Source organism: Archocentrus centrarchus, chromosome 16 (assembly GCF_007364275.1).
Source record: "Archocentrus centrarchus isolate MPI-CPG fArcCen1 chromosome 16, fArcCen1, whole genome shotgun sequence".
NCBI classification, from domain to species: domain Eukaryota; kingdom Metazoa; phylum Chordata; class Actinopteri; order Cichliformes; family Cichlidae; genus Archocentrus; species Archocentrus centrarchus.
The window spans coordinates 18771871-18840486 of record NC_044361.1 but is presented as its reverse complement, the minus strand read 5'-3'; the positions used below and the strand labels follow the sequence as shown (position 1 = coordinate 18840486).

The 68616-nt window shown below is 40.9% G+C and overlaps 7 protein-coding genes across 16 annotated transcripts in view; 3 read left to right on the top strand and 4 right to left on the bottom strand.

The window, feature by feature from the left end:
• The window catches only part of wdtc1 (WD and tetratricopeptide repeats 1), an 11275-nt gene extending 1117 nt beyond the window's left edge, over nucleotides 1-10158 (bottom strand). The window contains exons 1-16 of one of the 2 annotated variants that reach the window (XM_030750645.1): nucleotides 9975-10158; nucleotides 9298-9452; nucleotides 9132-9215; nucleotides 8987-9033; nucleotides 8437-8548; nucleotides 7100-7287; nucleotides 5572-5754; nucleotides 3973-4067; nucleotides 3755-3870; nucleotides 3559-3634; nucleotides 3365-3461; nucleotides 3088-3258; nucleotides 2755-2990; nucleotides 2361-2529; nucleotides 561-753; nucleotides 1-391 (exon numbers count right to left, since the gene is read on the bottom strand). The exon at nucleotides 1-391 is cut by the window's left edge and continues 1117 nt beyond it. In XM_030750645.1, the coding sequence (XP_030606505.1) occupies nucleotides 194-391; nucleotides 561-753; nucleotides 2361-2529; nucleotides 2755-2990; nucleotides 3088-3258; nucleotides 3365-3461; nucleotides 3559-3634; nucleotides 3755-3870; nucleotides 3973-4067; nucleotides 5572-5754; nucleotides 7100-7287; nucleotides 8437-8548; nucleotides 8987-9033; nucleotides 9132-9215; nucleotides 9298-9363 (2031 nt within the window). In that variant the 5' untranslated portion in view covers nucleotides 9364-9452; nucleotides 9975-10158 and the 3' untranslated portion in view covers nucleotides 1-193. The remainder of the gene's footprint in view (nucleotides 392-560; nucleotides 754-2360; nucleotides 2530-2754; nucleotides 2991-3087; nucleotides 3259-3364; nucleotides 3462-3558; nucleotides 3635-3754; nucleotides 3871-3972; nucleotides 4068-5571; nucleotides 5755-7099; nucleotides 7288-8436; nucleotides 8549-8986; nucleotides 9034-9131; nucleotides 9216-9297; nucleotides 9453-9974) is intronic. The other variant, XR_004021213.1, reaches the window with a different exon arrangement.
• A 4543-nt stretch (nucleotides 10159-14701) lies between these two features.
• On the top strand, nucleotides 14702-28312 carry cep85 (centrosomal protein 85). Of its 3 annotated transcripts, none has more exons than XM_030749639.1 (14): nucleotides 14702-14829; nucleotides 15741-15799; nucleotides 15904-16035; nucleotides 19821-20611; nucleotides 23566-23696; nucleotides 23778-23895; nucleotides 24016-24201; nucleotides 24658-24810; nucleotides 24911-25065; nucleotides 25183-25300; nucleotides 25691-25741; nucleotides 25834-25941; nucleotides 26173-26311; nucleotides 26400-28312. In XM_030749639.1, the coding sequence occupies exons 2-14, from the start codon at nucleotides 15760-15762 to the stop codon at nucleotides 26561-26563; spliced, it is 2286 nt and encodes a 761-aa protein (XP_030605499.1). In that variant the 5' UTR covers nucleotides 14702-14829; nucleotides 15741-15759; the 3' UTR covers nucleotides 26564-28312. The 3 variants fall into 3 exon arrangements, with proteins under 3 accessions (XP_030605499.1, XP_030605497.1, XP_030605498.1); XM_030749637.1 differs by having other exon boundaries at nucleotides 26068-26311; XM_030749638.1 differs by lacking the exon at nucleotides 14702-14829 and having other exon boundaries at nucleotides 15033-15799; nucleotides 26068-26311.
• A 124-nt stretch (nucleotides 28313-28436) lies between these two features.
• Nucleotides 28437-33910, bottom strand: ubxn11 (UBX domain protein 11). Its single transcript, XM_030749241.1, has 15 exons — nucleotides 33718-33910; nucleotides 33573-33613; nucleotides 32092-32187; nucleotides 31829-31929; nucleotides 31691-31739; nucleotides 31529-31608; nucleotides 31385-31451; nucleotides 31084-31301; nucleotides 30921-30998; nucleotides 30722-30845; nucleotides 30536-30639; nucleotides 30389-30462; nucleotides 29787-29936; nucleotides 29533-29699; nucleotides 28437-28606 (listed from the first exon to the last, which is right to left on the bottom strand). The coding sequence occupies exons 1-15, from the start codon at nucleotides 33786-33788 to the stop codon at nucleotides 28437-28439; spliced, it is 1590 nt and encodes a 529-aa protein (XP_030605101.1). The 5' UTR covers nucleotides 33789-33910.
• A 1452-nt stretch (nucleotides 33911-35362) lies between these two features.
• fez2a (fasciculation and elongation protein zeta 2a) lies at nucleotides 35363-41987 on the top strand. 6 transcript variants are annotated; one of them, XM_030750615.1, is made up of 10 exons: nucleotides 35495-35838; nucleotides 37112-37220; nucleotides 37410-37526; nucleotides 37683-37815; nucleotides 37901-38166; nucleotides 38361-38441; nucleotides 38966-39041; nucleotides 39122-39187; nucleotides 40236-40261; nucleotides 40970-41987. In XM_030750615.1, exons 1-9 carry the CDS (start codon nucleotides 35495-35497, stop codon nucleotides 40244-40246), a joined length of 1203 nt encoding a protein of 400 aa, XP_030606475.1. In that variant the 3' UTR covers nucleotides 40247-40261; nucleotides 40970-41987. The 6 variants fall into 6 exon arrangements, 5 of the variants coding, with proteins under 5 accessions (XP_030606477.1, XP_030606473.1, XP_030606475.1 ...); XR_004021212.1 differs by having other exon boundaries at nucleotides 39122-40261; XM_030750614.1 differs by lacking the exon at nucleotides 40236-40261.
• Nucleotides 41988-43456: 1469 nt separating this feature from the next.
• Nucleotides 43457-44955, top strand: clec3ba (C-type lectin domain family 3, member Ba). Its single transcript, XM_030748931.1, has 3 exons — nucleotides 43457-43706; nucleotides 43810-43908; nucleotides 44110-44955. The coding sequence occupies exons 1-3, from the start codon at nucleotides 43610-43612 to the stop codon at nucleotides 44508-44510; spliced, it is 597 nt and encodes a 198-aa protein (XP_030604791.1). The 5' UTR covers nucleotides 43457-43609; the 3' UTR covers nucleotides 44511-44955.
• A 980-nt stretch (nucleotides 44956-45935) lies between these two features.
• On the bottom strand, nucleotides 45936-53840 carry cdcp1a (CUB domain containing protein 1a). Of its 2 annotated transcripts, none has more exons than XM_030748929.1 (9): nucleotides 53570-53840; nucleotides 52898-53107; nucleotides 52445-52801; nucleotides 51989-52354; nucleotides 50460-50648; nucleotides 49083-49454; nucleotides 48642-48998; nucleotides 47292-47373; nucleotides 45936-47080 (listed from the first exon to the last, which is right to left on the bottom strand). In XM_030748929.1, the coding sequence occupies exons 1-9, from the start codon at nucleotides 53637-53639 to the stop codon at nucleotides 46711-46713; spliced, it is 2373 nt and encodes a 790-aa protein (XP_030604789.1). In that variant the 5' UTR covers nucleotides 53640-53840; the 3' UTR covers nucleotides 45936-46710. The 2 variants fall into 2 exon arrangements, with proteins under 2 accessions (XP_030604789.1, XP_030604790.1); XM_030748930.1 differs by having other exon boundaries at nucleotides 49083-49427.
• A 1916-nt stretch (nucleotides 53841-55756) lies between these two features.
• On the bottom strand, nucleotides 55757-57335 carry tmem158 (transmembrane protein 158). The gene has a single exon (XM_030750370.1). It carries the CDS (start codon nucleotides 57031-57033, stop codon nucleotides 56332-56334), a length of 702 nt encoding a protein of 233 aa, XP_030606230.1. The 5' UTR covers nucleotides 57034-57335; the 3' UTR covers nucleotides 55757-56331.
• Nucleotides 57336-68616: the final 11281 nt, after the last annotated feature.

Below are 68616 nucleotides of genomic sequence, written 5' to 3'. Positions count from 1 at the left end.
AGTGGTCTCCGCCAGTCCTCTCACAGGACCGGGGAGGGTGATGCATAGTGCAGAGATGTGACATGACATTCACTCAATGTTCTGTCAGACAGGGCGGGGGGTGGGGTGGGGGGGGGGGGTTTCAGATTCAAACAGGAGCTAGGAGAGTGCTTTGCTTCCTAAAATCCATTCTGCAGAATGGATGACTGTTTGCTTAGCTGGGCCTACATTGTACTTGTCCCTCTGAGCTGTCTTCATCGTCTGAACCTTCTGGACCAACACCACGCAGGCCTGTGATGCGATAGCCCATGTTAAGCAGCATGACCTCCAGTGGATCAGCATTCATACGCCGCTGATTAGCCTGAGCAGCTCCCTCCATGTCCTCCACTACACGCCCGTTTTCGCTGTCTGTCTGCAGTTTTTTTTAAAAGAAAAAAAAAAAAAAAAAAAAAGAGGTGATCAAACATAATTCCAACAGCATGACACATCTTTTTAATGAATGCCATCTATTTAACACACTCCCACAGAAAGTCAGGACCAAGAGTGCCAAGTCTGTAGAAAGGGAAGTCTCCTCTGTTTACCTCTGGCCTGGGGTTCCATAACCGAACGACAGGGTCGATACCACTAGTAGCCAGGAAGCAGTAGCTGGGGTGGGGCTGCAGGCAGTTTACTATGGATTCATCCCCCTGCAGGATCCTCACGAGATTAGTAGTCTCCTTTTCCCAGATAAAGAAAGAGCCGTCATCTGAGCCACTGACGATGTACTGCCCTTTGCTGCAGAGAAAAGGAATCCATTCAGACCTGACTGATGAGCTGTGTTCCTGGGACATGGACCGTTTACTGGGAATTTAAATACTCGGAAAATTGTGCAACCGTTTTACGCTGAACGTCTTTCACAGAATGTCGACTTCACCATGCTGATGTGTACAGGACAGAGACTAGACGAGGTAAAGGTTAAGCAGCAGCGGTGTGGAATTTTCTACTGTCACTCAGGATACAGTACCTCACCTGGCCTATGGTATCAAAGATCAATGTCATTAGTATTTTGATCTACGTTGTAACTTATCAAAGGCTTGTGTAGTGCGAGGTGATGTTAATTAGAATAGATTCTGACTGGTGTGATGTCATGGGGAGTGGACATTTTAGTCACACTTTCAAACAAAAAAACAAACAGCTGCTTTGTACACAAACATCTCCTGGGAGTAAGCACAGTTCTAAAAAGAAAGTAACCATTATTAAATAAGATGAATGTATGATTCAGCTACTATAGATTACAGTTATTTACTGTTAAAAATGAAATAGTAAATCGGTCAGTTTTACTTAGGGCTGGGACTTTAACGCGTTAATTTCGATTAATTAATTACGGGGGAAAATAACAAATTAAAAATTTTAACGCATTTTAATCGCACTTTGCACCGTGGAACGTTTCTCAGTGCACGAGTTCCAGACATACAGATTATATCGACGCACAATGTCAAAAATTCAGGGGCCGCATCCTTCGAAGGACCCGGCCTATGAAGACCGCAAAGGCCGGAAGTGAGCGGCTAGCCTTCATATCAGCGTCGCCTGCCTTTAATTTCAGGAGTTTGCTTATCACAGGAGCACTTCCGCCCTTCGTTGGTCTGTGTAGTAGACTGGTGGGAAAATAAACAAAATTTTGAAGTTTAAGCTCATGTATATGGATTCATTCATCAACCAAACTTAAATTAATATTTATCATGTTAAATATTTAAATGCGATTAAAATGCGATTAATTTCGATTAATTAAATACAAAGCTCCTAATTAATTAGATTAATTTTTTTAATCGAGTCCCACCCCTAGTTTTACTACATGGTTAATAATGGGTTTGTAAATCACTGATCTTTATAATATCTGTTTTAAAGAGTGAATAAGCAGGCAGGTGGGGTGGCTATATAATAAATTAGTCAACTGTGAACCTGGTGAGCATTGTTTATGCTGTATTTCACTCACCGTTTAGTTGTTTTCAGTGGCTCTTTGGTTAGGTTTAGATACTGCTAAGACAGACTACAACCTCCAAAACTGCACAAAGTTCAAAAAAGTCCAAACAGTAATTGAACAGAGATGCTGCTGATCAATGACCAGAAAGCTGCGCATAAATGCAAAAAATATGTCTGCGATGAAGAGCAATTCATTCCTGTGCAGGTTTGATCTGCAGCTACTTTAAAGTCTGTTTGAGCATTTTGTTGCAAAAGAGGTCTGACCAGTTACTGAATCCAAGGGTGGTAATGTGCTGATAAAGGCTGGACCATTTATAATTGCTCAAGCACAGTGTGTGATTTAGATAAAGATCAGATCACATTTCATTAGAGCTCATGACTGCCCCCTAGTGAGGGCACAGCAGGCTGGCTGCGAGATGCACTGACCTTCCAAAAAGTTGGCCTCTTTGATGTCAGTGGTGGTGTTACAGTGACCGCAGTATCTGTGTTTGTAGTCAAAGCTGCGCTCTCTCAGCACCAGCTCATCTTCAGGAATGGACTCCTTCCGACTGAATGAGTGGAATCGAATGGAGCTGTTGGCCTTTTTATCTTCTGCAGTTGAGGAAAAAATACTTTTACCACTGTCATTAACAAAGATTAAAATATATAGTAAGAGACTGCACATGTACTACAAAGCTGTTTCTTCTGGGTTTTTTAGTGTACATAAAAGCTTTGTAAATAACCAGAATTATCCAAGGGACATGTGCTATCAATGTTTATTTCCAGATTTAACTGTGTACATAGTGCAAACTAACCAAGTACTATTTTCATTCCCACCTGATTCAGTCTTGGAATACAGAGCAGCCTTGATGTCTTTATCTAAGGCATCGCAGGCACTGCTGTGCGCCTGCTCTGGAAACTTTCCTTTGAAATCATCCAAACACTCCAGAGCCTCAGTCACATACTTCAGCTCAAACAGACACCGTGCCAGCCTGAAATGTGCTTTCAGATGGCCGGGGTTTAGATTAAGAGCCTTCAGACAATCCCTGAGGGCATCATAATGGTCTCCATCCCTGGGAAACACATAGAAAAACATAAATTCTTAGTGTTTCCAAAGCTTTTAGGGTAAGAAAATTCATCATTTTGCTGCACTAACACAACAACGCGTACCACTTGCGTTTCATATAGGCTGCAGCTCGGTTCCCATACAGCATGGCATTGCTGCTTGCCTGATGAATGCCTAAACTGTACAGCTGGATGGCCTGTGTCCACTGCTGCCGTGCAAAAGCATCATTAGCTTGTTGTTTTATCTTCTCCAAGTGAGGAGGGAGCTCAGTAGAACTAAAACAATGAGAAAAGAGGGAAGAGTACATATTTTAAAACAAATTCAAATGTATAACTAACCTTTAACGAGTCAATAATGTTCAGTGAAAAGACCCCAAATTACCTAGACTGCATTTTGCTTCCAGCAAAGCGAATGTGGCCAGCTGGCAGGTGAATTCCATTGGAGACGCCATTTGTCGTCTTTCCATTCTGCACATCTCCTGGAAAACCAGAGATTCAGTAACCACCATCCTTCATGTACTTCGGAGTTAGCATGGTATTCAGTATCATTTGTTAACACACATACTGTAGATCTACCTGTTGATGACTGGCACTTCTTTGGAAGCAAAAATGTATATGGCCTCTGTTTGAATGTCAAGTCAAACAGATACACCTATAAGAACCATAAAGATAAAACACACAAGCAAAACATTATAACACAGACAGTAAAGGATGCACAAAGAACACTGCTGTGATTCTCACTCCATTTCCTGTTTGTTCTGTGATGCGTTACCTGTTCCCCACCCATGTTAACGAGTAGCTCGGTGCCATCAGGACTGAAAGTGACATAGGTGGCCACCAGGACCCTCAAGCGGTTATTGTAGTCAGGGAGTTTCACTGGCAGGTGACCTGAAGAATTCAGTCAGATGGTAATGGTCTTAAACCACAATCCAGAGAATAAATGCATCCATTAAAAGATTTAGACTCCAGACAGTTTATCTGTACACACACCTGCAACATAATACTGCCCAGCTCCATCTGGGATGGGCTTCTGCCTTTCACAGAATGTGTGCACAGCTGCTGATGTACTTTGACTCAAAGATTTCCTGTGTGAGGAACAAAAAAAAAAAAACAACAAAGAAAAAAAACAGTTGTACGTGAGCACGTCAAAACTTGGAATGCGTCACAATGTCACTACAAAGCACTTTATTTGAGAGGTAATCACTACCACAGAATAGCAGGAAAAATACTGTTGGGCACCAGTGCTATCCCGCAACTTCTTGGCAGTAGAATCTTTAGGTGGCACAAATATCCTGGAAGAACAAGTTCTAGAGCGCATAATTACCAGGTCTCAGTAGATCTTAATGGGGTGCATATGAGCTTTAGTGACTTGGAAATGGTTGAACCAGGAATGCTAAAATAATAATAAATATGAACCATTGAGAATACTGTCACTTTCTGTGATTGGCATTATTGTGGTAAGAACTAAGTCTTCTGAGACTTTTAGTAGATGTATCTATGGTGTGAACTGGAACATCCCAGATCACATCGTTGACTGTCCCGCCTGCCCAGCAGGTTGACGACAATACCCCATCAGAGTACTGTTATTTTACTAGGCCTAAATAAACTAAGTAAACCTTCACAATCACTTAAAAACCCAGATTTTGCATGTCACAGCACAGCAGCCACAAATGCTTATAATGTTAATAAATAAATAAAAATCCCTGCCTGTTAGGTCACCCCTTAAACACCTATGTCACCAGAAGCTAACATAATTTATTAGGCCTTAATCTATGAATGCTCTCTTAATCACAATGTATTCTTACCTGCATTGTTATGACAGTATACAAACAGTGCCTGTTATTTGTCAAAGGTCTATTTAAAACACATCAACTCCCCTTTTTTGTAATTGGTAACAATTAATCAAAAAAATAAACACTTAAATCTTTGCAACATTTAAGTCCTTTGAACCTCATCATCATTTTGACTACAAACTGCAGCAGCATTTCTATGTTGACATAAAATCAAAAATGAAACAATAAGCATGGAACATCTTTTAACACTTCTGCTATCAAATTGTGCCCTGGGCTGAAAATCAACAGTTACAGCAATCTCACAGCAGAAGGGTTATTATCGTTATGAAAATCACTGAATGCAAATTAGGAAAAAGCTTTGGATGTCTGAACATTGGCTGGAACAGTGGCGCTGGAGTAGCTACATATACTGCACCATTGAGAAATCTGCAAAATTAAAAATGCATGAATTTTTATCAAGGTTACCAAATTCCAAAGTGTCAGAGATTATCAGAAGACGCAGCTAAGCTATCAGTATGAGAAGCCTATATGATACCCTTCCTAAGTAAATATACCTATGGCATAGTTTTCAGTAAACCTGACCTCCGACCTTAAGGTCAAGGTTCTCATAATTCAAACTTGATTTTCAGAAATTTTGACCTGTGACCTTAACCTTGGGTCAAGATCGCTGAGATTCAAACTCACCTGAGAGTTTTAGTAGATGCATCTATGACATCAATCTGAAAATCCTACATCGCCTTGTGATGACAATACCTTCACCAGCCTTTTCAAGCTGAGGGGTAAAAACTGAACTCACCTGTAGTTGTGAATCATCCTGATGTCGTAAAGACGTACAAAAGGCCCATTGGCTCCCACAGCCAGGTAGTTGTTGTCCCGTGGGTTCACAGCTAGACACTTGGCCTCAACCAGCTGACCACAGAACTCCGTCAGGTCAATCAACACCTCCGAGTGTTTACTGTTCTCCCTCAGGTCGTACTGTCTGTTGTGAACGGTGCGAAAGTGAACATACTATCAAAACAAGACCCATTACCAATGGGGGATATCCTCCCTTCCATTCATGAAAATATAAAATAAATTTAGAAGTCTGGATAACATTACACATTACATAACAGAAAACCCTTCAGCAGACACATTAGTATCTTCTGCAAAACTATTTTTGCCCTAATTTGGAGGCCTGAAATCCTCCATGCTGTTTACGCTCTACTTCAGATAAATACAGCCAAAGTGTACAAAGGGTTCTAAACATTCAGGAATATGAATATCATGTTGCACATATCTGAAGAGTAAAGAACACAAATGCCAAATTTTACGGCTCTACTCTTTGTAGTTTTTGTGTTGCTTGCTGAGATGCAGCAAGACACTGAGGGATCACTTTTCCGTCGTCTGTCTGTCTATCACGCTTTCAGTATCTCAGTAACCGTGCGACATGCTGACTTCAAAGTTGGAGAACACACACGTATTGAAGAGTTCAACTGCACAGCACAAGAAACATAACCCTACCTCCTCTTATACTGGAGTTATTGCCATTTGTTTACTTTTTGAACTAAAATTTATTTTCTTCCAGTGATGACACAAAGCCAGTGGGTCAATTTCTGCCTCACCAACAAAGGAGCGCATGCGTATAATGGCATCACATCATCCATACTAAGGACCATGTTTATTCCTGAATATTTGGCCTTGGTAGTTTTATGAATACATAACCTGAGCATAAAACAGTTTCAATCCCAAAGGTTCAAGTTTTGTGGGCCTCATCAGGATCCAAAGTTTTTGCCAAGGTCAGCAATGGTCAACAGAATTAGCAAAGAGGGTCAAGTGTTTAGTAGTTGGGGGCATATCTCATTTAGTGTCTTTTTTAAAATCACTCATAATCTTTCCATCATTGATTTGTCTCTCAGCGGTCTCAGTATTTCCTATGTCAGATATCTTTATCAATACTGAATGAAATAAACTTCATTAAGCTCAACACTTAACCACTTACTTTCATATACATGAATATGCTTTCTGACAAGCCTCTGAGCAGGCAACACGTATTCTTCAGAGCACTCTTGTAGAGTCTATAGGCCAGAAAGGCAAAAACCTTATGGACAGATACTGGGGACAGACATCGTGTTGGAAGAGTAAAGAACACATGCCAAATTTCACGGCTCTACTCCTTGTAGTTTTGGAGTTTATAGACTGGAAAAGTGAAACCTCATCGACAGACAGACGGTATGACGACAATATCCTCCTACTTTATATCAAGCGGGAGGATAATAATTACCCATTAGCAATATATCTAATATGTCTTTTGACTTTAATTCATTTCCCAGTCTTTTAGGTCTAACCTGATGATACCATCCTCGGCAGCACTCCAGAAGGTGTTGGGCCACATGGGTGCCGTGGCGATGCGTTTAACTCTGTTCGTATGATCAGAAAACATATGGATGGTTTCCTTCACCGTCAGGTCATGTACATGGACCTTTGTGTCGGCTGCACCTGTTACCAAAATTCTGTCCCCAGAGTGAGGCAGGAACTGCATAGACAGATAAAATTCCACAATAAATTGATAAGCAATGCAACAATTTATTGGCTCATATTTGCATTGCTGATGTCAGCTGATTAGTAAATAAGATGACATTCACCAATAGCACTGGCCCATGATTGTCTGTCGGGCATCTTTGATTTTATAGTCCTCATATCTGGGATCTATTTTCATAAATTTGTTTGGTTGATTTTATACTCACTTAAAACAACTGAAGAAAGGTTGAAATAGGAGATATTTATTTATAATGAAGATAGGTGTGGAATAAGTTACAAAAAAAAGCGCCTTCCATACTGTCACTTCAAACTGAACTGACCCAGAATCTTACAATCAGTGTATCACTAGTAAGTATGCACACAATGTTCCTCAAAGACTTATCTCTGAAATACAGTCAAACAATTGTCAGTAACCACACAAGACACTGTTATGGTGTTTACATAAAACTTCTTAAGCTGGATTCATAGTCCAAAGTTTATATCTATTTGCATAGCTCTATGGCTACTCAGAGAGGAGGATTATGGGAATTTAACCAACACAGTGTGTACAGAGACACACTTGCGTGCAGTCCTCCACAAAAGCCAACAGCATGTCAGCTGACAGGATGACAGTGTGTGCAAGTTGGCTTGAACATGAAAGGGAACAGCAGCAGAGTTCTTCACAAGTAGGAGGAAGAGCAAATAAGAGAGATGAGATTTAAAATAAAAAAAATAAAAAAAAAAGATTTGCAAAGACAAAAACTGCAGTAGGCAGATTTGATTTTAATAAGTGGCTATGGTAAAAAACAAAAAAATAAAAACAGCAGCAGCACAAACAAACAAAAAGTGGCACACATTACAGGTTGTCCCACATATTTCTAACACTGACCCCAAGTGACAGTAAACAGCTACAACATGTAGATGTGGGTCTGCAAAGCTCAGCGAAGCACCTACAGACTACAAATGCACTAACATGCTGGGAGCTTTGGATCACACCGTGAAATTATCCACCGTATGACTTTTTTTTTTTTCTTCAGTATTTGACCTTGAGCAAGAACAACAAGGCAGCCTCAACTGTGCTATGACTGCAGTAACAACGTTCATAAGCTCAGGCAATGTTTCACCCTGCACCAATCCAATACACTGTACAATTTGTTCTCCTTACCTTTACAGAGAATATATTTGCTGCATGACCAGTGTGCATAGTTGTTAGCTTCTTGTGCCTGAATGGATCCCAGATGATGGCATGTTGATCATCTGAGCCTGAAGCCAGCAGACTGAATGCAACAAAAAATAATAATTAGAAGACGTAAAGCAGCATTTCTTCAAGCCCTTCACTATTTCTTTCCACATGCTTTGTTGTTTCATTATATTAAACATTATGTTAACAGGTATAATTTATGAGCATCAGGCTCAGAAATTAGGACTAACTAATCATCTAAGTAGACGGTGGATGCATGCTATTTTATGTTGAACTGGTCCTTTCTAGTGTGTTAAAGGTGTCAAATTGCTTAAATTTCCATTTTACAGACACATACATTACAGAAGAACATGCCGTGTGAGACTGCTTTATCAGTTTCAGGAATTAGTAAAACAGTGACATTCAAAATCAAAACATGAACAGGATACAAATTTTATCTGGACAGCTAGAACAGATCTTCACCGTACATACAGGTTTCACAGCGCATCTAAGGACAATATGTTTGATGACTTACTCTCCACGTTCATTCCACTCCAAACAGTTCACACACCCAGTGTGGCCCTGTTGAAACAGGTGATATTAAGTGTCACAAGATGATATAATAACAAACAGAAGCATCCTGGCACGTTTATAGAAAAGCACGACATATTATCAGCCACCTGAAGCTCAGCCTCCAGTCCAAGTCTCTTGATGAAAGGGTCTGTCACATGGTAGAACCTCTGGAAGCTTGCAGCACGCTTGTCCTAAAGACATGAGTGAGCATCTCCATCAAACTTTTAAACATGATGGGGAGAGTCCCACTGGCCCTGCACTGTGCTTACTTACCCTGATCTGCCTGTGCAGGATATCTCTGGTGATGTTGGCAGTAGTCATGGCCTCACCGCAAAACATAAATTAGGTTCTGGGGCTGGAGGTTTCCAGGGGGTCAGAGGTCAGGTGTCATTTACTCTTTTTTTCCTTGTGACCAAGCAGTGGAGACGCTGAATGCATTAAACAAGGCAGAGCAGAGACTTATGAGAAGGAAGCGATCTTATACAGTTGTAACTAAATGTCAGTTAAAGAAACGGGATAAAGTCGAAATTATCCGCAGGCATGCGAGTTATTGACTGATTATATGCAGCTCCTCTGAAACAGGTATAAAACATTCTGCTAGTTGGTCTACAGATTTTGCTCACTGCAGTGCTACAGACAGTGTTTGCTCCCGTCACCGACAACGCGACTTCATTAGCTAACTACGCTAATGTTAGCAACGCAGCTCTGCCAGTACAACAACCGGGAGTCTGGCAATAAAAACATAACAATTATTTAAAATCTCAAGCACCGTTAGCCTACCAGAATGGTTAACGACCTGTGCACAGGGCCTTTAAAAGACCTGTCGTTCACCAAGAAGCTGGCGTTAGCGTACTGGCGTTACCCTGCTAGCTAAACAAAACGTCCACTTCAAATAACGTTAACATTTGCAGCGCTTTGATGATAATTTACGACTGCTAAACAAATCTCACCGTTTCCCTCGAGCTGAAGATGTCCCTGTCAAGAAATGTCCATTTAGTAAAAGTCACAAAATGCACTCTGTGTCACTTTGTTGACAGGATACTCGCTAATACCTTCTCAGACTTGAACACAACCCTCCTCCTGCTGCACATAATCACGCAACTTCGTTCCGCCAGCTAAAAACACGCCAGATTCTTCCGGTCTGTTTGTATTTCAAAATAAAAGCATTTCAGAATAAAAGCGTTTTCAACTAATACAGGAGCACAAAAAACAATCTGACATACATTTGCAACATGTTTAGGCAATAAATTTTATTATTTTCTAAATTAATGGTAATCTTGAAGGAAGAGTATGTGAATTGTGTTGTGGAGGGGAAGAGGGAGGGGAAGAGAGAGTCAGGCAGGATCCTGAGTTTGAAGACAGGTTGACAGATGAGGTCAGATGGGAGTCTCTTTGGACTGTGATGTTTGCAGAAGCCACTGTGATCTGTAGTGGGTGGAAGAGAACCTGGAGAGGTGGAGGTATGCTTTGGAGAAGAGGAAAGTCAGTAGAAGCAAGATAGAATGCATGTGTCTGAATGAGATGGAGAACGGTGGAAAGGTGAAGCTGCAAGGGGCAGAGGTAGCGACGGTGTTTAAATACCTGGGATCAACCATCCAAAGCAATGAACAATGCACGAGAGTGCAGGCAGGGTGGAGTGGGTGGAGACAAGTTGGTAGTGAGAGCTGGTATGATGTATGATTTGGAGACGGTGGCACAAGCAAAAAGACAGGAGGCCTAGCTGGAGGTGGCAGAACTGAAGATGCTAAGATTTTCACTGAGAGTAACTAAGATGGACAAGATTAGAAATGAGTGCATCAGAGGGACAGCTCAGATTGAGGTCAAGTTAAAGGGGAAAGGCTGTGATGATTTTCACATGTGCAGAGGAGGGATAGTGGATCTCTTGGTGAGAAGGCTGAGGTCTTTTGGAGTGCAGGGGCCACTCCTGAAGACCTTCTATGACTCTGTGGTGGCATCAGCCATCTTCTATGCAGCAGTATGTTGGAGCAGCAGCTTGTCTACAGCTGAGAGGAAGAGGATAGACAAGCTCATCAGGAAAGCCAGCTCTGTCCTAGGATGTCCTCTCGACTCAGTGCAGGTGGTGGGAGACAGAAGGACTCTGACCAAAATAACATCACTGATGGACAAGGTCTCCCATCCCATGCATGAAACTGTTGCTGAGCTGGAGAGCTCCTTCAGTGACAGACTGCTGCATCCTAAATGCACAAAGGAGCGTTACCGCAGATCCTTCCTCCCAGCAGCTGTAAGACTTTATAACCATCACTGCTCCCAACAAAAACCACAATAACCTACACAATGTAGGATAATATATAATATACTGTAAATAGTCCGGCCTGTTAAGGTTCAACACACAGGCACATCATGTACATTGTATATAGTGTTATTATTAGTAGTATTAAGGTTAATATTGTTTGTTGATTTTATATATATTCTTTTCTTATTTATAATAACTGCGGCTGCTGTTACACCCAAATTTCCCCTCTGTGGGACAATAAAGGCTGTTTCTTCTTCTTCTTCTTCTTCTTGGACAAATGATGTTGACTATGGAGCTGGCAGGCTGGAGGAAAAGAGGAAGATAGAGAAGACTGATGGATGTAGGGACGGAGGACATGCACAGGGTTGGACGTGATAGAGGAGGATGCTAGAGAAAGAAGAAGATTTTGTAATAATATTGGGAACCAGATGATTTTATGTGCTTCTCATAGTGAATGAGGAAGCTGCCTTATGCAAAAAAAAAAAAAAAAGCATATTCATATTAACAGGACAGGCAGACTTATATGTTCATAAGTGGAATAGGCTGAGTTAAATTATAACACAAGACAATGCATATTAGAGCATGAATGCACTGATGGAGGATTGTTATTTTATGATCCATCTGTATAGTCATCAGTTGAGAAAGTCAAATACATCTATTCTTCTTTGTAGTACTTGTATTACTGTAATATTTTATTTAATAATAATATTGAAACATTTTATTTATCTTATCTAGTGTTCTTAATAACAACCCAGAGTATTTACAGCTCACTCTGTGTTAAAGTATCTGACATTGTGATTATTATGTGAATACACAACAAAAAGATTATTATTAATGGCTTCTATTGTTTTAATTAACTTTCTTACAGCTTTTTGCTATTTGGCTGTATTTTGGTTTTTTATATATGTTTTTTTCTGAACGACCTTTTGTGAAATCCTACAGTTTTGTGTGTCCTTCATCACTGATAATAGATTAGTAGGCTAATCAAAGATTCATAAATGTTGAAACTACTGCTAGTGAGGGCAGAAAAGAAAATGTTTGAGATACTCTCGGATTAATCATAAAACTCAGAAAGGTGTGGTTTATCATAGGCAGTTTCACCCCTGAAAATAGAATAGAATAGAATAGAATGCCTTTATTGTCATTATACAGGATGTTCAATGAGATTGGAGGGCCACTCCTGTTCAGTGCCATGCAACAGAAAATCAAACTCTCTAAAATAAAAATAAAAATATATAATCTAGTATAATCAAGAAATATACAGAAATAAACAATGTATAAAATATACAAAAAATAGAATGTATAAAAATATATACATACATTGGTGTATCTGTACATTGTAAGAAAAGTAAATAAGTGTATACATATAGTAATGAAGATGATGAATATTGCACTTGGTGAATGAATATTGCACTAGTGAATGAATACTGGATATTACACAATATAGGAATGTTAGATATTGTTCAGTATGAATAATATAATATTGCACAGAGATGTGGGTGTTGCACAGTTACGGTGGGTGAGTGTGAGAGTTCAGGGTGGTGATTGCTCTGGCGATGAAACTGTAGTTACCATTTAAATTTTTCCTTTAGTGATAAGATTGTTAAGGATGGATCTTATTGCATAGGTATTTACATCTCTTAACTAAAGATGCAGTAAATTATGCTTACAAAAACTGTATTGTTATCAAATGTGAAAAATGTTCATGTCTTGCACACTATTTCAAACATATATATTTCACCAGTAGTTGGTGTAAGATTCATAGTCGGATATTTGAGTTCTTCAGAAACTTTAGAAACTTTCAAGTTATGTGCTGTAACAATAGTTTCTTAAAAGTTTGTAATGATTGCTCGTGCTTTTTCAGGGGTTAATAATAATACTCTTCTCTACTCTACTACTGTTCTTTTTTCAGTTCTAACTTAGGTTGGCTCAAAACATGGAAGTGAAAGTACCAGAAATGCTGACTTCATTTGTTGCAGGAAGTTGGGACACTGACATTTGTAATACTTACCATCGACTATTGTACACTAACACCTGCTGCAAATCAGGATTTTTTTTTTTTTTTTTTAGACTTCATACTTGCAACATCAACTTAACTGATGATTTCACATGCTAGCAGTATGGTAAAATGTAGTATAGTATATTATTTGTATTTTTGTATAAAAGAGTAGAAATACAATATACTTGCTTACTGTGTTTCATAAATCTTGGCATTATTTTGGACAGTGATCTCAGTTTGATAATCACCAGAACGTTCTACCACATATATATATATATATATATATATATATATATATATATATATATATATATATATATATATATATATATATATATTTTTTTTTTTTTTTAAAATAGCATTTTTATATCTCAAACTGACTCTGACAAGCTGGTCCATTCGTATCAAGCAGGTTAGACTACTGTTATGTTCTATTTGTAGGATTATACAAAATCATTAGTGAGATGACTTCAACTTGTTCAGAATGCAGCAGCTGGAGTCCTTATGCATACGTGGAAATTTGAACATAGTATCCCAGTATTGAAGTTACTTCACTGGCTCCCAGTTCAATACAAAATTACTTTTAAAATTCTATCAGTCCACAAAGCACTCATTAGTTTGGACCCACAGTGCATCTATGATTGCTCGGTGTCTGCAACCCAACTAGACCTCTCAGGTCACCAGGTGCGCATCTTTTACCTGTCCCCAGTATGAGTGCTTTCAGTTACTGTGGTCCTGTCCTTTGGAGGTCAATTACATCTGTGCATGCATTCAGAAACAAACTCAAAACCTTTTTATTGTTACAGGCTTACACTCAATAAGTATGTATGTGTGTGTATGTGTGCGTGTGTGTGTGTTAACTTGCATTTTATGTCTTTATAACGTTTTTTTTGTTGTTGTTTTTATTGCCTTAAGACATTGTAGACCCAAATTTATTTGATGTCTTTATCTTTTATAGTAAGCACATTGAGTGTACGTGTAATGAAGTGTGCTGTATAAATACAATTGACATTGACCTCTGGCGTTCAAGCTTACAGTGTTCACCTCAGCGCCAATTAATATTTAGTGGCCTAATTAAACGTATTTTTTTTTAAATGGCTTCAACACATTTGAATCCTTGCGAAAGTCTTCTAGGTTATTCTTGCCTTTTCTATAGAACTTGGTTGGGTTGGTTTGTTTTGCGTTTCTGTAGTGTTATTTGGTCACATGTCAGAGTAAATCCGTTGATTTTCATGTTGCGCTATGAGTAATATTTCAAGGAGAACTACTGCTTCCTTAATTTTGCAGTCTGCTTGAGTAACATCAGTGGAGGTGTACTAGAGCTTTACAGGAAACCCCGTGGCGGTTTGTCAAACAGCACACACTCCCCGCATTCAGCGGCCGGCGCTGTAATATTAAACAAGCGTTTATCGTGTCTTTGCGGGGTCGTCTGCCATCAGAGGGAATCAGTTGGCTAGCAGAACAACAGCAGCAGCAGCAGCAGCGAAGGGTTCAGATTCAGAGCACGAAACCGAGATTTATTATTCTATTCAGTGCTTATCTGAAACAGAAGGTAAAGCAGCCGTTTTGTCAGCGCGGACAGCCGGCTTATCTGCGATAATGTGAACACGGAAGGCTTAAGTCAGATATAAACCGTGGACGTGAACTCAGGAGTCTGAGCAAACCGCAGCGGTGTTAGCTGTTAGCTAGCTTGTTCGGCGGAAACGGATTTGTCGTGGATTAGCTAAAATGGTTAACGGTACAGGGCAATGCGACTTACATCTTGAAGGAGTTGTTTATTCTAAACCAAAATAATCAACAAACGACGTAGACTGGGATAGCAGTGATTGTCGCATTCAGTCGTTTATCTAAATGATTTCAGCGTGTAGTCGTGTTTAACTGAAAGCGTTCCTCGGCTGGTTAACCAGTAGTTTCCTTTAAGAATTAGTTGCAGAAGAGGATTAGTTTTAATAACAGTGGGGGTGTCTCAGCCTTTTTGTGTCCACCAGTAATTAAATTCTCTTGTTAACGATGATTTATAAGTTTCTATAGGGTTCCCGTAGGGATAGAGATGTTTGTGTAAGAGGTTATGTAACGATAAGACATGTGCTTATGTTGTTATTTTTGTTGCTACCCAGAAAAGTGTGTGTGTGTGTGGGGGTGGGGGTGGTGGTGGTTGTTGTTGAGGGGCAGATGAATTTGATAGGCGAGTAGATCAGTCAGTAGTTAACAGCTGCTGTGTCCTAGGCCGTGACCGTCCACTTCAGGATTACAGTGTGAAGATAGGCTTTCTACAAACGTACCAGCTTCTATCAAATTATTGTTTAAAATAGATCACAATATAGTCAGCTGTTTATTTAACTGAGTGAGAGGCAAACTAGATAACATGAAGATATTCCAAGAGTTTGATCACTGAATAAAACCTGGAGCTGCCTGTTCAGTGTCCTGTCCCATACAATAATGCTCTTCCCTTGTCTCCACCAGGTAACTGGTCTTATATGGAATGACAACCTCACAGAGATATATTGAATCCAAACCAGCGGGTAAGTTGACACACAGCTGTCACTGCGCATAAGTCCTGCGTCACTTCCAGGTGTGTTGATGTACTGCTCTGCTGTCATTGTTTCTTTTCACAAATGTACACTAGCCCGGTTTGCTGACATGGAGTGGCAGACGCCAGCTGTGTCAGAGAAGTTCCAAAGCCGTTTTGGCCGCCGGCCTGGAACATCAGACAGTGGGGACACTGGTCTTGGCACATCAGCATCTGACAGCGCAGAAGGTGATGACTTTTGCTTGTTCTTCCTCTGCCTGTAGCGCCTGTTGTGTAACATTGTTTTGAAGACTGCCTCGCAGCGGTAGATCTTCAGTTTGCCGAACACATCCACAAAACATGTTTATTTTTTATGCTTGTGCACTGTTAAACCACTGTTCTTTAAAATTTGGCTTGAAGCTGACTAGAAAGTTGAGAGCATTCATGCGATATTTAATTTAGCCTCAACATTTTTTTGTGAGCTGAAGCTGGAACAGCTTTATGTCCATGGTGTTGTTTTTAGGGCTGTTTCATAGAGTGATAAAATGTTTGTGATCCACTGTTGATGCGTGGGACAATTACAGAGATGCATGAACATCCCAGCCAAAACTGACCCAAGGTACTACTTGGACTGCTTCACTGTTAAGGCTAATTGAGAGGAGAAAATGTTTGAATATCAGGATTGGACCTGCCTGTGGTGGGAATGTCACTGCTTTTACATTGTTATGCTTTAAATAGGAATATCCAGATGGTTAGATAGCTCATGTGTGCATGCACTAGTGGAAAAAATAATGGACTGAAATGCTCTGTTTAATGAATGACCAGCTGGGATGGGTGGTCCCTGTTTCCAAAGGAAACATTGCAAAATAATAGACTGCAGAGTAGCAGCACTGTAGGCCTGGAGCTGGTATTTATGGTTGGATTGCCAGGCAATTGTCTAGGACTTTGGAAAAATATTAGTGAAGAGATGCTGTCCCAGCACACTTAAGTAAACTGATGTGTGTTTTGATGCTTTCTTTGTAACTATGGTGAATTAAACAATCTCTGCTCCTCACTTTCTATCAGTTAACCTTAAACCTTAACAGTTATTAATGTTAGTAGATGCATATTTTCTCTGTCTTTCAAAGAACTGAAAGCACATGCTGTTGATGTGCCCAGTGTTATCTTACATCTCCTGAATACATTGATCACTGAATTCACTGCTGGTAAGACAATATTCCTAGAAGGGTCACAGTTGTAGTCAAGTGAATGGTTGCCAAGCTTGGCATCAGATACGCTAATTGTTAGTTTTGCATGATTTTGGCCAACCCTCCACCTGTGCATCTATTGAGCTGTGTTCTTTGAACAGATTTCCTTTATAGCAATAGTCTTAAGCTACTACACAGCCAAACAAGCAGCACCCACTGTAAGAAAGTCTTGGGTACAATCTTTGGTAGGGCCCCCTGTGTGTTGAGTACTTTTCTGGATTTTCCTCTGGGAGTTTTAGTTTCCTGCCTTGGCTCATAACTCTCTTGAAAATGAGATTCTAAATCTCAAGGTGTCAATGTTTTTCTTTTTTGTTGTTGAATAAAGATTAAATTAAAATGAAAAAGAGAGAACTTCAGACATTGTCGGGAGAATCTGGTCATAACATTTGTCTGAAGTTGTCTTTTCTATTTCAGCCGAGAGTTACCTGCTCTGTTCCCATAGACTTTGTACTAAGGAATTGACAGTTTTAAAAAAAAAAAATTTTGGGTAATGTCTATAAAAGTTCCAGGCTGCAGTGCATGTGTGAAATCAGCTTTAATATATGGATTAATGCAACTATTAGTTTTTTTTTTTTTTTTCCCCACCCACCCACCTAGACTGATGGCAGCACCTATAAACATACAGTGGGGGAAATAATTAGTTGAGCTCCTGCTGGGAATATCAACCAAAAATCCAGAAAAAAAAATGCATTATATTAAAGTAATAAATTTGATTTGCATGTCATTGAGTGAAATAAGTATTTGATCCCCAAGTAAAACATGACTTAGTACTTGGTGGAAAAACTCTTGCTGGCAAGCACAGGAGTAAGATGTTTGTTGTAGTTGGTCACCTCAGGAGGGATTTTGGTCCACTCCTCTTTACAGAAACTCTAAATCTTTTAGGCAGCTCGAAGCTTCACCACACATTTTGTATAGGATTGAGGTCTGGAGACTGGCTAGGCCACTCCATGATCTTAATGTGCTTCTTCTTTAGCCACTCTTGGTTACCTTGGTGGTATGTTTTGTGTCATTGTCATGGTGAAAGACCCATCTATTGGCCCCACAGTGCGGTGAAGTCATCCTGTACCCATAGCAAAAAAAAACCCAGCCCCAAACCATGTTTCCACCTTTCGTGCTTGACTGTAGGGATGGTGTTCTTTGGGTCATACTCAGTGTTTCTCTTCCTCCAAACACAGCAGGTCGAGTTGATGCTAAAGAGCTCGATTTTTGGTTTCATCTATCACAGCACTTTCTCCTAAGCCTTCTCTGAATCATTTAGATCTTCACTGGCAAACTTAAGACGGGCCTGTACCTGTGCCTTCTTGAATCTTCCCAAATGCAAGATTGGTTATGAATCAATGAGGCAGTAGATAAAGAATCAGATCAATAGGCAAAATGTATAATGGCATTAACAATATCTTATCAGCATTCGTCACTACAAGCCATCATAGTGACTTTGTAGATACATTGTGGAGTGGGAAATAAATCAGGTTTGGTATACTAACAAACAAGTTAGTATTAGTCTGTTGCTTTGGGCAGGAATGTTGATCTCACAGAGTAGTTCAGACATGTTATAGCCAGTCATGATTCAGTGGAGCCTGGAGGCTTCTTTTATATCTGATGTGTTATGTTTAAAAGAAAAATCTGTTCTTGCCGTCTTTTTTTTGGCATGTTTGCTGATTATTTTTGTCTGCGGTGATTATTCAGGGTGTCTTAACTTAATGAAGCTCTGGTTTAAACTGGTCAGGGATAGAAGTATCCCATTCAGTATTTGACTTTGGATGTACACGTGTGATGTGCAGTACAGTGGGAGGAGGCAAGGTGCTTAAATAAGCGGCACCCACAGATCACACTGTAACTTGAGAGGTGGGATATAAATACCCCTAACCTTTCCTGTGTGTGCCCGTTTGTATGCGTTCACTCAGGGCTCGGTACAGGGTGGCTCTTCTGTTGGAGGACAATACGGGTTCAGGCCCACTCGCTGCGCCTCTGTCAGTCTTTGCTTCACAGGTTTTCGTTGCTCTCAGGAAATGCAGAAGACTGTCGTCTGTTTTGATTCAAAGCATTCTGCTGCTCTACTCGCTTCCGCTCAGCGTTAGAAAAAAATGCCACAGCCTCTAACATGTTTGCTGTGTTCGAGTGACTGCCCGATTTTCATACTTCAACACTTCTCTGAGGTTTGTAGTGCTGTTAAAAGCAGTTATGTAACATGAACTTGTGTTGAGGATTGTGGAGATGGCTGCTGTTAGGTTTCCCTGCGTTCCTGAAGACATTTATCATCTCTGAAGCTTCCGGATTAACATTTTTGTGTATGCTTACTTAGTAAAAGGGACTCTGTGTTTACTGAAGCATAATCAAGGGGTAGTGCACCGTGTATGTTGTCAAAATTTTGTTAATTATAGGGGGAGATCTTTTTGCTTGCCCTATTATAGTAACATAATTTAACGGTGGGTTATAATTGTACATATTTCAGGCAGGTATCACCAGCTTTATTAACACAGAGAACACCTCGTGTGTGTTCGTCATGTAACATAGGGCTCTAATTCGGTGCAGTGCTTTAAGTCTATTATAAGCCTATTCCCTGAGTTGAGTCAGTCAGAGCCATTTAATTCTTTCAGCGGTGACACCTCATCATCGAAGTAGGCCACCAGTAAACCCTGCTGCATCTACTTTACACTGCTGACTGAAAATAGAGAAACTAGCCTGCGGTAGCGCTCCAGATATTCTGCACTGACTTAACAGGGAACATTTGTAGATTGAGAGGTAATGCTGTTTCTAATGATTGCCTTAATTTTTTTTGTTTCAAAGATTTCTGCAGTTCCAGCAGCAGCCCATCTTTCCAGCCCATCCGCAGTCAGATCCCCATACCCACTGCACATGTCATGCCATCCACGGCCGGAGCCCCGGCCTCAAAGCCCCAGTCATGTGTCCAGGAGGACTCCCTGTCCTCAGCTGAAGGTCACAGATCTTCCTCTGGCTCCAGAACCCCAAGCGGCACCACATCGAAGTCTTCCTCTCTCTCCAAATCAGCATCTTCGCCCAACTTGGATGCTGAGGTTGGCGTGGGAGGAGATGCCGTCGGGGCAAAGCCAGACTGCCTGAGTCGCTACCGTAGTCTTGTCAATGGGCTGGACCACTCGCTTTTCCCCACAGACCACACACGGTTGGATGAGGGCCACAGGTTTGATACTCCTGCTGTGGAACCTACGTTGAATCAGTCAGCCCTGCTGGGTGGGTTATGCCCTGACGTCAGACTCCGATTACAGACGACCGGGATTAGAGACACTCCAGACTATGTGTCTGAGTCCTACAGAGGAAGTTTGGAGCACAGCTATAAAGTTCTGCCTGAGGCTAGGCCTGGCGTTCCTGGTCCTGCAGAAGCCTCTAATCAAAGGGGCGGACAGCCTGGTGTGGCCGGATCTGCTGGAGTTTATACAAGTCCTCTTAGCCTTCAGACACAGGCTCTGCTGAGGGAGCATGCAGGCTCCAAAGGTTATGAGCCACTGCGGCAGGACAGATGCAGTGAACTTCCAAGCTGGCAGCAACAACAGCAGCATAAACATCTGGAAAGCTTACGCTTGCAAATGGAACAAATGCAGGTATTTATTTTAATAGAAAACACCTACTGCTGCAAGATTGGTAGTTTAAGAAATGCAGACCAGTTTAGATTTTTGTGGTTCATATCCTAGAGGCTAGCCTGTGGTGTCACACAATGCATTTTTCTAGGTGGCAAAGCAAAAAAGGTGGTTTTGAATGGGTTCAAATGTATATGAGGAAATGTAAACCCTCTTGGAGTAGAAATGTGGAGTAGTTGTTTGTAAATATTAAATCCTAGCAAAAAATGCCGCTTGTATACATACTATATAGACTCCATTTCTGAGTTAATTACAGATTAAAAGTGGTCTAATCCTCTATTTTAAAGCAGGATTTGCAAAATTAAAATCACAACTACTTCAAAATATTTTGTGCTCTCTGTAGATAAATGTAATTAATTGCCAAATTCACGTTTTTGAACACCGGCTTTCCTTTTGTCTGCATTTGTTCGAAGGCAGATGCTGACTGAGTGCCCTGTTGAGTGTGACTGTTAGCACTTCCACCTAATTTTTGCTTACAACTTCACACTTGAACACACGGATGCAGTTTTTTTGTTCAAAACTAACACTGAAGAGGGGAAAAAAACTGAACCTGATTGGATTGAGAGGTATTTTTACTGTATAAACAAAGCTGTGATGAGCTGCATTTACTGCATTTCTAGTGCAGGATTATTTTATTTATTTAAATGGTTAGATATAATTTTTTTGGTGCCATTTATGTATTTATTTATTTGTTTTCCTCAAAGCATATTAACAAATGACCGTATGTATGATGACAGTTTGCTGTAACAGGCCCAGTGTTTATTTTTGTTGGCAAGATATGCTGTGCCAGTTTATTGTGCCTGTCACTGTCAGATGGCTAACTGTGTGCAGATGTAAACCTGATGTCTTGTCAGTATAAACATGGTGAACAAATTAGTGATCAAAGTTTCAGTTTCTCTGCTGTCTGTGCTTAAAGTGGGAGCTCTTCACTAGAGCCAGTGCAGGCAGACTGTGTGTAAATTGTGTAGAAGAGATTCTTTTTTTTTAATATATCCATAATAATGATGTCTGAGCATGTCATTAATCATACTTGCTCAGTAGTTTTGGACACGCAGCTCTAAAAATGTAAGTGATTCACGTTAAAATGTGGGCACCAAAGCAAAAATTAAATAGGCCCTAGAGCTTAATTATTAAACACAGGGACATTGATAAGCTCCAAAGATACCGGTTTTACTGTTGGCACTGAGCAAATTTAAAAAAAACAAACAAAAAAAAAACAAAATAAGGATGTTATTTACTGTTGCTTTATAAATTATATATTGACCGCTTTATCTTTCTAACTTTCTAATTTGAAGTTAAGATTAGGACATTCGTCTGTGATGTGCTTTCCCTGTTTGTTTTTTTTTTCTGCTTTGTTTTTATTACCGTATTTTTATAATCAGAACAAACTGCTACAAACAAAACATCCATATACATATAACCATAGTCGGCAGTTGGGAGCAGCAGTCCAAGCAAAAGTCCATGTTCCTTTTTTTCATTTATTTAATCAAGATTGTCCTGGGTTCTTTGTCGCTGTTCTGTATAGTGTCCATTTTGACCATTTCTTTTGGTGTTGGTCTTCTTGTAGCTTTAAGCGGTGTGTTATCTTTTCCATAAGTTGAATTTCTTCTACCGTCTGTATCCATTGGTCCGTGGTAGGGGGGTCTTTTTTCCCCCATTTCCTTGTAATTGCCTTTTTACCAGCTATTAGTAGTATTTTAACCAAATATCTGTCCCTTTTTTGTATACTTTCTTCAGGAAAATTACACAGGTATAGTGTGGTGCAGAATTTTGTAACCAAGTATTTTCAGGAGCGAATTACTTAACATCTTCCAAAATTGTGTTATTTTATCACATTTCCAAAAGATGTGTACCAGATGTGCCTCTAATTTTCCACAGTCTTGCCAGCAGGGTACATTTTTGTTTAACTGTTTACTTTTGACCTTGGGTGAGATAAAAAGTATTAAATTTTTCCAGGAGCTTTCCCTGTTTTAATAGCATGTGGGTGAAGGCCAAGGGCAGCTGCAGCAGTGCAGCACATACAGACTGAGACCCTGCTTTTAGTGTCAAAGCCAGCAAGAACTAAATAATGAAGTACGGTTCCTGAAGCCGTAATTACAAATCTTTTGCATATAAAGGCAGAAACTCGAGCAGTCTGTCAGAAAACATGCAGACAAAGAGAGAGGCCAGGAAATGCCCCGCACATGCCAGCAGCTGGGAGCCATACCGAGTTAACCAAACTATATAAATATAGGTTAATGATTACAAGTAACCGTCAATCAGTTGCTGTGGGTGCACCCATACCATGAAGTGTCATCATTGTCATCTTAGTAATGACTCATGTTAATTTGTTTCTTATAGAACACCAAATGGAATCAGTATCAGGACAGTTAAAGCAGCAATCAATAAGTGGTGTTGGTAAGACTTAGTGCTGTTTAAAAAAAAAAAAAAAAAAACCTTTAGTAAGCAGTTCATTAAAAGTAAATGTTTGCATGTTGCACAACTTTCAGTGCGCTTAAGGCAGTTGTTTTTATTTGATGTTAGTGGAACACCAAGAACTAATCCGAATGTAAAACAGTCAACTCACTGCTAATATCCAGTGCTGGGAATGACATTTAAAAAGAAAAAAGAGAGAAAAAAATTGGTGTTAATAGTTTAAGTCTCTAAATAGTTTATACTACATTGAAACTGATCATCTCTCATTGCCAAAAAGTATCTGTTACTTTAGGGAAGCATAAGAATAATTGGATATGTCAGGGTAAACAAGGCTAGAAGTAATTCATGAGGTGTTTGCAGTGCTTGATGCTTTAAAGCTGAATCGTGTGTGCTGTAATGCACCAGGATAAAGTGGTAAAATGTCTCTCATCACCTTTGCATATTTTCTTTATATAATGCTATCAGTGACACTGGCAATTAACATGTTTCCCCTATTGTTACAGCTAATGAGTGGGGGAATGGGTCAGTACCCACCTCTGTACTCAGCACCAGTTCACTCAGAGTCAGGCAAGTGGGACGCTCTGGTCAAAGCCAGCGAGAGCCTGCTAAAGGAGAAGGAGCTTATCATTGAGAGGTAAGTGTTTGTAAGTGTGTGAAATTAGCAAAACAGCGCTGTGAATGTGTTGTTGATGGTTGGACCTGGATGCGATTGCAGACAAAAGCAGCATATGGCCCAGCTGGAGCAGCGTCTGAGGGAAAGCGAGCTTCAGGTCCACGGAGCCCTCCTGGGCAGAGGACCTTCTTACGGGGACATGTGTATGCTGCGACTCCAAGTTAGTAAAAACATGCTCGAGCTCCAGCAAGCAACACTTAGAGCCCTATTATACTGTTGTCATATCTTCTTGACTAACACCCTTAACAACCTCAGCTGAGACTTTGGTATTGCATTGCAGGAGGCTCAGAGGGAGAATGCATTCCTGAGGGCACAGTTTGCAGAGCGCACCGACTCCGTTGTCCTGGAGAAAGCAGAGGCAGAGCGCAGACTGGGTGCAGTTGAAGCTGAGACGCGGCGACTAACTGAGAGTCTGAAGGAAGCTTGTGAGAGACATACAGAGGAGATGAAGAAACAGGAAGAGAGGGTTTGTGCATACCCTGCACCTCCTCATAAGACTGTCATGTGCACAAGAACCACAATATAAAGACACTGAAAACTTTAAATACTTATGACAGCCACTGGTTCTTTTTTTTTTTTTTTAAACCCTGAGAAATATTTTGCCCCAAATTTGATATTAACTAACAGCAGAACAAAACACTTGACTTCCTTGAGCCCAGAAGTCCGTGCAGGAAATTGTCTTCCTCCACACAAGAAACAATATGCTGTAGATAAAAATCAGTTGGGCTTAAGGACTGGAAGCTTCAGCAAGTGCATTTCCTCTTTTCATTAAACAGACTTCTCTGAAACCAAAATGTGATGATGGATTTGTCAGACGGGTTCTTTTTCCTCATTTGTCAGCTGATAACAAAGGGCTGTAATCAGCAATGGGCATAACATTTGGAGAATAATATCCCATTAACATTAATGTCTATGTTTGCAGATCCGCAGTCGAGACAAGCACATCAGCAACCTGAAGAAAAAGTGTCAGAAGGAGTCGGAGCTGAAGAGGGAGAACCAGCAGCGTATTGAGACTCTTGAGCGTTATCTAGCTGACCTGCCAACGTTGGAGGACTACCAGAACCAGAACAAACAGGTAAAGGTCCACTCCTTTTTACTGAGCCTGTGCTCAGTTACTCAGGTGCAGGTGTGTGAATCATTAAACTGGGTCGTGTTTCTTTTCTTTTTTGCATAAGCTCTTGGAGGCTGAACATCATGTAGCCCAGCTAGAAGAAAAAGTAAGAGAACTAGAGGCCTGTCTGGAGATGACAAACTCACAACTAAAGGAGAAAGACGCATACCTGGAGGAGCAGAAACGCAGGGAGAGGGACCTGCTGACCACCATTACTGAGTATGTGCACAGCGTGCCCTCCTCTCTGTAGGCATGTTAATTCTCATCACTCTGTGTACAAGGAAAACATAACTGTGCATAATGAGTGTTCTGCGTTTTTATTTTTGTCTTCATTAGTATGCAGCAGCGGGTGCAGCAGGGCCTGGAGGATGGAGCCAGACTCCCGTCTTTGGATTTTGAGAAGCTTAGAGGAGAGAACAACAGTTTGAGAGAGGAGCAGCAGCGACTCAAAAAGGTCTGCGTGGTGTGGTCACATACCTTACATATACAAAGAAGTTTCATCTTTTCAGACTGGCAGCACTCCTCAAAGACAGGATTCAAAGTGTAAATCTCACTGGATAAACTAGAATAGCTGAGTACTATTTGTATATAAATTTATTAATAATTTCTATCCCAAAGTGAAGATGCATGAAGTGCATGCTGCTGAAGTTCATGTTCACAGTTAGACTTACAGAGAAGTGTGTGTTTCTCTGGGACGTGTCGGTGTTATGTGGTGTTTACCATGTTTGCTGTGCTCATGTGAGCAAGTTAGATTAATAACATGCAAAATATCCAGTGCAGGCTGGTCAGTAATGCCTCATTGTGCTTAAGTCAGTGTTTTAATGCTAATTTCTTTTGTTTGCAGGTTATTGAGAAGCAACACAGAATGATGGAACAGCTTGGCTCACAGATCCAGGTGTTTGTCTCTTCACAGTGAATCTAAATCACTGTGTGGTTGCTGTTCTTGTAGTCTGCAACATTTACAAATCTTTTTTTTTTTTTATGCAGGCTTTGGAGGAGCAGATATCTCAGGAAGAAAGCAGCTCTCAGGCTCTCAGAGAGGAAGTGCTGGCCAAAGAGCAGAATGTGTTAGAGCTTCACACAGCCATGAAGGAGGTGAGATATACTAATCCCCCCAAAAAAGTGTTCTGTTTCTCAGTTTGTTTTATTGAGGACTTGGACCTCTCAGTCCTCAATAAAGTCCCACAGCTCCTAACGCCAATGCTGATCACTGTGTTGTAGCTGTCGGCCCAGAACCAGGAACTAATGGAGCAGAATTTGACACTGCAGGAGCAGATGAGTGATCCAGAGCAAAAGAGCACTAACCAGGCCTCCTCTGTCCTTCAGCCAGCTGGGGCTAATCTCACAAAGAGACTGCATGTGGAGATTGCTTCCTGCCTCAGTGACCTGCGCTCACTGTGCAGCATCCTGACCCAACGAGCCCAGGGACAAGACCCCAACCTCTCCTTGCTGCTTGGTCTCACCTGTAAGCGCTTCTAATCTTTATCTTTTGTTATCGTAGTTTTGAAAGTGATAGTATGAGATGAACTGATTATGTGTCATTTTTTTCCCAGCACCCCCATCCATGGCAGAGCAGGACGAAGACTGGATGAATCCCGAGGTGCTGCAAAAGAAGCTGGTTGAAGCTCAGCAGCTCCGCCGCGATGTTGAGGAATTACGTAACGTAATACTGGACCGTTACGCTCAGGACATGGGAGAAAACTGCATAACTCAGTAACCTTGACACCCAGCTGCAATAGAGGAAACTTGCAGAAATCTCTTCATCTCTGAGGACTCCAGCAGGCTTTTCTTTCACGCCTTGATACTGAATGTCAGAGGCCTGGAGTTTAATTTCCTTAAAATGAGGACAGAGGAAAGCCCATATGGTTTTAGCTTCTACTTCTCGACTGACTGCATGTCGAGCCTCAAGCCTGCCTGTAGCTCAGAGCCCTCCCACCCCCCCCCCCCCCGGTGAGTTAATCTATTTCAGTCCAAGGGCTAACAGAAAATAACTTACCTCTAATACTTGATCCTTAAGCATTGTGTGTGTGTGTGTGTGTGTATGTATGTATGTATGTGTGTGTGTGCATTTTTATAAAATGACTACATGATGCTGTCAGTTACCAAACAGTCTTATACGTTTTCTTCCACTCTGGTGGATAACTTTCTGTAGAAGTCCCACAAATATAACTTATTTAAATCTTAATTTCTCTCTAAAGGGGAATTATCTGAGAAGTGGTTGACAATCAACTGAAAAATATTTTAGCCTTTTGCTTTTCTTCTTTTTTTTTTTTTTTTTTTAATAATTGACTTTGCAAGGAAATGTTACTAATGCGCCATTTAAAATGGTGAACACTGTAATACTGGACTCTGCTGAGAGGTATGAGACGTAACAACTGAAGGTTTTAATACCAAATCAGCTTCTCACACCAACAGGCCTACCGAATACCAAAGAAACTCTGGTCGAAGCAGTCGTGCAAGTCTGTGAATGTTTGCAAACACTCCTCACTGCTGCAGGCCTCCTTGTGAATGAATTACCAACTTGTGCCTTTCTGTCATGTTTGCAACTACAATGCTAATTCATCGTAGACCAACCACAAAGGGCTGATTCGCAGCTGACTCTTCCAGTTTAACCGTTCACTCAGTGTCAACCAGTAGGACAGTCAATACATTCCCTCTGACTCTGAATGTAGTAGAAAAAAAAATGTGTTGCAAAGCCCTGGTAGATGAATAAAACATGGAGAACGTCTGTGTAGGATTAGTGTAGATTTCATGTTGACGATGGCCGACTCGCATTCAGCAGAGTGGTGAACTGTTTGAGAAAATGTTTGACTGAGAAACAGTATTAATCTTCAGTATTATTTATTTTATTTTATTTTTTTTCGTTTGCATTGACAACTCAGTGTGAAAGCTTTCTGAGTCTTCCTAACGTGTTGCTGTAATAATGTGCTAATGCGTCTCAGCAAACATCCACAGCGTGTAAAGGTCCCATGAAGTGTCTGTTAGATTGTAATATTTGTCTGTGGTTTGATGTGAGACGAGATGGGATGTTTGTTCAAGTGTTTAAAGGTCATGTGATGATGACTGGAGAGGTTGGCTGGATCAACCCTCCCTCCCCCATAATCGCGGATCACACTGAAGTGAATGGAGTTTTGTATTTGTCCTGACAGTGGGAGAAGCCATTTGAAAGGAGAAAAAAAGAAATGACACTTTATGGGAAGAGAAAGGGATTGTAACATAAAAATATGCAACAATGACTTTATTATACTGAATTTCACCCAGGGACACACAAGCCATTTTTCATTTCATGGGACCTTTAAACTTGAGTAGCACAAGATTTCTCTTTGGAAAGTCAGGCTCCGCATGCCTTAACATCTCAAATGTTTTGCAAAAGGGGAAAAAAAATGTTTATATTTTCATACTTTTGTCCTTGTTTGTATTTGCATATTTTAGAAATAAAGTTTTTCAACACTTGGTTTTGTTTTAATTGGTCTCAGATTTCATTTGTTAAACTGTGGTCTTTTCATGATTTCTGTGCAGATTATTTTAAATCCATGAGTTTCAGTCTGATCAGTTTCTGTGTCATAAAAAAGCACCGCGACTTAATTTATTCAGTCCAGCTTGTGTCTTACTCCCACAACAGGCTGTGTCATGTTGCACACAAAATTATTCAAGTAAGTCTGGTCCATACTGACATCATCACACAAATCCTGCAGATTCGTCAGATGCACGTCTGTGATGTGAATGCCCAGAGGTGCTCTACTGGATTGAGATCTCGTCACTGTGGAGGAGAAACCAGTTTGAGATGATTTGAGCTTTGTAACATGGCAGCCATCAGAAGATGAGTGCATTGTGGTCATAAAGGGATGGATGTGGTCACTAACAATACTCATGTAGACTGTGGTGTTGAAAAGAAGCCCAGCTGTTATTCAGGGACCTAGAGTATGCCAAGAAGATGTCTCCCTCACCATTACACCACCCTGAACCCCATTTTCAGTTGGGACCCGACCATCTGAATATTGCAGCAGAAGTTGAGACTCATCATACCAGGCAATGTTTTTCCAAACATCTGTTGTCCAATTTTGATGAGTGTGAATTGTAGCCTCAGTTTCCTGTTCAGAGCTGACAGGAGCGGTGTCTAATCTGGTCTGCTGCTGTAGCCCATCTCCTTCACGGTTTGATGTGTGCTTTCAAAGATGCTGTTTTGCACATCTTGGTTGTAACGACTGGTTATTTGAGTTACTATTGCCTTCCTATCAACTTAAAGCAGTCTGGCCGTTTTTCTGACGCAGGTATCAACAAAGCATATGTATTGAGACATATGCTGTGATTGACAATAAGATACTTTGTTAATGAGGAATTGAACCGGTGTACCAAAAAAAATGGCTGGTGAATCTATATTTGTCTCCCCATTAAAAAGAGAACAGGTGTAAGAAATAGAATGAATACTGGTTTATTTTCACTTAGTTTCAGGGTCATGAGTTTGTGAATGAATATGAAGGCTCATTGTCTCACTGTGGGTCACTGGAACAGAACATTCATTAATAACATTAGTAACACCTGCACCTTTCCCACTCACTCTGCTCTGCTGTGAACCACAATGATGTTAAAAAAAAAAAAAAAAATATATATATATATATATATATATATATATATATATATATATATATATATATATATATATATATATATATATATATCTTTAACCTTGAACAGCTTTATTGACTTCAACCAGTGAAGGACTGTGTTTCCTCCGTCGCAGCAGCAGAGTGGTATTTGTTGCCAGTCCGCAAGATTGCAGCGTCTGGCCATCATCATCAAAGCTGCAGTGCGGGTATGCGCAGATGATGTCATAACTGGGCACACGACCCCCTCTGTAATACAGAGAGAGACAAACAGCAAGCTGGGTCACATGGTTTTAGAAACAGGGGTCAGGTCAGTGCATCAAGATGTGACCTCACCTGTGTCTGTCCAGATACTTCCGCAGGTCACCGACTGTTTCTGACAGGCACATTTTCACTGTGTAAGTGTGATCCCCGTCTTCTGACTTCACCTTGAGAGTGATGACATGACGGGCGGAGGGTGGCTGGTCGGCGCTGAAAGCCTGCGGTCTACCGGCAGCCAAAAAGCATGATGGTTAATGAAAAATGTGGATGAAAACTGGAACATTACATCACAAACATGGTCACAAGCTAATGCCGGCCACAGTGGCCTGCCCTATTTTTCAGATCAGTGCATACAGTAATCTGCACAATCTGGACAATCAGTGGCCAAATGAGGATTTAAGCAGGCCTTACACCAAGTGTGGTGTGCTTGAAGACATTCATTCCTTTAACCGTTTAAATCCTGTTTTTACTTGGCATTTTTCTATGTGGTATTCATGCAGATGCAACGTTTACCTTTGTGTCAAATGGATATAAACTGCGCATGTCTGCACAACATGAGCTTGTGATGTCTAACACCCTCTGGCAGTTTAGACCCCCCCCCCCCCCCCCCTCAAAAAAAAATCTGGATTGCAATTCATCCTATAAACATACATCATGAAAGATAACATTTGGCTTACCCCTCAGTAATCGCTTGCAGTGATGGTGTATCTATGAGGGTCACTGAGCTGGTGCTCTGCGCATCAGATGAGCCCTAATGGAAACAGACTGATTATCAGCACTGTCTTTTATATATTTGTAAAAACAGATAATTCCTGGTTCTCCACCTGCAGCGTTGCTCTCAGCGAGTTCCTGATGTCAATCACTCGGCCGGCCTTCACCAAAAACTTCGGCAGCTTGTTCAGGAACTGCTCCGTGGTCAGCTTCTTGCCTTTGAATCAGAAAGAAAGGTGAGAATGACAGTGAAGACTTTGAGGATATCCACAGATCGGGGTGATGTTTGCAGAACAGACCGGGTAAGTGAGAGCTGAGTGCGCTCGCTGACCCAGCTTTCTCCCCACAAAGGGTCTGTCCTTCACCAGGAAATGTTTCCCATGGGAGCCTGAATATGAATTCCTCATCTCGCCTGTCATGAACCTGCACAGAGAATTTCTGTGAAAATGCACATTTGTGCCCAGACAAAAAAAAAAAAAAGAAGAAACTGACATTCACCTCAAACGGTACGCCATCTGGAAATCTTTCTTGAAGCTCAGATGGAAAATAGCCATCCATCAGATCTTGCATGCACTGCTGCAGGGACCAAGAGAAGATGACTTTTAACCACCAAAAGATTCCAGTTTAGTATAGATTTAGAAGTTTTTTTAGTGTAGCTAACCTGGGTGCTGTGCTCCTGATATGAGCGGAAAGGACCATCAAACATGACAATGCCATTCCTGTAGAGCCTCAGTGGAATGGGATCCTTTGTTGCGAGCTGTGCTCCTGTTGCTGTCGTTTGCACGAAAGACTCTCCTTCCCCTGCGAAGATGTTCAGCTCTCTGATCCTCTGCAGCACAAGGTCAAAGTTCATGTCGAAGCCCCGGCCACCGGACATTTCTGCAGAAGACAAAAACACTCCCCCAGCTTTAAGATGCAAAAGAAACAAAAGGAATGCTGCTCTGCAGAACTGATGGATCTACCTTGCTGTGCAGGATCACCGGTCACCTTATCACCCACCCAGATCAATCCATAGTCATTCAGAAAGTTCTGCAACAACAAGAGCAGTTCAGTGAAACCTCCACGCTAATAAAATCACAATCTCATCCTTTATGAACTCACCTTACCTCCATCTCATGCACTTGATTTTGCAGTTGTTGGCACCTTCTTTCAAGATCATCTCTGCTCCTCGGGCCACATGTGCTTCCTAAATCCACACAATCGCAAAATCGCTTTGATCTATCCAACATATGTCAGTCTCAGCTGTGTGCATGCTGTAGGTAAATTACCTGATTTCTCCCAAATGCTCAGCTTCTCTAAATCTGAAATCTGTTTATCCTTGGGAGGAATAAAGAAACAATAAAGTGAGGTTTCAACATGTTTGAAAGATGGCTGGTAGTAGTCTTCTGCACAGGGTACATGCTCACCTTGTGCTCTATCTCTCGTGCCTGGCTCTTCACCATTTCCTCTAGGAGTGTCACTCGTTGCATCATGGCAGACATGAGCTCAAAGTTGCTCGGAGGAGACCCTGCACACCAGCAGTTAAGAATGAAAAAATGTACATATATATATATATATATATATATATATATATATACACACACATTAAAAAAATATATTTATTTTGTATGTTGTCAATAAAAGAAGATATACTTGGCACTGGAATACAAAACGGTGTGTTAATGTCCACCTTTCTTTAATGGAGCTCCGGAGTTTGAGGGGACAGCTTCGAAGGCCGGAGTTTGAGAGTGATCAGACGATTCATCAACCAATTCAGCTTGAATTTCTAAAATTAAAAAGTATGTGAAAGTCACAACAAAAGGTCTCGGAACAGTGATGACCAGTGGTTTAATATAAAGGACATTTACTCAGGAGCTGTATTTAAGTACAATTTTTAAGCAACTATCTCATTGGACACTTTACCTCCTCTGCCATCACTTTATCCATACAGTCCAGATACATCTTATTTATTACACTCACCCATATAATGCATACCGTGTATGCTGTGTACCTTACCGGCTACAAATGTATATAATGTTTTTTTGATATCTGTATATAGTGTTCTGATGTGTGTGTATATGTGTGTATATGTACATGTGTGTATTGACATTGATATATATATTTTATGTATATAGTGCTTATGTATATGTGTATAGTGTTTTTCTATTTTACTTTATTTTATTCTATTCTATTTTTAGTTCATTTGTTTTTTACTCATCCTTTACATTTTTCTCTGTACTGAGCTGCACTGTAATGCGCAAATTTTGCCATCGTGGGATCATTAAAGTTTTACCTTATCTTATCTTTTATATCTATTTTCCACTTTGATCTCTTTTTTTATTCTGCTACAACTAATTTATACTGTACAAATTAAGGTTTTACATACAAAACAGGGTTATAAATAATGCTTTGTTATTTTTCAGTGGATAAAAAACAAATCTGATGATCAGCTAAGTGATTTTTCTCACACACACCACACACACACACACACACACACACACACACACACACACACACACACACACACACACACACACAAAACCGCCCCCCCCCCAACCTTTTATTAGATATAGCTTATCAAATGTGAGGATTTGCTACGTTTTCCTTATCAATTCGAGGTGTTTAAAAAGTGTTTTGATAACTGCATACAAATTAGAGCCATTTTATAATCAGTCCCCCATTTTCCGAGCCTCAAAAGTTGGACAACTGAACGATGAGCAGTTTACAAGGTCAGATTAGACTTTGAGAAATTAAACTTCGGCAGAAAACATCTAAAATAGCCTGCACAGTTCTATAAAAGAAAGAAACTACAACAGTCTGAACTTCACACATCGATTGACTGATTTAAAATCCACAGTGCTGGTGAACAGAGGGCATAACGGTATGTCACTCATGGCTTTGTGCATCTGTGATGAGCAATTTTCTTCCATTTTTTTTTTTGACGTTTTCAAGCCAACAGTAATACAAATCTATAAATGCATCCATAATATGAATAAAAAGCTGCAGGCTGAAAACTCAACAATAATTAATAATCATTTTGAAAACAGCTCCGATAATAAAATGTTGACTAACAGTATGATGATATGCTGTAAGCTGTATAATGGCGACTGATTACTTAAGAGCGTTTTCCGTATTTATACTTTTTACTGGCCTGTGTGAGTGCATCGTTACCTTTTAGCAGATTCCTCCTGAAAGATACTTTTTGTTTGCTCCTGCAGGTCGAAGAAAATTTAGTGTGGCTATGTGATCAATATATTAATGCCCAATTTAAAAAATATACAGTCCAGCTTCCACCTGCGTGGAGTTAATAACCTACCATTGCTCATTGTGAAGGCCCTGCAGTGGAGTGCGTTTGGTTTTCTTTAGCATCGACAAAGGTGAGCTCATTTTAAAGCCAAAGCCTGAATATCCCACACTTTGTTGTTCTGTGGACAGGCCTGTTCAGAGTGTAGACTATAAAAGAGGTTCAGAGGGATTTCCGGTGTGTTCTCAGTTTGTTTGGAGTCGGTTGCCTATAGCAACAGTGAACCGTGTCTGGTGTAAGTGAAGTTCCGGTTTCATCCAGAGCAGGTCGCTCTTTCTGTCCTTCTCACGGTACCGCCTCTGAAATCATTACATTTACATTAAATGTAGATGTTTACATTATAAACATTATAAAACAAACCCAAATACAAATAAAATGATTTATTTACTTAAACTGATTTTTATAGTGCATTGAAAATACACGAAATTATAAGACTGTAGTTTCTCTAAATTAATTGATCATCATCATTATGAGGTGCAGACTGTTGGTTACAACAAAATAAAAGCATTGATAGCCTCACTTTGGGTAACTGTAGAGCAGCCCTCACTATTCTCTCTCTCGATTAACACAAACAATCAAACTATTTTGTTATGACCCACAGTAGTAATACGCTGCTTTCATATGAATACATCAGTAATAACAGCCTAATATAATGATATAGTTCTGCATAGAGTAGCTCACATTTACTTTTTCTATTTACATGCTTTTACTAGCAAAGGATCTGATGTCTTCCACCACTCCACACAAAGTTATTGTATGTGTATACATTTGGTATTTTATTTTGAAGCCTGCCCTGTATGGTATTTTCCTAATAGGCTTATGGTACTGTGCAAAAGTCTTGAGCAATTCTTCATTACTTATTGTCAGCATAATGGGAAATAGCTGCAGTGATTTATTGAAACACATGCAGACATGGGAATACAGTATATAAAGCAAAAACAGAGTTCGTACAATTCTGAGGAGCTTGAAATTCAGCATTCGGTTTGAACACAGCCCTGAACTCTCTGAGGCAGCTTTTTGTCATTTCTTTAAGTAGTCTTTAGGAATTCTTGAAGGACATTCAAAGCTCACTCCATCAGACCTGTTGGCACTGATTTTCGGTCCAGTTCTTGTGTAATGTGGCATGCTTCAGGCTTTTCTCCCTGTTTCCCTTCTTTAATAATAGCTTCTTGACAGGCACCCTTCCACTGAGTCATTTCTGATGAGGTTCCAATGAACAGTAGATGGATCAACTGAAAGGCCAGAGCATCTCTCTGTGTCAGGTCTTTTCTGGATTTTTTTTCTATTTCTTAAGAACATGACTTTCAGATGCTGTTCATATACTGTAGATTGTTTGGGGGTTTTTTTGTTTGTTTTTTTTAGGTTTGTCACATCTTCTTTTGTCCCCATTTGTCCAGTTTCCTCATTTATGAATTCAGTCCTCATATTTAGGTCATGGACTGAAAAAAAAATCAAAGGCCTTCAGGAAGCGAGAGGGAAAGACCACTTTAAAAATCACAATAAAGTTTTATATCCTTACATATTGTAGGGCCAACAGTGATAAATTAGCAGGATGCGTTTTATTGCTTTTAATAATCATTTTGATGTTCAGACTCCACGTTACCATGAGCTGTTTACTGGGAGTCTGTATTCCGTGTATCGCCACTAGTCGGCCCGGTGCAGACTGCACTGCCCGGTGCAGCCTCGCTGTGGGAAGTGAGCGGGCAGACGGAGACGATGCGGAGGCCTGCCAGTCCCACAACAGAAACACATCTATCATCCACCCGGGGCGATTAGGCTGGTCCGGGCTATGGCTGCACCTATAGCACATTTCGACGATGACTGGCCGAACCTGGGTGATCTGAGCATGGTTTCAGAGGAAGGGTTGCTGCCGCAGAAAGGCCGCGCCGTCGTCTCCGCCGCCGCCGGGCACGAAGCAGCGCCGCAGTCGCTCCTGTTTGGCGGTGATGATGATGATGATCTGCACGACAGCAGCTTCTCCCCGGGGGAAAACGTGGGATTCCGGTCCATGGAGGATCTGGTGAATGATTTTGATGAGAAGTTATCCACGTGCTTCCAAAATTTTGACGCCAAGACGGAGAGCATCGCTCCCGTGGCTGTGATCGCCGAGGACACGCTGCTGGAGAAAGACGAGTGAGTATCTGTGCCACTGCCAGGCCTGTCCACAGCAGGCTGCATGTTTCCTAGTCAAGTGTGGATGTGGAGGCTCCGATGCAGCTTAAAACACTAAAAGGCGTGTTGGGAACATTTAAAATAGCAAGTGATTATAATGAATACTTTTACATTAAAACTCAGGACACAAATGTAAACCTTCATACAGATTAATTTCATCAGCCCTCTTTTAAACGTAGTATTTCTAAAATCAACACCTTTGTGACTTTTTAATACATTTAATTTTTTGTGGGAGCTGTCTGTGTTTGTTGCAACAACAACAAAAAAAAAACCTGCTATATTTACAGCCGGTTAAACATAATAATAATGTCATATTACAGTAGGCTGCTCTAAAAGCAATTTGAAGAAGTCACCATGGGAATTTTACTTAGCGCTTAACCAAACTTAGTAGTTGGGGATTGCTTTAAACCTCCAACATTCAGTCCAAAAACATGAACAGCCAGTTTCCCAGACATGGATTAAGCCCATTTATGAGCTAAAAGAAAAAAAAAAATCAATGAAAAACGTTTTTAGTCTCACGCTTGGTTTAATCCTTGTCTGGAAAACTAAGACTTAAAGTGTTAAGTTGAAGAGAAATGGGAGTCAGAGGTGAAACAGCCCCCAGTAAATCCTGAAAAGGAAACATGAAACGTGACTTAAGTGCTCCATCAGGAGGCATCATGCTGCAGCTCTGGGTATAAGTGGCACTTTTAAACGTCATCATCGTCATGATATGATGTGTAGGGGATTATCCCTTTAACCTTGGCATCAGACCTGCTTAATCTGATTGTTATGTTTTTAGATGTGGCATTAAAAAAGCATTTCTGTGGTGCATGCGGTCAGTACCAATGTCTTTATATAGGCTTGATTTTTGCCAGATTTGCGTTGCTAAACGGGAATTTCAGGAAGCCAGTGGTAATTTTGAGTGGTGCAGATAGAAGAACTGTTTTTATTGATGGTAAAAATCAGAAAAATTGGAGAATAGTCTTTAAAAATGCAAAGAAAATATGAGGCAGAGGCTAAAATGTACCTCAGGAAGATATCCTTTTAGTCTCAATAACCCTTTCTCTTTTTGCAGTTCAGATGTTTGTTTTGTTGATTTTAACCTAGTTTGTAACACAGATGCTATTATATTTTTAGTCATCAGATACAGGCTTAGACACCAACAACATATTCAGGCAACTGAAGATAAAAGCTCCAGAACGGCCCCGTTACAGAGCATATTATTTGTAATGTAAGTCTCATGTCCCCTCAGAATCTGGAACACTTTAACCGCTAACTATGGACATGTGATGCCGGTGGACTGGAAACAGTCTTGCACACGCTCCCTTCACATTCCCACAATCAACCTGGAGGAGAAACCCGTGAGTGATTCCCCTTCTTTCGGCTCATCCCATTCCCTCTCTGTCCCATTTTCCCTTCATCTCACCACCCGACTCCCTCCCTCCGCTGTCAAATCCCTCCTCCCGGTCATCTCGTAAATCTAAAATATTCATTGTGCTGGGGTTTAGTGCTTTGATTAAATTCCCTCCTCCTGCTCTGTTCCTGGCTAGAGAAAGGCAGATGTCGCGGCGGAGCTGTCGGACGACGAGGAGCTCAGGGATCAGCTGGACATGCACTCCATCATTGTTTCCTGCCTCGCAGAGGAGCCCCTTTTCACAGCAGAGCAGGTACGTTACACAGCATAGTTCACCCTAACTTCAGCCACACTGGGTCAAGTCTGTACAGGCAGGGCTTAACATGGCTGAACTCCATCTGTGTTTTCCACAGATATTTAATAGCTTGTGCTCATTTGGGTTATTTTAAGAGCTGGCTCTCTGATGCAGGTTATTGAGGAGATAGAGGAAATGATGCAGGACTCTCCTGAAATGGAGGCAGAGCACAATCCGTCACAGTCGGACCTGTCGATGCTCTCTCTGGACGTCCAGCAGCACAACAGCTGCCCCGACTACGAGGAGAGTGAGTTCCCCTGCTGCATGTTATGATAGGTTATTTTGCTGTATATTTCATCAGTAATTTAGGGGCGTGTGCTTTGGTGGTCCAGGGATGAGGGCCCTGAGTGTTGCGGAGCTGAACGAGCGTCTCGAGGAGACCGAAATGAACATCAGGAGGTTTTCAGAGGAGCTGGTTCAGCAGCTGGCTCTCAGGGATGAGCTGGACTTTGAGAAAGAGGTGAAGAACAGTTTCATCTCAGCCCTCATCGACGTGCAGAACCGGCAGAAGGAGTACCGCGAGGCGCTTAAGAAGAAGAAGAAGCTTAAAGGCGGAGCTGGAACATCGCAGGGCCTCACAGAGAAAACACTTGCATCAGTAAGTACTGTATCATTACAGCCATGTTTTAAGGCATCATTACCCTGTCCTCAAATGTTGGCAGAGTGAAAGAGTGCTCTTTCTCTTCCGGTGTCTGCTGCATTTCTCGCTGCTTTTGCTGCATTTTCCTTAAATCTTCTGCTCTCTCTGGTTATCTGTCTTGTGTTTCTTTGCTTTTCTTCCTTCCTTGTCAGCGCTTCAGCATGGAGGGGATCTCCTCTGTTATCCAAAACAGCTTCCGGCAAACTTTTGGGAGCGGGTGCAGTGAGAGACAGGTTACTTTCCTTTTTTCAATTTCTCTCACAGCTGTTCACCTTTATCATTTGTTTTCTCTGCCCTAGAATGATAATGCCCAACCTAGTTACACCCCTGCAAAGTACCTTTGGGTCACCACAGTGGGTAGCTCTGCAAATTCTTTCTTTCTATTTTAAAAGGCTGGATGCCCTTCCTGATGCAGCCCCCAAAGGGATTTGTGTCTTCAGTGTTAAGCAGTGTTATTTTATAAATTTATTTACACTTATAAATACTGTTGCCTGCAAGCTGTGATCATCATTAAAACGTTCCTGAGTTTTATTTTTTTCATATCGTCAGAAGTTATCACAAATTTCCTTAATATAATTTTGAGGCTATATTGCCCACCTCTAGTTCAGCGGATTAATATTGTCAGCAGTTTCTGCTCCACAGTCGCAGCTTTCTTTGTTTTTAAAACTAGTAATAAGATCAGACACTTCAGTTCAGACTTAATGTGTTGTTTTCTCCAGTATCTGTGCATTAGTCATGTCCTCTCATGGTTTTACAGTATCTGACCACAGTCATCCCTTACGAGAAGAAAGGACATCCTCCCCCGATTGAAGACCTCCAGATCTTGACCAAGAGTAAGTTGCTTCATCTGCGCTGCGCTGTGCGATTTGTTGCAGCTGAGTCATTACCGCTGATTGATTCATTCAATTCCCAGTTCTGCAAGCTATGAGAGACGATAGCGACAAGGTGCCCAGCCTCCTAACAGACTACATTCTGAAAGGTGAGCTTTTTGGTGCTTTATATTTTAAGGGAAATAACATTGTAGTGAGATTCAGAACAATCCTGCGCTAGCAGCACGTCTGCATCTGTCATCCTCGTTCCACATAAACCAAGCGATCAATAACAGTCAATTGTTACTGTGCTGATGATGTAACCACTGTGCCATAAATCACTGATGCATGAATGCAGTTGATTTCAATTTATTACAATATCCTTGGAAAGCTAATATGGCTTTTTAATTATAAGCTATATTGAGTTTAAACTAAAAGCAATTATAGACTGTGAGGGTTTTTCCTGCTTCCAAATGGGCCTTCGGGGGGGTGACTGTCGTCTGGTTTACTGTGTTAGTGTATCTTCTTGTTATGTGTCACCTTTTGATAATCCTGTTGTGGAGTTATTTTGAGTAGTGCGTAACTTCCAGGTAATTTAGTGGAAAAACAAAAAATTTCCACATCTTATACTGTAAATACGCTGAGCTTTTGGGGGTCATGTTATGTTGTGGCTTTTGTGTAGAAAGCACAAAACAAAACCAAAAACAAATAGATAATAAGAACAATTTATTCCTTTAATTCTGTGGGGTTCAAGTTTGGATTTGCAATAAATTTAAAAAAAGTTATTATAATTGTGTCCTTTCATGTAAATTATCTACAAATTACTCACTACTTAAAATTACTTATGGTATAATTATTTATTTTTCCCCATAAAAATAAAAATTCTTACCCCTTTATTCTGCTGTATCTGCCGTAAGAATTTGTAGGTAAATATAATTCCATCGTAATTTTAAATAAATTGCATTGAAACTCCATTTATTTCTAGGGGAATTACACCTTTGGTCGCGTGCAATATTATAAAGTGCTGCTTGAATTTTAAATGCTGTGCATGTGATGTTAACCAACCAGTACAGAGCTTAAATATCTCTCAATATTTGCACTCTGTCTTTTTGAGTGCGTCTCCCACATTTCACTTTCTGTTTCATTCCTCTGTTTTATTTTTTCTTCCTGTATTTCTTTTGTGCTACTCTTCCTAATATATCGCTGCCCCACACTCAGCTCTGGTGTGAGCCCTGGATGGAGAGGTTTGTGACACATTCGATTATGAATGTTGTGGTGGTGTCACTCATAATCAGAGAGCGCCTCCTCTTGACCACCGAACTGTAGTGCAGTCTGACCCCAACGCTTTTCCTCTCACTTCACCTCTCCTGCACTGTTGTTAGTGTCTAGACCTCCAGACTATGACTCACAGCCACTCACTTAGAGCTGTGTTTACCCAGCACTTAATATCTGAGACACTCTTATGTGATTAATAGTATTAAGCACAGTTAAGACTGCATTTGCATCACCCAACTTGCACCACAAACACGTTTATTTGCTCACATAGATCCTTTTGTTTTTCCTCGTCTTTATCTCCTGCATTATAATTTGTACCTCACACTGAGGCTTTAACACTGATCCGTCATTGTCTCAAGAGCTTGAAAAAAAAAAAGGCATCTGGACTTCTTTAAGTTTTTGAAGATGTTTTCACCGCTCATCCGAGAGGTTTCTCCAGTTCTAAAACTGTACGACCACCTCCCGCTAGGGTTTAAATATCTGGGACTCTCCACCTTCTGGTTTTAGAACTGAAGAAGCCTCTTGGATCAGAGGTGAAAACATCATCAAAGTTGCCCTTTTCTGTTTTTTTTTTTTTTTTCAAGCTATTGAGATTACCATGACCTGGATGACTGAGAACCTACAATGACACCGCTCCATCATAGCTTTGTTAATATTGATCTCTGCTGTTATTCCAGTGGTTTGCCCGACATAGACGAGAGGGACACCCTGCAAAGGTTCTGCATAGTTAAGCGTGATGAAAAGAAACAAGAAGAAGAGGACTCATTGTATTTTTGCAGACATGAAGCACACTTAATTTATTCCTGGATGTTTTTACCTTTGTGTGTCACATTTTTTTTACCCCCCGATTTTCATTAAGCTGTATTTATTTTGTTCAAGCGTTATGATTTCAAACCTTGTGTATTGTTGTGAATTTTGACTTTCAGTGCGTGTTTTCAGTTGTCTTGCGGTGTGAAAGTGTATCCTAAATTGATGAATCGTATAAGAAATGTAGACAAATATGTGCACTGAGCTTTGCTTATCGATTAGAGCAAAGATGCACTGCAGTTGGCTTTGTGTGTGTCTGAGGTGCTGAGCTGTACACTGAGCAGAGAAAACAATTCACAAAGCACAGATACAGATGTTGCAGTAATAGAGAATAAACTGATGAGCTTACACAGAAGAGGAACTTTAAAAAGAGCCGAGCGATACACAAGATTTTTCTGTTCATTACAATAGCAGCTGAAACAGATGAGAGAGCTGCGAGTGAACAGGATACAAAATGTACAAAATGATGAAGAGTACACTGATGATCTGAAAGCTGTGTGTATAAATACCACACAAAACAATGATATAATTCAGTTTTCCATGCAGCTGCAGACACAAGTGTACCATCTGCTTTCATCTTGGTACACTGCAAGCATCTCTGTTATTATTTCATGAAAGATAATGTACTGTATTGATGGCTAAGGTGTTGTAGTCTGGACTGGTATTTACTTATTAACTAACTAACTATGCATTTGAGTGAAAACTGAATTGTGACCCATGCACTGTCTGTACTTTTGCCTCTGTGCACGGGGCGGCGTACACCACCAATGGGCATTCTTATTCTGTATGTATTACTTTATACAAGCTGCCTTTGCCTTTGGCTGAACTTTTGTACATTATAAATAACTTATTTTCATTGAATGTCATATTACTAAACCACTTACAGAACCTGCTTTTGTGTTTATTTATTTTGTAAATATTATATTGATTAAAATATTGATAACATTGATACAATCACATCCCGTGTCTTCTCCTAATTTCAAACTATACTCACTGTAATGAGAATAGGCACTAGCACTTCCACCTCAAACAACATCACCAAGAGACACATGATCATTGATTTTCAGACATGTTTAATGTAGGACAAAATCTAAATAAAATGTTCCAAAAATGCTGTAATTAAATTAGGTTAAACATCCCTACTCCATTTATCCAGCATCTTCCTGTGCTTATGGAGTCTGTTTCCTCCTGATCCTCACACACAGGAGCAAATACCAGTTTGATGTGCCATCCTGGAGAAGCTGGACCTGTACAGCCTGAATGGGCCATTTTGTGCTACAAGAATTAACAACAAAATTAGAGAAAAATCAGGAGGGATAAGGAGAGAGGAATGGTCTATGGCCACTGCCTGCAAAACCACTCCCTTTTTAGGGGTTAACTTGCTACCTCTCCAGCATGCCTGTCGTCACTTTAATTTGCAACAGAGCAGGTGAAATTGATTTGTAGTGCAAACATTTCATACCAACTGTCAGCACGGTGGTGGAGGGGTGATTATCTGGGCTTGCTTTGAAGCCACAGGACCCAGGCATCCTGCAGTCACTGAGTCAACCGTAATTATGCGTTGTTCATCTGAGGTTGTATTTCAATTATTTTAGAACCTGGTAACGGTCAGATTATTATTTTTTATTATTTATTAAATGCATGATATGTAAATCCTCAGGACTGAAAGAGAATGGGCCTTCTTTTTCAGAAGACTCTGCACACTTTCATAATTAGAATGATTATTTGAGTGTTTGTGAGCAGAGTTTAGAGCTGCATCACTCCCTGTGAAATGTGGGATTACTGAATAGTTGGAGCCTTGGCCAGTCTTCCCGTTCATTGCTGGCTGATGGTCAGTAAAACTCTCTGGAGTTCCAGAAACACACAAAACATAACTAATATTAATTTCACAATATTATCCCCTTCATTACATAAGTCTGCCACGTGTCAGCTGCACACCCAGCAGCTCATTTAGGAGATCCAGATGTAGGAGAAACCCCAAAACATCCAACCTCTGGCCTGTTCGAGCTCTCAGAAGAAAACAACAGATTAGATCTATGGGTCAATAAGCAGGCAGCGAAGATAAAACACTTGGATGAATGTTGAATAGCTGTTGCTGTTAAACAAAAACCGGTGCAGATAATTCAAAAAATATCTTCATCAAAAGCCAGATCATTTAAATCCTATTCATGTAATAATAACTTCACAGTCAAACAAAAGCCCGTCTGTAATTTATTTCTAACTTACAAACATATGGAAAAACAATCATGCTGGTCTGAACAGTTAAATACCAAAGCCTGCTCCCCATCCATCTCGCCTCAGCCTTTCAAAAGGGACACAAACCTCCCGTGAAACATCTGTAAAACATTTGTTCTCTCTCAGACAAGATTTCCTCATTCAGCTCTGCGCCTCTGCTCCGAGCGTGTAAAACACAGCAGTCTGGCTGGTGCTCAGAAGTTCGAGGAGCTTTTTGGCCGTGCTACACCAAAACAGGTTCTCTGTGCTGGATTTGAGGTATTTTTTCAGGTATTATGGGTGCTAGAGGGCTTTGGATGGTGCTCTGCCTTCTATTGCTGGCACACTGCTCACTCCAGCAGAACTCCTCGAAGAAAAGAAATGGCAAGAAAGGTAGGACGTCATATTCACCTGCTGAAAAGGAAAACAATGACTTCTTGAGAACAGCATTGTTAAGAGTTTACCTGTGATGTTTGGTATTTGTCATTCTGTGCAGACTCTGCCATCAATGCTACAATTGAGGCTCTGCAGAAGAGAGTTGATGACATTGCTCAGGAGCTGAATGTGCTGAAAGAGCAGCAAGCTTTACAAACAGGTACAGACTGTTTCATAAACACCATGTGATTCGATTTTTGTAAAGAATGCGTTGCTCTGAAGTGTCCCACAATTGCACAATCCACTGAAGTATTTCAGTTTGCAGGCTGCATGTCATATTTTAGTTGAACAGTTTTCCAGGGATGGACAGCTGAAATAGATACAGCCATTTGAGTCGCTTCCTCATAATTCCCTCCCTCAGTTTGTCTGAAAGGCACAAAGATCCATGGCAAGTGTTTCCTGGCCAATCCAGTGAAGAAATCGTTCCATGCTGCCAGTGATGACTGCATCGCCAAAGGAGGCACCCTGAGCACTCCTCTAACAGGGGACGAAAATGACCAGCTCTACAGCTACGTACGCCAGAGCATCGGCCCCGATGAGCACATCTGGCTGGGAATTAATGATATGATTACCGATGGGCAATGGGTTGACCAATCAGGCTCCAATGTGCGTTTCAAAAACTGGGAGACAGAAATCACCCATCAGCCAGATGGGGGGCGCAGCCAGAACTGCGCAATCCTCTCCACCACAGCCAATGGGAGGTGGTTCGATGAGAACTGCAGGGCTGAGAAGGCGTCTGTGTGTGAGTTCAACATCGTCTGAGAGGCGATTGCTGTTGCTCAGTTTTTCAAAAAAATCACTCAGTGCAGATAAACACTCTGTAAGCATGAAGTGCAGCCTTATGCAACACACTGAAAAATAATGCGCTGCATCTTCAATGAGCCTACATTTTCTCAACCAAGCCTTCCAGATGTCAGCCCAGGGCAGAGATTTCACTCAGTGGTCTTTGTGGAAGCTACACCCACTTGAACACACACTCCAGTATTTTTTAGATATTCATCAACACTGGGTGGATTTTCTTCATTTTTTCTTATTATTCACTAATTAATGCATTAAAAAATTAATTTTTTAACTGAAGCATATCTTTACTGTAGTAACTTTTTAAAAAATTTCTGAATCTTAACTCATGCTGCTTATGTGTCATTACATAACATGAATAAACATGTTTGTTTACCATTTTATTCTTCTTGATGATGCAAAAAAAAAACCCCAGCAGATATAATGGGAAACAATTACTCCTCATACAGAGAAATGCTTATGTAAGAAATCATAAAAAACAAATGACTGTTACAACTGAAGGTAATAAATAATTTTTTGGGTTTAATATTGCTGTCTTTTTTCCTGATCACAGCACAGGCCCATACATTCATTTCCTTTCATTAAAAAAAAAAAGACTCACAGTTAACAGTGTGGCCAAATGAATGTGGCTGATGTTTGTTTAGAGCTTTCCAGAAGCAAAGAACTTATGGGAAACCTTGAGGAAATGTTCTTATTTAGGTGTGTCAGGTGTGACTGCGCAAAATAAGAAGTCACTAAATTAGCTCTTGGCACTTGGTTAATTTTGCAATTAACTGATTCATGTTATTGTGCAATTGATTCAGTTTTCAACAATTGGATCAGGGCAAAATGGAGAAGCAGGAGTCTGCATGTCCATTTTACCCTGGTAGGAAAATCCCTGCTTGATGAGTGATGAGTGTAGTCACATAGCATCTCCACCCACCCAGTCACTTCATCTTCCAAAGTCTATGCTGGCATTCGCAATACTTTAGTCACCCAAATGAAGGCTACAGATCAACAAGCTTAGACTTTGAAGAGTCCTCTTCTTAGATGTTTCTTAGCTCACCGTCAGCCAGTAAGACTGTAAAACATTTATGACCGCACTCAGCAGCTTTAAATACGTCAGTAAAATTCAGAGAATGAGCAAAGGGACATTGTATTTGCTCAGGGGCGAATACGGGAGATTTAAAAACATTTGGACTTTGTCTCCCTCTACTATTCATTTTCTGAAATGCAGGGAAAAAGGGTTTTCCAGACAGAAGTCCTTCTGAAGCACTTTTCCTCAAAGATGAGACATACTGTATGTAATCATAAAAACCCATGTGATTATTTTCCCTTTCATGTTCAGGCTTCTACTACAATAATCACAACACAGTTTAAAAAAAAAAAAAAAAAAAAGCAATATGTAAGAGCTCTCTAATAAATAAATGCTGACATACTGCAAGTAAATGTGTACATTGTTGCTGCATCTCATTACAATGAGATGCAGCAACAAATGGTGAAATATGGTCTCTGATTACAGATCTGCACTGCCTGATTCCAAATGTCCCTGTAACACATGTCTGGAAACAGCTTTAAGATCCATAACCATTTCTGAAAAGAATCCTGACCTCTCTGTAAGACACATTTATGGTTTAATGATACTACAGCTAGAAAATAGCTCATAAAAAAGCAGTAATAAACAATAGAAAGATATGCTGTTATAAAATACTGCTGTTGCAGTCGAGGCCATTGTGCTCTGATGACGCTATAAAAATGCAGCACACTGCAACAGTGATAGCAGCACATGTATTTTCATAACTGAAGGCACAAAGTTGAAAAACCTACCAAGTAAAATGGCACACAGTAGCTTCCGTACTAACTAATGCATTTACAAAATATCCCAAATGGAACATTTTCATTGCCTGAAAGAAAACAGAAGATCTCTTTATAGCGGCTAAAGATAGAGGGAATGATGAAGTGATGCTTTCAAAATTTAATCTAAGATAAAACGCTTTAACAGCTGCAGACAGGTTTGGATACGGCTGTTTTTTGTGCCCCACTTTAGTGCAAAAGCTGCACTCAACAGAAAAAATGATGTCTTGTGAGGCTGAAAAGCAAGCAATCACACAGATGCCAGGGAATGAATATCACAAAGTTCAAGTGGGTCAAGTGTAAAATCAAAAAGCTGAATCCAATCTCCTGCTCAGTTCCCTCCCTCTGGCTCCAGCCGAGGCCCCAGATTCGGGGGCTGTTCATCCTCACTTTGGTCCTCAGGCTGGTAAATTGTATTGTTCACCAGGGTTTGGATTTGGTTCGGAGGCCTGACGGGAAGCGGAGGAGCCTTCTGAGAGTCTGTGTGTCCTGGAAAAGGTTGGCATGTTTCTCCATAGATGCCAACTTCTGCACCTTTTGTCAGCAGGTGCGTGTAGACGAGTGTGTCGTCAATGGAGGTGTAAACATTGGACTCATCGTCTTCATGTATTTTTGGGGATCTGTTGTTTCTTGGCGGGATGTTGATACCATTTGGATTATAGACAGAGACGTCATGATTGAGCTGATTATTCTTCTTCTTCCTGTTTGGCAGAAAAGACAATTGGGGTCATTTTATTACGGCTGTTTCTTACAACCATGAATGGGTCATCCACGCTGACAGTTTCCAATGAAAGGGAAAAACCTCTACCAGGTTAAGAAAAGCATGATTTTGAGCAATGTGAAAATACCTAGGCTACTTGCAAAGAAAAATAATAAAACTTAAAGAATAAAGGACCAAACAAAAATACTCACCAAATCACCACACAGGACACAACCAAGACTACTATGACCAGCAGGGAAGCGACCACACTCAGGATGCTGGTAAGGAGAAGATCTAAAGAGGAGAAAGTAGCAGAAAATGTTAACTATGGTATTTGTTATCACATTTTTTTTACTGTGCAGTGGTTATAAATAATACCAGTTTTTTTTTAACTAATCAACAGTGAATTCAAAATCTGAAGTTGAAAGATTAAAAAAAACGAAAAAAATCCTGTTAATGGAGATTTTGCAGTTAAAAAAAAACTGATACACAGAAAACTGATGAAGAATTGATAAAGCAGAATAAATAATTGCACTAAGTTTGAAAAAAAAATAAAATGTTTCAGTATGCACAACCTGCATGCTCCCAACTATGAAGCAATACTACAGCTTCACACTCCTGCAGGTACAGCTGCAGTGGTGCTTTAAACAAAATGATAAAGTCATTAAGCTGATGTACTCCAATCACAGTGCTACATTACTTTTGGTCATAATCCAAAGTTGAAAATTTTGGACCTAGTGATGGTATTTTACATAACTATATCTGGTGAGCAGAGTCCCAACGAATTAAATTCCTTATCCAGCCACCCATCATCTGACCCAACTATGGGGCAAGTCTGAAACACCATCCTGCTCTCTTTGCTCTGGGAAGGGCACACTCAGGCTCATCTTGAGCAGCTGCCCAAAGACATTAAGTCGCTACTGGTGGTACCAGAGATGCCCATAACTAGGTGTTAAAGGCAGTGGCTGGGAACATTGCCTCATTAATAAACAAGCAGCATCACTGCCCTCATTTTACATCAGTTACATTATTAGTCTATCAGAAGCCTCAAAACAACCTGCCCTGATTGAACTAACTGTGCCCTGGGAGGATTACATGGAGGAGGCTTCTGAAAGGAAGCTGGCCAAGTACCAAGGACTTATTTCTGAAGGACTGCTGGAAACAGGGTTGGCGAGCACAGTGGCTTCTCTGGGCGATCGGTCCACAGAGTCCTAACCCTGCTGGATTTGGGGGACCACTCAGAAGAACAGCAATCAGGATTGCAACAGAAGCAGCATAGAGCGCTTCCAGGTGGTTCTGGATTAAGAGGGGAAATCCAAGGCTCAACATCGAGACATGATCAAACCCAGTTGAGTTTCTTAGGCAAGGACGTATCCAAAATTCCCAAGGAACCTAGGAAACGTCGCTGATGACACATGCCAGTGCATCTGTAGGATAAATCTTTCATCCGCATATGTACTGACCTAAATGATCAGCATCCATGGCAACACTAACAAGCATGCTGAAAATAGAAGTTTACCACAGTCACATTTAAAAGCTGGAGGAAAAAAGCTTCCTCTTACTCTTGCTCTTCTGCAGGGTGATCTTGGTAATTACACTGAAGTTTCCTCTTTCAGGCAGACAGTTGGACATGTTGAGGTAGAAGTTCTCAGAGACAGTGAGCTCACTCTCTGCCTTCTCATCCTCCCTGCGGCTATAGTCTTCCTCGAGGCTGCCCACTCTCTGCACCCTGATGTTGGTGTGGCGGTTGCTGCACTTCGGTTGGGTGAGGTTGGTAAATGTCAGATGTGCATCCATCATTGGAGGAACTGAGACAATCCAGGAGACGGTGGAGTAGGACTTCATTCCCGCTGGCCAACGTGGAGTAGCCACAAGCGCTGGGGTGTCTCTTTTTGGAGAAACGGTGAATATGTATCTTTCTGAAGGTTATTACAAGAAGAAAAAAAAAAATTAATCATCACTAGAAAAATGTCCTTAATTTATTTAGACAAAGGTATTTTTACCTGCAATCTCCTTTTCAAAACTGGCATTCAACACATGCTTGTAATACATTCTTAGTGCATTAGCATCCATGCTGGACCGCCATGTGATAGATACACTTGTGTGGATGTGGACTGTCTGTATGGCTCCATCAGGGCAGAAGCTTCCAATAGTAGTTCCCTTCTCTTCTGCCACTTCAATACGGACACTGTCATTGCATAGTTGTCCAGGTAGGGACTGTTTGAGGGGCCCAGTAGGAGAGGTCAGCTTTACGGTGCCGTGCTGATTAGGACGGAGAGTCCACATCACGCGGCTCAGAGGGGTGGGGAGGCAGGATGGCAGCAGAGGCACCAACAGTTGGACTGGAGCTGTTGGGCATTTAAGAAGACTACAATCTGTGAATGAAGAGATGGTTACATATTAAACTAACAAAGTACATACAATGAGAAGCAATTTTTCATTTATAGCAGTGGGTAGTACAGACATTTTTAATTTATGGTCTGCAATTAACTATAATTAACCTGCAAGCAGATGTGAGTACTGAAATACCATTTTTATTTAAGGTAATTTCAATTAAGGCATTTCAGGTGTGAGTACTAATGTATTTGCCAACAGCTTTTTTTTTTTTTTTATGGATTCAAATGTATATAATGATTGCTGAGAAATTAAAAAAAAAATATTTCAAATAAACAGATATTTTCCTGATATTTTTATTTTTGTGGTACAACTTGCCACATTTGCGCAATCCAGCATTAAAGTTGAATGAAAATAGCATTTTCTTCATTTCTGTGAGTAAGAATTTCATGCTAAAACGTATTCTACGTTTTATTTTGCATTACAACTATACACCATTTAGAAATTGTTACTAGTTGTCTTTTCCAATGTGAATAGTTTTAATACAGAATGGCTTTATTTTATTTATTTTTTTTTCCATATTTTAACTTGCCAATTCGCAGACATTTTTTGGTTATCTGTCCCAAATTATAAATCCTGATTCACTATTTAGATTTCACTATTTCACTATTTATAGAAAGATCAGTGAAAATTTCAGGCTTTTATTTTTAATAGTTTTCGGGATTTTCATATTCAGAATTCCAAATTGAGAAGAAGAAGAAAAAAAATGCTGGAAGTTTAGGGACCATTAAAAAAAAAAAAAATTGAAAGTATGTAATATCAAAAGTTAAAAACATCACAGAAATCATATATTATCATAAATTTTTTTAGGCAAACACTAAATGGTCAAGCAGAAGTCCCACGATGATTTGACATGGTCAGTGGCCGTAAACAGGTGGAATGACCCATTATGAATTACTGATGCTACAGTGTATCCATGGAGTTCTAAACTCTGAGTAGCTTCCCTGAGCAGACGCCCCCAGCTAAGCACACAAATCTCGATTTACCTATGACTTGGGTGGCTGTGATTTGCAAGTCGTCAGGTAAGCAGCCCTCAAAAGACAGATTAGCGCTTGATGTGACTGTGATGTCCTCTTTCTCCAACGAGTTCATTTTCATCACGCAGTCAGGGGTCGGTCTCAGCTTAGAAATGTGCAGAGATAGCCCCTCCATTCTGCTGACATCCACTTTACACACTAGGAAAAAAAAAAAGGGGGAAAAAAGCTCAAATTATCCTGTTTTTCTTTGACTCTCAAACACAAGCGCGCACAAATGCAAATGTGTGGGTGTGTCATTTGAGGGGTGGAGAAAAAGAAGTGATTCCTCACTAGCTGGATGTTTTACTGGAAATGTATCAGTGATGTCACAAATGACTAAGAGATTAGGCAATCAAAGAGCTCCCCTGGGCTCAGAAAAAGGCCACACTCTCCATGTCACTCCTGTTCAAACACACTGAAAAGAGGGAACATTGTCACACCCCTGACTAAAAGCTTAACCTTTGCTGAAGCTGTTAAGAAAGAGGATTGAAAAAAAAAAAAAAAAAAAAGACTATTTATGTAGGTGCCTGCTCCAACATGCAGAGCAGGGAGCACCCATCTCCCCAAGAGCAAAGCATAGAAAACCTTTGGAGTTCTTAAGTTTCCTATATGGTACCTACACATTATTACTCAGTTTGGGGAATGAAGTTACAGTTAGTAACCACATACTTAACATTTAATTCATTAGGTAACATAAAGTAGACTGTTTAACCTTAGAGCCAGAAGAAGCACCAGCACCCCCACACCTTATAGTGTGGGAATAACTGCAGACCATTTTGCAGTCGGGTCACAGAAGCTGTGACACCAATGGACTGACTGCACCCCCCCCCCTTTTTTTTTTTTTTAGAAATAGAGCTAAAGACAAAGTGCTGGGGCTACTGAGCCCCATGACCGCCACCACGTTTCCTGTACTTGTTGCTCACTTGTTGCTCAGTTGATGAGTACTGTCAGGCAGTACTCATCAACTACACACCTGTAGTCTTGTGACTTGCACAGTTGTGGTGCTATTACACAAATAGAATCTGTCCACAGACATGCAGACAGCATGTCATGACACGTAATAACGCTTCCCCAAGACCTGAAGATATCCTCGATATTTATTTGGAGACTTGTTATGGCCATGCGAGTAATTCAAGTCTAATACTCAATGTCCTTTCAGTTCTGTTTTGGTCTCCGACAACTGCTGAGAAAAATCTCTCACTCGCTACTAAATCTCCACCATACCAGCTGGTTATTAACTGCCTCTCTGGGTGCTGGGATTGTAGAGACTTTTACCTGAGAAGAGCATCCTACTGAGTACGGACTCAACAGCCCTGCAAAAAAGTAGTGACCTGTCCAGGATGTACCCTGAAGTCGATAAGCTTAAGAAAACATAGCACGTGGAATCTCTTCTGACAGTTCTCTGTGGTCGTGTTTCCCTGGGAATAACTGGGAATTATTCTTACGCTGCAGCACAGCCAAACCCAAACTGCATAATAAAGTACTTATAATGTACAGACCTGTTGAATCTGGCCTGTAAGCAGACACCTCGAGGTTGAAGGAGAGCCCAGGAGTACCAGCAAGTTTGCCCATTTTGCAGTTTCTCAGTGTGAGCAGAAAGTCTCCCTGGTTCTGGGGCGGCTGGGTGTCCATCAGTCTCAGAACTGATGCCTCTCTGCCGTTACGGCGGTACTCCACTGCTGCTTCCTTCTTTACACAATCTGTCTGCGTGAGGTTTAGAAACTGAACAGCAGCCCTGTGTTTGTCTGGGACCTGAAAGTGCCACTCCATGAGGTTGTCATCAGGAAAACTCTCTGGGTAGTTGGGTGAGAGCAGCTCTGAGGATGAGGTCCCTTTTGGTAATGTCAGAGAAATTTGGGCAAAGGCTACAAGAAAAACAACAACAAATGAATGAAACTGTAACTTTGAAAGAAACACACACAAAAACGAGGAGTAGTGAATGTAACTAAACTCACACTTGATTTCGTCCCCCACAGTCACATTAAACTTGTCATTTTGCAGCTTCTGCCCTGCTGGGACATCCACAGAAAAGCTGCCCTGTTTCAGTATCTGAACACTGCTGATGGTGCCGATTCTGCAGTATTTCCCCACAGTCACATTGCCGGCGAAAGCCTGGAGGGTGTAGGTGTGTCTGTCTGGACATTTCCCAGATGGACTGATCTGTTTAAGACCCGTCTTGGTGAAATCTATTTTGAAAGCTTTCGGTTCCGAGGCCTTTAGTTTCCAGGTAAACGTGCGGTTAAAACGCAGCAGATTAACTGAGCTGGAGTCAGCCTGGACGATGTGGCCACTGCACGACTTCGTGGTGCATTCTGAAACAAGAAAATGAATCCGCCTTTATCATTTTAGACCATCCAGGACATTCACTTTCACTGATAAAAATAAGCAGATATCACAGAGACTCTTACCTATATGTCGCACAAATGATATACTGAATACATCTTCAGGCCGGGAGCATTCAAACTCCACTGACACAGTGTGTCCTTTTAATGAATTCAGAGATGTATTGCATTTTCTTGCCTGTCCTGATCCCGTACACACTTTGCAACCTTTGACCTGATTACCTCGGATGTTTATGGTCGTGCCATCTTCGGGAGTAAAAGTCAACCTCTGGGCCCCTGGAAGCAGCACAGAGACAGTTAAACTTAGAAAGGGGATAAACATGTTAAGTCCTGTATCATATTTGGAAATATTGCAATTAAATTACCACCGGGGTGAGATTAAAGTCACAAATATGACTAAATGCAGGGAAAGAAAAGTCAACAGCTTGTCTCCATTGCTCCTATGACTAAGCAGGTCTATACTGAGCAAACAGAGCCATACTCAGCACCTAATGTGCTGCTCAAATCGGCTCTTGGGTTGGCCACAACCTGGTTTACACTGAAATGTTTGTTTCATACACAAACACGGGGACAAAGCAGCCTGTATCACACGACACTCACGCTCTGCGAGGCTTTTTAAAGGGATTTTGTTGCTTCAGCTGTGACAATCATTGTCAATATTTAACGGGCAGATCCACTACCTCACCAACATTTCACACCGACTCTGTCCTGCTGGTTAATATTTACGCTTCGGCTTACCTGATACGGTGGAGACGATGGATATGAGAAGTAAAATCAGCAGAGGGACTGTGGCCGCTGATAAGGACATGCTGCTCTACCGGGAAGCTCTGAAGCTTTAATCCTGACAGAAAAAAGTAGAATAAATATCAGCGGAGTCATTTCATCGCTTCTTGTGTGGAGCCGGGACCGCCTTACGCCACATTTTCCTCTGGGTTATGCGAAGCTCTGCGAGTAGCTGTTGACACACCAAGTCAACCACTTCTTAATGTTAAAGTGAGTCAGCGGGGAGGGAGCGCTGACGCCAGGTAAAGTTTTAAAGGCGTGGCCAGGGCGGCCATTTTGGCAGGTAGGCTGCAGAGAGGTGATACGTTGCGACATCCCGGACCTGAAAATCGTGATATTCCTGAGAACTGTCATGCAGAATTAACTACCAGAACGATTACCTCACATTATTAAACCGCCTCATTCATATCATCATAGTATGGGTGGCATGATTCAAGATTGTGTTTTTTTTGTTTTGTTTTGTTTTTGTAGAGCCTGATTTAATGTGATTAGTAGCACCTGTGTTTGTCTTCTGTTTCAAGTGACAATATACGGTTGAGTGTAAAACTGTAACCCAGAGGATATATTGAGATGTCTTCATCCATCCATTCTCTTCCCCTTATCCAATTCAGGGTCGGGGTGGTTGGGGCGAGCTGGAGCCTGCCCAGTGGCAGGACGCCCTGCACTGGTTGCCGGTCTGCTGCAGGGCTAATACGGAGACAGACAACCATTCACACCTATGGGCAATTTAGAATCACCAATTCACCTAACCGCACTAACTGCATGTCTTTGGACTGTGGGAGGAGAGCCGGAGAGAACCCACGCAGACACGGGAAAACATGCAAACTCCACACAGAAAAGCCCCGGCCAGATGGTGGATGAGAACCCAGGACCTTCTTGATGTGCTGCCCCCTATTGAGATATCTGATAAATAAAAAAAAAAAAAAAAGGATGACTATAAATATGATTGCTCTCAGCTGGAAAGCTTTCCACTGTTTTTTTATTTATTTATTTTTTTTTAATTACATCACGAAGACGTTTTTCCTCTAAATGACAAACATCCTTCTTGCTTCGCTCTGGGACAAAATGATCAGTTTCAGTTGTCGGCATGACAAACACTGGTCAGTCCGACCAGCAGGACCCAAATAGCTGATTCTTCCAGCTGATAAAAAAAGAGGCCTTTCCTGCCTGAACTTGCTCAGATAGCAGAAGGGGTTACAGTATATCAATACATACTGCATGCATGTGCTGCTGGTGCTTAAGTGTTACAATTAGGGCAATTTGCAGGCCATGTGGTAATACCTAATTTCGTTTCCAGCGTGTGTGAGACAACAAATAATTGCGCAAATCCTCATTTCAGCAACGAGTGGGATGACCAGATGTCCCGCCTTATGTGGGACTGTTCTGCGTTTTTTATTTCTTGACCCGTGTCCCACATCTTGAGACAATGGAGTGGCTCGAAAACAGTTGGAAATATATTTGGTCTTTGCATCGTAAATGGCAATCTGTTAATCGTTTAAACCGTGTATTATATTTTCATTTTTAAAGTTAGGAAAATTTCTCACTACTTCCCGGCGTTGTCAGCGTGTCCCACTTTGTCCCCTACAAACAGTGTTTGCCCCACAGTTAGTTTGCTGGGATGTGCTCACCCTATAAAGGAGTGGCAAAGAAATGCCCTCACCCTCAATCATTTATGTAATTATTTGTTACAAATAGTATAACACAATCAAATGAGGTTGATTAAACTAGTATTTAAAGCAGGCTATAGTTGCTTAGGATACCATGGACCCGCAACAGGATTAAACATTTGCCCATAATTTAGGTGTGCATCAATAATTTAACACTTTGAAAAGATCAATTTTCTGAAATTAGAGCATATTTTCCACACCAGGAATCAGAAGTAAATAGGACAAACTGTTTCGGAAGCTAAATTAAATCACATGCTTTCCTGCCTTTTACAATTTAGGTAAAAGTGAGCACAAACAGAGATGAATCCAGATCCAGAGGCATGCAGAGGAAGGTGGACCTCATCAAATAAAACCATGGCCCATTTATATTTAAGATGTGTGCGCGACTTTTACCATAAAACAGAGTGTGAAGTAAACGGGTTGGCTGCAGAGAACGGGTCAGAGAGAATCTGATATGGCCTATAATATGTTTTATTTGTATTTAAACCGTTAGAACATTAATACAAATAACCACGTTTATTCAACTTGACATTAGAAATCTAACAATATAAGTACTGAAACTCTCTTTGCCAATCATAAACAACATCTATTATTTTTTAAGTATTTTAATCGAGAAAGTATCACATTTACTTCTTAATGCGTATGACTGTTGGTTATATAGTTTATGAGACAGCACACTTTAAAGTTCAGTTTTCAGTGCAAAAGTCCTACACATGGAATAAGGCAAAAAACTTTCTAGAAAGATTAAAAACTATACAAACACCGTTTAAAGAGAAAAGTTTGCACAGTTTACGCAGACATAGGAAGGCCTACAAGGGTATACAAAACACATTGGTGTTGGTCCCAGTATAGATTAATATTGGCTAGTATATAATAACCCTTCATACTTTACCTCGGTTGTCCTAAAGAGGAAGAGGAGGAGGTCTAAGAACACCCAAGACTAAAGCATTTCATCAAAAAGTTCCTCAGCAATCATTCATTCATACAGTTCAATGGCTACAATTATAGTATAGGCAGCACAGGCTATAAATATAATGAAGGTTATTTCAGTTATCTCGGTCTCCTCTGCTCCATCCCATTAGGCAGAAATCCTGCAATGATCGGCACTGGCCATATGAGAGCAGCAACACTCCACACAATGATGACCAAAGTCATAAAACAAGCCACAAGTGTCGACTCGATGGGCTTTCTGTTCAACCTCCAACTTTTGTCGCCCTTCAGCTCATCGAGGCTGAAATCCACACAGCAGAAAGTGACCTGATCCCCGGTCTGCTGGCCCCTCGACCTACCCTGACCGAACCTCCGGTACCGGGACATCCCGCAGCCCACGCACAGGCGCAGCTCCTGCTGACCCCCGGTGACCCCGAGGTGCTCGATGACAACCGGCGAGATCGCCCTGTTGAACGACGCAGAGAAAAAAGCCCTGCCGTGGTTGTTGGTGGTGTAGATGATAACATCACACTGGAAGCCAAAGCTGCTGTCCCAGCGGGCCACCAGCGACGTGGGCAGGAGTCTCTGGACGCTCACGTTGCACTGGGACAGACTCTGCATGGAGGAGGCGTCGGACGAGGCGTCGCTTTCCTCCACAGACCTTTTGGAGAAGCGCACGTCCACCTCCAGGTTCGCCAGGAACCTGTTGGAGGAGTTGATGGGCGGTAGGAGGAGGTCTTCGTCGCTCCAGCCTTGACATCGCGGGAGCAGTGCGGCCACGGCGGTCAGAGCCAGCAGGAGAGTCGGACAGTTGTTCAGCATGGCACAGGGCGCGTCTCTCCTGCTCGCATCGTGCGGTGACGATCCGCTGGCGACGAACAAGATGTGCAAATGTTTGAAACTGCCAGTCGCAAGTGATTTTTAAAAACGCAGCACCCAGTGGAGAGATTCAATTCCCTGTTCGGCTGGTATAAATGGAAACGTCCAAAGCCTGTCACATGCGCGCATCCCCCTCCCTTTGGATATTGCTATCTGTCTTGTTCTCCAAATGAGCCCTTCTATCGCCGCACAGAAGGAGTAGGATGGGCAGCGCCGTGCACTCTCAGCTCCGAGCTTCACTCCCAGCCGGTCACTTCAGGTGTGAGCGCTGAGCATCAAAACACAAAGGAGAGTTTGGAGGGGTGGTGGTGGTTGGGGGGGTGGGGGGTTGTCTCCAGTGCGCAGGGACAGGGAGGCCGAGCATTGCTCATGCACTAGTCAGTAGCCCTTAAATACACAGGGCTCATAAAAATTTCCGTATATATATATATATATATTTAAAAAAAAAAAAACATCAAGAAAGCACCTAGTTTTAACTGCTTTTAAATATTTTCAGACTGCGAAAAAGCCAAACCAAAATAAATGAAAGCTTTATTCGGAGTCTGCAGAGAACATCCTGTGGCTACACAGGGTCAGTTAATCAGCTGCCCTCAATTTATTCCTCTGAGACACCAGAGTGAGCAGCATGAGCAGCAGAATTACCAGAAGTTTAAAAATAGCCATGGGTGCCCCAGTGCATCCCTTTACCCCTACTGAGCTAAATGTCACCACAGCGGAGAAAAGGATTTCTGAATTTGTTTGGATTTTATTGAAATATTCAACTACTTGGCTACATTTCCTGCACAAAAATATTTATTAAAATGTTAAAATTATTTATAATTTGGCCTCACAAAAGTGAATTTCAAAAGCAACTAAAATCCCAGCTATACTCAGTTACATACAGCGGCAACACTTCATAATACACCCATGACTAAGGGCGTAATTCCCATGTGATTAGACGGAAATTTAGTGTATTTTCTTTGAAATGACAATTAAATATATTTACCTGCACGTGCTTAAAGGTAGGCACACTAGAAATAATAATCATACTATAATTAGATATCCGACCTTATAATGATGGAGCCAGTCACTGTTCAAACATAACTTTCAAAAGGAGTGTCTCTGTTCTTGTAAAACAGCTGGAAGTTAGGCATGGTTAAGCCACTTCACAATAAAAAGGAAAGCACAGCGTACTTACAGTGTAAGATGGGGACATATTGTTTGTTTTTCTGTAAAATTACCAGTACAGCAGTACTTAAAATTACTTATGCAGTACTTAAATTTAATTACAGTGTAATTATTTCTTTTTTCCTGTAAAAACCTGACTTGTTACCCTTTATTCTAGTGTACCTACCTTTAAGTTTTTGTAGGTAAATATAATTACATTGTAATTTCAAATAAAATAATTGAAACTCCATTTAATTTTAGGGGAATTACACCTTAATCAGGGGCCGTATTATAAAATGTTACCGTCTGTTGATAGAACAGTCTGTCGTTTAGTCCACACTGAAATATGGATATTTGGATGCATTTGGCAATTTTCTTGCCTTTTCATCAGCAGCAGCAAACCAAGAGAAAGTTTCCCTGATTGTTAAATATTTCAGCATCTACTGAACAAATCAGCACATACAGACATTCACAGATTTCAGATAAGGATTGTTACTGAGGCCAATATTTGTAGTTGCAAGTGAAAAGTCTCAGCTCAGGCCTCAATTCAGGATGAATGGAAAAATATTTAATATTAGGATTTTTCCTGTAGTGATGTAATCAAGTTAAAATTTCAGTTTGAATACAATTCCACAGACCACAGGGGTTTCAAAAGCATTTGTGAGATGTACTGAAGAGAAGTCTTGATGAAACTAATGCATATGTTTCTAAAAGTGTTTGAAATATTTGGTGCTTTGGTAAAGGCCACCGAGAAACATGATAGGATCTCAGGTGACAAAGCATTACAGCAAGGACACAGTGACTTTGACTGTTGTTTCATTTGACGGATTGAGCTGAGAGATAAGAAGTTAATCCACCACATACAGGAAAGATTAACCTCTGGACCTTTATTTATTCAGATCAGATTAGATTCACTGAGTTCAGCCTGAATAATGGCCTCTGTGCAGATAGCAGGGGTTTTAGACCCCAGGTGCAGGCTGTGCAGAGTAGTAGTGGACAAGCAGAGAAAGAAAGATGTAGTGATAGATGTAGCAAGTGATAGCAACCTCAGGAAGAAGGAACACAAGAAGCTCAATAAACACCAAGGGTTGAGAGAAGAGCTAGAGAGGCTGTGGAAGGTGAAGGTAACAGTGGTCCCTGTGGTAATCGACAGTGACCCCCAAACTGGGAGAGTGGCTCCAGCAGATCCCAGGAACGACATCCGAGAGCTCTGTTCAGAGGAGCGCAGTCCTGGGAACAGCTAAGATACTGTGCAGGACCCTCGAGCTCCCAGGCCTCTGGTGGAGACTGGACCCCCTTTTGCCTTCATAACTGCTTTAATTCTTCACAGCATAAATTTTTACCAAGGTGCTGGAAATATTCCTCAGAGATTTTGGTCCATATTGAGATTGACATAAAAGCCTCACACAGTTGCTGCAGATTTGTTGGCTAAACATTCATGATGCGAATCTTCTGTTCCAAAGGTGCTCTGCTGGATTGAGATCTGGTGACTGTGGAGGCCTTTTGAATACATTTAGCTCATCGCCATGTTCAAGAAACTAGTTTGAGATGATTTAAACTTTGTGACATGGTGTGTTTTCAAGCAGCCATCAGATAATGGGTACACTGTGGTCATAAAGGGATGGACATGGTTAGCAACAATACTCAGATAGGCTGTGGTGTTTAAATGATGCTCAGTTGGTACTAAGGGGCCCAAAAAAACACACATCACGCCACCAGCAGAAGCAGCAGCAGCAGCAGCCTGAGTCACTGAAACAAGACAGGATGGATCCATGTTTTTATGATGTTTATGCTAAGTTCTGACCCTACCAATGTGAGAGCAGAAGTCAAGACTCATCAGACAGACCACATTTTCCAGTCTTCTATTGTCCAACTTTGGTGAGCCTATACGAATTCAATTCAATTCAGTTTTATTTATATAGCACCAAATCACAATAGTCGCCTCAAGATGCTTTATATTGTAAGGTAAAGTCCCTACAATAACTACAGAGAAAACCCAACAGGCAAAGCGACCCCCTATGAGCAAGCACTTGGTGACAGTGGGAAGGAAAACTCCCTTTTAACAGGAAGAAACCTCTGGCAGAACCAGGCTCAGGGAGGGGCAGTCATCTGCCGTGACCAGTTGGGGCTGAGGGGAAAGAGACAGGACAAAAGAAGTGCTGTGGAAGAGAGCCAGAATTGACGGGAGTGGCACCCACTGTAGTCAGTGCTGTCATTTGATTCACGGTTCGATGTGTTGTGTGTTCAGAAATGCTCCTCTGCACACTTTGGTTGTAATGAGCAGTTATTTGAGTCTTTGTTGCCTTCCTATCAGCTTGAAGCAGTCTGGCCATTCTCCTCTAAACTCTGGCATCAACAAGAGAACTGGTGCTCATTGGACTGTTTTCTGTTTTTCACATCATTCTCTGTAAACCCTAGAGATTGTTATGGTGGAAATTCCCAGCAGATCATCAGTTTCTGAAATACTCAGACTAGCCCGTCTGCCACAAACATCCATCCATCCATCCATCCATCCATCCATCCATCCATCCATCCATCCATCCATCCATCCATCCATCCATCCATCCATCATCCATCCATTTTCTTCAGCTTATCCTTTTCAGGGTTGCAGGGGGACTGGAGTCGATCCCAGCTGTCACAGGGTGCTACATCCAAAGTCACTTAAGCCACCTTTTTCCCCATTCTGATGCTCGGTTTGAGCTCTGTCTGAACTCCATCAGCCTATATCTTCCTTTAATGAAGTACTAAAAACTGAGAGTCTATATAATAAAAGTTTTGCGCAGGTCAATTGAACATATTTCCTTCAATTCAAAGATGAAACAGCCATGACAGCCGGGATATTAGTCATGACCACACTGACAGAGAACTTACCTGTCACACACATGTGGCAAGGGTTTGCACTTGAATTCCTCTCCATTTTCTTTGGAAACTGAAGAATTTTTGTTGTCTGCACAAATATTAGGCCAGCCATTTGTAGAGCCATAATGCTATGCTAAGACATTACCACATTTTTAATCTGATTAAACAGGAGTGAGGGAAGATTATAATCATGCCTAAACTCCTCACTCTCCAGGACATATCTGAGCATCCAACATGATTTTTTTAGCCGACCCTTCCAACTCTCTAATTATTGAACAGATTATGTGATAATGAACTCAGGAAGGAAGTACAGGGGCCTTTTGTGTAAGCATACCCATTATGAACATTCTTTTGTCCTTCTGTCTTTTAAACTTATTAAAGACTTTCTCCTGCTGGACAGATAGAGCCTCACTGCTGCTCTAAGAAAACGGCAAGTTCTACTCCACTCAGGTCCAGTGATTGTACCACACAGTTACACAGCTTTCTCAGCAAGGATACAAGGTCATGCATAAAAGAAAATGTTCACATCCAAATTAGTGCTGTTCATCATCCGTCATTTTTTCTTTTCAGTCATAAAACAGCCACTGTATACGAGGCTTGTTCCTATAGTTACCCATAGTGAGCTATGTACAGAAAAGACTATGTTTGGCTTTTCCTTCATTCTGCACATGACAGAGTCAATTCAGCAGACTTAGTGTAAGAAAAAAAGGGATGAATTTAAAATCTGACATTTTATAATTGACAGCTTATGTAACAATTTCTTCTCATTTAGGTGTGTTACTTTCTCACAAACTCAAACTGCCCATCAGTATATATATATATATATATATATATATATATATATATATATATATATATATATATATATATATATATATATATAATGTGTTTGTTTTACTTTCTTAGTCTGAAGCTTCTACTTATGAAGCTGTAAACCCAACAGTCCATAACCCCTTTACTTGTTTGCTCATTTGCTCTCCGCTCTGTGAGCTTTCTTTATGTTGGTGCTTGTGCACTCAGGGGAAACCAGACACATCAATAAACATGTTCCTCTGCTGGTCTGCAGCAGCAGGGGTTTTGTACACATTGTGTATCACCTGGCTGCTGTATCTGATACGAGACACAATCCCTCCACTCCTACCCCTACCACTCTGCCCTCCTTGTGTGTTGGACCCAGCACTTTATCACAAACGGCCAATCTGATTACAACTACAGCTGGGGACACGGCTGCAATTAATCTCAAGGGCTTTTTTTTTTTTTTTTTTTTTTTTTTAATAGCTCTAATGATAGTTTAAATATTAGGACTGGTGGTTAAACACCTGATCACTTTTTGGCAGGTTGCTGTGAGCTGGAGAATCTCACTAAGTCAAGAACATACACTGATGAGGCCACAGCTGGCCTTTCCTATCCTTTTGGCCTTTAAAAGAGGTTTAAAGTGTTCTCTTTTTAACATTCAGCTTTTTTAAAATTTGTTTTTTTAAATTTATTAGAGATTTCTTAAAAATATCCAGGTATATGTGTGTTTGCCTGTAAGGAGTAGGGTTTTTTCATCTACAGCTTCATTGTTTTTTTTTCTCTGCAGTTTGTATGTTTTGCAAGTTTTTTTGTAAAATTTCAAATAACATAATACATTTTTGGCTGAGATAGGCTTCAGCCCCCCACAACCATAAGTTTCATAGACAGGCAAGACGATGGAAAGATTATTAAGTCTGTGCTTTATGGCCGTCTGTCAAAGTTCAGTAATTCCGGTCCATAATATCTGAAAACATTATTCATTTTATTCATCACCTCAAAATTAGAGGGAGAAGATAACCATTAACCCAGTCCAAACAAGCACGACAGACTGCCCTAATAAAGCCTGTTTCTTACTGTTTGGTCAAACTACAATGCACAAGAGTAGCCCACTGGAGGTCATTTTGTAGGGCTACTGTTCCTCCTCACACAAGGGAGCAGAAACAGAATCTGCTTCTGGGTTGATCATCTATGGCCCTGTCCAGCTCTCCTTATGTAATGGCCCCCTCTCCTGGGACCTCCTCTAACATGTTAAGTCTGTGCTAGGCGACACAGCAAACCTTCTAGTGACTCTAGCAAAAAGCAAAGCTAGAGAAAAGTCAGGGAAGGTGGGATTAGGAGAGAACAATTGTCTCTGGACGCCACCTGCTAAACCATTCCTTTTTGGCGGGGTTGTCTTGTTCATTTGCATTAAAGCAGGTGAAATGGATTCACAGTTGTTTATATTTCATAACTGGGCAGATTGATATCCCAGAAATTTGCCTGACATATTATTTTCTGTACATTTTTTAGCAATTATAAATAAAAACTGTCAATCACAGAAAAGGAAAAAAGAACACAGATGGATGGATTCAATGCAAAAAGCAACAACTCACTGCAAGAGCTCTCTGCCCTTTTTATTTTAAAACAAAACACAGACACTAAAGGTTTCCCTAAGGTGCAGATCCATGACATTTTTATTATTATTTTTTTTTTTTACATCTGTTGCTCTTACTGTGTCCATCCACCTTCAAAGGTTACAGAAAAGCCAACTCATCCTCATTTCTCAGTTACTTAATTTTCATAACATTTCTCTTCTTCAACTTTTTAAAAGAGGGTATGCCTTTGGGGAATTAATTATGCCTTTAAGCAGTCTACTCTCCCTAACAGCTTAAATATAATGCATCAGAAAAGATAATAAGCTATTGACAGAATTAGGCTGATGATTATTCTGTTTCATCTTCGCAGACTGAGAATATGAATGCCACTTGTGTGAATTGTTTTCTCCTGTGCTGTTTAAATGGTGTAATTTGCTCTGGAGGCCTGCCTTCGTGTATTTGATGTGTGGGCCAGCTGAGAGATACCTTGGCCTCAATTTGCACCTGAAAGCTCCCGTGCGCTCGCCTCCGTTTAATTATGACAGCTCAGTATATTCCACTCAGCCCCTTTTTTTTTGCTTCAAAACAATCGTGTAGTTGTACCGCTCTCTTTCTGTGCACTGAGACATCTCTCTGGAGCTCACAAACACTCCCACACGTTTCCAAATGCCGGTCCCTCCGCATCAGATATGCTCTAGACAATGCACTGGTGAGCCGAGCAGGAAAATGTAAATGACTTTCTTGTTCATTAATTATGCTATAAAAATGTAAATTGCTCTGGTGACAAAAATGCAAATGGACTAAGATAAAAGTCTCTTCTGCTAAAGGAAAATGTATGAAAGATTCATTTCTCTGAAAATGTAGCTCTTTATTCAGAAGACCAAAAAAAGGAGGACCTGCAGCAGCTCGTGGCTGGCCTTCATCAGCTCTGTGCTGGATCAGACGCCATTAATCTGACCCGCTGGCTCTCACACACAACTGAGTTAATTGGAACTCAAGGATTGGGGACATGCATCCTCATAGCTGTGGTGTGAAATCTCTTGTTTTACATCTGAGAATCTCCTGTCCGTCTCCAGTGGTCCTGTCATACCGCCAATCACTGCCAGGACTTATCACCACGGCAACAAAACTGTGTTTCCCTAGTAGCAAGAGAGTAGTGGGGTTCCCGCTGATAAGAAATGAATGGCCTGTTTAGTTGTAATAATAATAATAATAATAATAATAATAATGAAACTAACATTATTATCTTCGTTTTTATTGTCAGATGTGGCGTCAGTGGTGAGAATACTGCAGATCAGAACACCCACAAATGTTCATAACGGTGTTGTGTTCAGGGACTGTGGATGAAAAATAATGCACTGGGCAGCAGGCCTGTCTGTCAGATTGTCTCTCTCATTTCTCTAGTGAAGAAGCAACTGGTTGGTAGAGTATGACTTGTTCAGGTGGCAACAAAGCAAACAGCAGGCACAGAAAGGATGGAAAAATGCAGAACTGGTGACTGGATCTTTTACATTCAGGTTCTCGAGGGAAGCACATTTTGAAGAGATTAAAAAAAAACCCTCAAGTGATACATAACTTACAGTGATGGAATTAATGTTAATGTTTTATTTAAAAGGGAACTCCCAGTATTTCAGACAAAGTTATTTCATACACCAGGGATCAGCCCAGAGCCACTTCTTTTTGCAGTGATGGACAGTGAGGTCAAGCAGGAGTCTCTGTGGACTGTGACGTTCACAGACGACATTGAGATCTGTAGTGAGAGTAGGGAGCAGGTGGAAGAGAGTCTGGAGAGGTGGAGGAATGGGTTGGAGAGAAGAGGGATGAAAGTCAGTAGAAGCAAGAAAGAATACATGTGTGAATAAGATGTAAGATTAAGATTAGATTAAGATAGTGTTTATTTGTCACATGCACAGTTATACACAGTACAATGCACAGTGAAATGTATTTGTAGACAGGTGTAGACATGTATATGTAGACAGGTGTAAGAGTGACGCTGCAAGGAGCAGAGGTAGTAAAGGTAGATGAGTTTAAATATCTGGAGGCAGCCATCCAAAGCAACAGACAAGAGAGGTGAAGAACAGCACGCAGGCAGGGTGGAGTGGGTGGAGACGAGTGGCAGTGGTGATTTGTGACAGAAGGATAGAACAAAGAGTAAAGGGGAAGGTTTACAAGATGGTAGTGAAACTGCTGTGATGTATGATTTGGAGACAGTGGCACTAACAACAAAACAGGAAGCAGAGCTGGAGGTGATAAGATTTACACTGGGTGTGACCAGAAAGGACAGAATTAGAAATGAGTACATCAGAGGGACAGCTCAGGGTGAGCAGTTTGGAGACAAAGTTAGAGAGACAACGCTGAGATGGTTTGGATGTGCGCAAAGGAGGGATAGTGGACATATTGGACAAAGGATGGAGCTGCCAGGCAGGCTGCCAGATTCATGGATGTAGTGATGGAGAACATGCAGAGGGGGCACGAATTTCCCCAACTCCTGCTAGGAAGATAATAAGTAGTTCTCAAACCTATGGAAATATGGGCAGGTTCTGGTACCGGTGTACACTGGTGGAAAAGAGGCATTGGATCTGGATTTAAATATAACATTTTTAACAGAAAACATTAAATGCTGTTTGAAAGATGTGGACACTTAACATGCTTGGATACTCTATTGCTGCATTTAATGGCAACTGGGAACTTGAATTTCTTATTGCCAAAAAGGATAAATCAAAGATAACACCACCAGATGTCTAGAGTAAGATTTTCCTTCTGCATCTGAAGCAAATTAATAAATAAATAAATAAACAACAGGGCACTTTTCCTTATTTTCAACATGTTTAGCTGTTCAATAAATCCATCTATACTGTCACTCTTCAGATAAGCTTCCAGTTCTTTGCAAAAATGAACACTGTTATTAATTTTACTTCATGTACCTTCTGTGTTTTATGTTTGCTTTATTTGATATATGCATTTGAATAAATGCATATGTCTGAAACAAGGATGAAACTAAAATATGAAAATACTGGGTTTCTATATGAACTGCCCAAAAAAAAAAAAAAAGAAAAGAGCAAACCTTTTACTTAAACACTCAGTGGTCAAACATCTGGCACTGATTCTGTCCACATCCCAGTGAAATGCATTATGGGATCTGTAGTGTTCAGCATTTTTGAAGCTTAAAACAGGATTAAAAAATAGCCCGTCACTTGATAAGCACACAGTGCTAATTCTCTTTAAATAGAATCAGTTCTGCTAATTATTTTATAAGCAACAATATGTAACAACAATAAGAATAACTAGATGATTATCAATGGCCTTTTAGAGGTGTAGTCTCTAAAAGGCAAATTGAACAGTAATACACTGCTGGGTTCTTGAAATATAAAGGCATGTCACAGTCTCTTTTAGATGAAAATTTGAATCTGAGAATAATTACTAAACATGAGTTTTACTGATATTTGGTTTTATTGCTCATTTTTAATGAATCCACTCAGAACATGACTCACTGTGAGTGGATTATCCTGGTGTATGAATGAAGAGCGTAAAATATTTCTGTGTTTACCTCTGAGGGTACAAAATTGCTACAAGTTTCATAAAGTCTTTATCTGACTGTTAGATTCTTAATGAGAGCAATTAAGATCCCATGAAGACATGTGGAAATTACATTTTAACTTGAGGACATAACAAGATGGCCATTTGGAAAGTCATTGTATTGGTTTCTTAATCATATCGCCGCCTCAGCCACGATTACGGACGGTTTAAGTGCATCTAGGAGACTGCAGAGGGATCTGCAGAACTGAAGAGTTGTACACTAATTAGTAGCATTAACTGCTGAGGAGCTGCTCTGAAATAAGGAGAAGTGCATGGGGAGCCAGAGAAGGAGACATAACAAATGTGCAGTTGTGTTGAACAGCTTGTGTGTCAGATGATTGAAGTCTTACAGCAATGTGAGAAAATTAGAACGGGAGCGATCAGGATAGATGGTGATGCTGCTGGAGAGCTCCCAACAGATTGTTTAAGATCTTCCTCCAGCTGCAGAGCTCATCATCTGCTCTGCAGCACCATGTTTCTCTTCGAGGCCTCGGGCTTGCATGAGCACAGATAAGTGAAGGACACACGGGGCTGTCGACGAGAAGCACGGCCTGGAAGTAACATCATACTTATCAGGCTCTCTGAAACACAGTCTGCAGAGATGGTGTGAGATTGCTTCTCTGTGGCGCCATTGGCCCACTTCTTATTGAGTTGGATGTGGATTGTGAATCACATGCCTGTTCAAGAAAGGTCACCGTGGACAGGTAAAGACAAGTCAGCTGCAGACCCCCCTAATCCGCTTCCCAGCTAACACACTGCTGCTCCGGCAGCTCTGCGTAGTCGTTTGTCATCTGGTTCTCTGCTCATGAGGCACAATCGTCCTCCAGAGCCGGGAGAGAGGGGGTGATTACCATGAGTTGTTTGTCAAGGTGGGAACAAGGTGGATATGAGCAGAAAAAGAGGATGATTGGTTGCTTTCAAAAGTGATTTGTTTGAAAGACGACAGAAGGCTTGGGTGTAACTGAGACTCGAAGGCAAGGATAAGGCCAAAAAAAAAAAAGTTGAATGCAACTGAAACTAACTGATGAAAAGACTTTGCAATTATATTGAGGAAGGATGCCATGCAGGTTTTTAAAATGATAATTAGAAGAGAAATATAAAGAAGTGGAGCTCTGAAACAAAGCTGGCTACTGGAAAGAGGACAGGACTTTCACAGAACTGATTCCATGTTTCTCTCGTGTGTGTGTGTGTGTCTGTGTGTGTGTGTGTGTGTGTGTGTGTGTGTTTCCCTCTATAGATTTCCAGTTAAAACAAAAAACAAAAAAACACACTGGCTTTGTTTAGTCAGACTCTCCCTGAGGACACTGAGCCTCCATCTGCTCCTGTCATATGATGCCTATCAGTTTTGCTTACACATCACGTTGTTAGAGGACCATTATTTAAAAAAAAAAAAATGACTTGGAGCAGACAATTTTCACCTGGTGAAGCCTTCACAGCATTTAATGAGTTTATTAAATGCACTTGAAGGCCCCGTAAACACATTTTATCTGTCAACTTATGCATGAGCAGCAACCAGCAACAAGAAACATAACATAATCTCTCAGTTTGAACCATTCCCAGGATTTTTTTTTAAATC

Bases quoted from the DNA above. Each gene is read 5' to 3' on its own strand.
- cep85 (XM_030749637.1), top strand. From the start codon at position 15,760: ATGACAACCTCACAGAGATATATTGAATCCAAACCAGCGG. The intron at 15,800-15,903 runs GTAAGTTGACAC...AATGTACACTAG, and splicing joins TATTGAATCCAAACCAGCGG to CCCGGTTTGCTGACATGGAG. The intron at 24,811-24,910 runs GTAAAGGTCCAC...TTTTTGCATAAG, and splicing joins ACCAGAACCAGAACAAACAG to CTCTTGGAGGCTGAACATCA.
- ubxn11 (XM_030749241.1), bottom strand. From the start codon at position 33,788: ATGAGCTCACCTTTGTCGATGCTAAAGAAAACCAAACGCACTCCACTG. The intron at 32,188-33,572 runs GTAACGATGCAC...TTTTAATTTTAG, and splicing joins CAGGAGGAATCTGCTAAAAG to AAATTCAAGCTGAATTGGTT. The intron at 30,640-30,721 runs GTCTGTTCTGCA...TCTGATTCAAAG, and splicing joins ACTCAGCTCTCACTTACCCG to GCAAGAAGCTGACCACGGAG.
- fez2a (XM_030750613.1), top strand. From the start codon at position 35,495: ATGGCTGCACCTATAGCACATTTCGACGATGACTGGCCGAACCTGGGT. The intron at 37,221-37,409 runs GTGAGTGATTCC...GTTCCTGGCTAG, and splicing joins TCAACCTGGAGGAGAAACCC to AGAAAGGCAGATGTCGCGGC. The intron at 39,042-39,121 runs GTAAGTTGCTTC...TTCAATTCCCAG, and splicing joins CCTCCAGATCTTGACCAAGA to TTCTGCAAGCTATGAGAGAC.
- clec3ba (XM_030748931.1), top strand. From the start codon at position 43,610: ATGGGTGCTAGAGGGCTTTGGATGGTGCTCTGCCTTCTATTGCTGGCA. The intron at 43,707-43,809 runs GTAGGACGTCAT...CATTCTGTGCAG, and splicing joins GAAAAGAAATGGCAAGAAAG to ACTCTGCCATCAATGCTACA. The intron at 43,909-44,109 runs GTACAGACTGTT...TCCCTCCCTCAG, and splicing joins GCAGCAAGCTTTACAAACAG to TTTGTCTGAAAGGCACAAAG.
- cdcp1a (XM_030748929.1), bottom strand. From the start codon at position 53,639: ATGTCCTTATCAGCGGCCACAGTCCCTCTGCTGATTTTACTTCTCATA. The intron at 52,802-52,897 runs GTAAGAGTCTCT...TTCTTGTTTCAG, and splicing joins ATCATTTGTGCGACATATAG to AATGCACCACGAAGTCGTGC. The intron at 48,999-49,082 runs GTAAAAATACCT...AATAACCTTCAG, and splicing joins TTTTGAAAAGGAGATTGCAG to AAAGATACATATTCACCGTT.
- tmem158 (XM_030750370.1), bottom strand. From the start codon at position 57,033: ATGCTGAACAACTGTCCGACTCTCCTGCTGGCTCTGACCGCCGTGGCC.